The sequence below is a fragment of the Pleurodeles waltl genome, chromosome 9 (genome assembly GCF_031143425.1).
Source record: "Pleurodeles waltl isolate 20211129_DDA chromosome 9, aPleWal1.hap1.20221129, whole genome shotgun sequence".
Classification (NCBI taxonomy): Eukaryota; Metazoa; Chordata; class Amphibia; order Caudata; family Salamandridae; genus Pleurodeles; species Pleurodeles waltl.
Genome location: NC_090448.1, coordinates 497,839,906 through 497,911,994, shown reverse-complemented (window position 1 = coordinate 497,911,994; position 72,089 = coordinate 497,839,906). Strand labels below are relative to the sequence as shown.

Genomic DNA, 72,089 nt, shown 5'->3' with positions numbered 1-72,089 from the left:
GGCGGGGCGGCGCGCGGAGGCAGGGGTGCGGGGGATGAGCATTACATTATTTTTTTTTTAAATCCACTTACCGGCACAAAGCCGCGCCATTCCTCCGTCTCGTCTGCTGCAGGCACAGGCTCCCTGCCTGCCCTGAGGCCAATCCTGACGCTGCTCAGAGCAGCATCAGGTTTGGCTGGGAGCACCCAGCCAGGGCGCTCACATGCAGATTAGGAGCCTGTGCCTGCTCTCTCCAGGCCGGCAACACAGTGCCAGGCTGGAGAGAGCAAACTACGCGTGTGTGTTTGACCAGCCAGAGCCGGCCAAACACACATGCACTCTGAGGGAGAATGCTGCGCACTCCCCCTCACTGCTCTTCAACCCCGTGGCCCCACCCCTTTACAAGAAAACAATAATAAATACAGTTCATTATTGTTTTCTTGTAAAGGTTTTGCAGCTCCCGCTGCTGGTGGAGGGACGAAACTCCTCTGCCCTAACCGAGGAGCCGCCCCTGGCTGCTTCGCCTTGAAGGTTACAAACTGTGACGCGTAGAGTATCTTATATACTGTTGCTTCTGGCCATTAACCATGTATAGCTGTGGAGGAATCAGTGCATTTAAACTGTTGCACTAGAAATAGAGGAAATCCTTCCTCTAGTAGCGCCTGTGTTTGTAAATAGAGTGTAAAAAACTAAGAAATAAACTGTGGAACCTTGCCTTTGAGAAGAAAACAGTGATTAATAAATAATAAAAAACAAAATAAAAATAGAATGTATTGTGGCGTATCGACAGTGGTCCAGATATGCATTAACCAACTGTATCCTATCTCTATTAAAAATCCAGATGATCATAACCAAACCCATTTAGGGAGGATAACTGTTAATCAGAAACAGTGGACTCTAGAATGTATGAGCACCTATATGTTGGAATAATGATAGTTTCGTAATCTAGGCCTATAATTATACCCAAGGTCTCACACTGATCAAATAAAGTACCCCTTGCTCCATAAACTGAGGGGAATAGCTTGTGTAGGAGTAGTCCTACTCCAAAATGGGAAGAAGTTATGTATGTTATTAAGGAAAGTTCTACTAACATTCTGCAAACTCCCTAATACGCTTGTAAAGTGTGTTAATGGGGATATACTATGAAGTACCTAGTGTTCATGCAGGCCTCCTTCTCACTGAACAACATTTGTTGGAGTATCTAGTGTAGTTGGCCAATGTTACCTCAAATGAGATGTCTTCATGGACTCAAGATATCTCTCATATGAATTGTGTCCAAGGAATCTCATCATTGAGGCCCTGGTGATGTGTCTTTAAGCAATAAATCCAACGTTGTTCCTTTTGTAATAAGTTTCTATCTGCATGCACATCTACATAATCATAGGTCTCCAATACCACCCATTTTAAGTCCTCCACTGAGTGCAATGCCATCAGAAAATGATTTCTCATGCGGGTGGTAACTCGTTGGCACCTGATACTACTTTTATGTTCCCCTATGCGTGTCTTAAGCTTCCTACATGTCCTGCCTATATATCGCAAATTGCAAGGGCATGTGATCATATAGATCATGTGTGTTGTGTTGCAATTAGTGTGTCTTCTCAGGACCCATTGGAAATCTGGTGTAAAATCAATAGTTTTGGTCACTGAGATCAAATGGCATACTGTGCATGAGCCACAGTGGACGTGGCCCCTTACTGGGGAGAGGCCCCATGCTCCTGTGATGGCTTCATTGTGCTGTGGACCCCTTTTTGGACGTGTCGGTATGAGTAAGTCTCTCAGATTACATTCTCTCCTGTATGAAAATTTTGGTTTAGGCTATCTTAGTGAACCAGAACTGAGGATACCCCAATGCTTATTAACTAGTTTCTTCCCCATACTCGAGGCAATACTGTAGGTGGTCACACAGGTCACCATTTCTTCAGTCTCTGGCTTTTCCACACTCTGAAGAAGTGTCTCACTATTCACATTTCTCACTCTCTTGGTACATTTTAAAATAATGTGAGCCGGATATTTCCTGACCTTTAATCTATTGGTCAATTCTCGAGCTTGAAATTTGTAATCCTGGATGTCGCTATTTACTACGTAACCGTAAAAATTGACCAAAAGGTAAGTTCTCTTTTTGGGGGTGCGGATGGAAACTATTAAACAACAGGAGGCTATTCTTAGCTGTTGGTTTATGATATCCTTTAGTATGTCTTCTCATATATTTTATAAAGATTGTCACGTTTAAGAAGGGAAGAGAGACCTTGCTTATACCATACATACATTTCAGAAAGTTATTACTTGAATTCAACCACTCAAGGACTGTATTTACTTCACCTTCCCATATGAGCAATACGTTGTCTATATACCATTTCCACAGAATGACCCTGTGATGGAAGGGGTTAGTCTGTGAAAAGGTGTGTGTTTCTTCAAAGTTGCTGACATACAGTCCTGCCAAGCTGGGGGCAAAGGTACTGCCCATCGAAGTACTGTGGACTTGTAAATATAGGGTTCATTTATTTTCAATGAAGTTTTCGGTAAGGGGCAGTTTATAGCGTTCTAAAATAAAATGTCTAGGTGTCTTGTAATTGCATTATTGTTTGAAGAGGATCTGTTCTACCATGTCCTAAGTTGTAGTCTGTGGGAGACTCTTATATAGACTTTCAATATCTAGACCTATTAACAGTTGTTTCTGTGGGTCAAAATGGACATCTTGTAACAATCTCAATATACCTCTTCTATCTTTCAAATATGTAGGTGTTCTTTGAAATACAGGTCCAAGATAGTAGTCTGCAAACTGTGACAAAGGCTCTAGAATGGAGCCTATACCAGAGACAATAGGACGGCCTGGTGGGGGTGAGAGATTTTTATGCATTTTCGGTAGCGAGTAGAAGTAAGGTGTCTTTATGTTTCCTGGACACAGAAACTCTGCTTCTTTTTTTCAAAATCTACCCACTGACTTTTGCCTTCTCCACAATGTCCTTGATGGTGCGACATAATCTTTATGTAGGGTTGTTAGCATGTCTGACCTTATTAAGTAAACTTACAGGGGGACGCGAATAGCTCGATGACCCTTTGGACTCGCAATTAAGATGTTCCCACCATAATTCCGGTACATGCAAATCAATGATCAATAACCAATAGACAATATCAACAATCAACAATAATCAATAACATTAATAATCAATAGAGTCAGTAATTGTCACACACCATGACCTTTCAGTCATGAATAATCACACCTTTTTGTAAAAGTTAGAATATTTATTTCCCTATATTAACAATGCTAAAGTCATGTAGATTAATCTCAAAATCAAATGAAACACATACAGAAACAATACTGGCTGTCCAAAGCGGCGGAAGAAATGTAATCTAATCAAAGCTTGAACTACAACACATTCTAGGTTTACAGGACAAATTTAATAAGTCAACTGCATCAGAGTGATTACATACATTCGAATTCAGTAGAGAAATTAATCAAACATTATTCCCTAATAGCAGAATTTCATTAGTGAGAATTCTTAACTAACATCAGATTAGCATCAGCATGTTGGGCTTCATGCAAAACATTTTAATAACATGAATTTGGAAAAACATCTAACTATGGCTCTATCAAAACAGTGCAGCCGGTACCTAGAAAGAAAAGGCTATTATGCATGATAATCAATATTCTAATACCTATCCTCAGTGTGGATCAGCAAGCAGAGTCAGTCTTCGTCCTCAGGACATCAGTCGATCAGCAAGGTATCAGGATTCAGCATCAAAGTTCAGAAAGTGCCAAGCCTTCAAGCATTAAAGTAAAGCATGTCTCTCGTCAAGATGCAAAATGGGCAAGAATGAGCTCTCCCTTCCCTGTGCAGTCTTAAAACTACTAAAACTATGTCCCAAATCCCTTTTGGTCAAGGAATCGTATGTTCACACTTTGTCCAATAAAATGAAAACTCCAAATTTATTAATTCTACTATTACTCCGTTCACATGTCATTGATTGGTTGTCCTGCAATGTCCTCACTCTCCAGCTCATCAGGTAACAATATTGTTGCAGCTTCTACTCCAAGCTGTATCTCTATTGTTCTCTTCCTGAGAAAGTCAGTCTCATACATTTTACGTACAAAATGTTACATTAGCGAGAACAGCATCTTCTAGCAGTCGGTTCTCATGAGAAAGCTTTTCAGCTATGAGCACATTTAAACAATGCAAATGGAAAATCACAGTTTAACTCTCTAGGACAGCCATTTATTAAACGTTAAGAAATACAGCTTTGACATGAGGCCTGGCAAGTAGGCCAAGACCTTTGCTAGGTTAAGGCCTACCATTAATAAGACTAATACATAATGCATAACATTTAATATGACATATTACTACATTAGTCAAACATATATTCAACATTTCACAGTATTAGAATATTAATAAGTATACTTTGTGAACATTGGTAGCCACTCATCGTAATCACATTTTCAAATGCGTCTATTATTTTTCTACGTTATTTTATTTTCTACACAAATCCATTTTTCAGAATACATGAACAATCATTAATAATCTTTATTAAAACACCTGCGCTAGCAGGGTCTTGAGTAATAACGTCATAATACTTTTCATCATTCAAAAGATCTTTACACTGTCTGTCATAATCAGATTTCTGTCACAAAACAATACCTCCTCCTTTGTCAGCTGGTTTTATTATTAATTCTTTATTATCTGTGAGATCTCAGAGTGCTCTTCTTTCCTCAGTAGTGATATTGTGAAATACTCTTAGTTCAGAAACATCCAAATTCTCCACATCCCAGAAAATAGCCTCTTCAAAGGACAGTATCTCAACTGGAACAGTTGAGTTCGGGGGGCAGAAGGAGGACTGACATCTCACGTTTGTATCTACACCATCCTCAACACTCTTTTTCCCCACAAAAACACCTTCAATTTTAACTTTCTACAGAATTCAGCCAACTAACTTTGTGAACGGAATCGGTCAAAGGTTGATGGAGGGGCGAAGCATAGGTCTGTTCTTCTGTTAATAGATGATCTAACAAATTGAAGATCAAAGAGTGCTGTTACTGGTCCCGGGTTGATCCTTTGACTTGCTCCTCGTCTGCCTTCATGTATCCATTTCTTCACATCTGACCTCTTTTCTTTGTCTTACTCTTGCTTGACTGGGACCTATCCCTAAAAAAGGTGGACTTGATATTGATGGAAAATGGAGAGGGTTTCCTCCTATATTGGGGTTCATCCACCCACCATAATGTGGAGAAAAGTTTTGAAAAATGTTGTTGGTTGTGGTTGTTCACTATAGTATGTTTCATGCCAAGGTTGTTTCCAACCACGTCCCCGTCCTCTTGCTTTTCCTGTCACTCTTCACCTTCCTCGGTTATCTTCATTGCTACGCCAATCGGTTGACTCCCCCAAGCTGCCACCTGTATATTCAGCATCAGATTCATGATCTTTTAGAATTTTGTATTCCTCCTTTAAATAGGGGTACATTTTTTCATGGGAGAATCGCTTTAGATCTTTTCCTAGCTTCTGTATTTTACTCTGAGTTATTAAATCTTTCATTTCTGTCATTTCTTTATTGATCTCCTCTAATGTTTTTTTGTAGACTGAGACATGACCATCGTTTTCAGTTTACCTTCCCTTATCTGTATCTTGATAGTTATCTCTTCTGAGGGTCTCTTAGCAGTCTTTATAATCAAGACTAGCCTATCACGCATACAGCGCCAGGATACAGGGCATTATTGACCCAGCGCCCGGCGGGGGCAATGTTGGCAAGTAAATATTCGATCATCATGACTCCATGAATGACCATTTTAATTTGTTCTTTCCATAACTCTATAAGAGAGTACGAATCATCTGTTTATGCTATAGTTTGTGAGATGTTCAAATCACTAAGCAAAGGTGGTCCAGAGAGTATTGCATCAATTTCTTCATCTGTAAAAGTGAGTCCTAGATTCTCAGCCATGATAAAAGTGTTGTATACACAAATAAAGGGCAAACCAATTGCTGAGTCGTTCAGCGGTCCTCAATTCAACAATTATAATTGTATTGAGTCGGGGTAACCTCTCAAAGCTGTGCGCTGCTAATCGATCCACAAAACTCAAAACAAGAGGTAGAAGCAGTATCAGGTTACTACTTGGCCTCCAAACCAGCAATCTTTGAATATCAGCATGACTGTAACCACTTCTATCAATATCCACCATCAAGTCCCATTTTTCTTTTTTGGGAGGCCCTCGCCCGTTACTTTCTACCAGGAGTATGTTTCTTCTCTAGTGTACTCGTAGCTAATAGCATTATCATTAGGTCTTCTGGGATAAGGATTTTAGATACGGCCACAGCCTGACCCGCTGGACAGAGTTACACCAAATGTGGCAGACAACTAGATCTGGTCCAGAAAGAGTGCATTTGCAATTTGAAGCAAATCCTGTTCAGTAGTTTTAAAGTTATTAAAGAAAAAAGAAATATAGATATTTAGGGAAGCCGATCCGCTCACAGAGTATCCGTGTATATGGGGGAAAGCAAGGCACTGATTAGCTGGATGCAAACGGAAAGAAAAGTCGAGGCTGCCATTTTCTTTCTCGCATCCGGTCGGGATGGGGGGACAATGAAAAATTGAGACAAGGAGTCCAGGTACAGGTATCCTGACCCCATAGGACCGATACAGCGGTCTCTCTGAGGGACCCCTTCTTGGAAATAATTGCCCCAAAAATTTTTAGGCCGATCCGTGGATCCACTGCGGCACTCAGTGTCAACCCAGTGTAAATCTGCAAAGGATCCACAGATCCAAAAGTCCAATGAAAATAATACACCACTTACATACCAAAACCCGCTGCGCACAGCCAAAGGCCGTGCGCAGCATCGGGTTAGGTGCACACAGGGTGGTTGGCTGCAGGGCCTGGCCACAGGTCAAAGGCCGTGTGTATCAGTGGTCGTATTATCGACAAGTAATAATATATTACTTTATGTTAAAAAACATTCAAATTCACTGCAAAACCAAAGGTTACAGAGACATTATAGTTAGGTTGATGTTTTATCCATACAAAACCATAGAAATTCATAGTTATAGTTATACTTATCTGAAGAATCTATAACTTGTGCAGTTAAGTAAGTTTAGAACACAAGTTATAGTTTCCTAACATAAGTATAACTATAACTCTAACTATGACTGCTGAAAGTTTTGTATTGGTAAAATGTCAACCTAACTATAATGTCCCTGTAAACTTATTTTTTTCCAGTGAATATATATATATATATATATATATATATATATATATATATATATATATATATTGTTAGAAATGGGGTCTTTGGTTGGCAGTCAGGTTACCCCCTGTCCAAGCAAGGACCCTCATTCTAGTCAGGGCAAAGGAGAAATGCCCCTGGTTAACCCCCGCTCACCCCCTTGGTTGCTTGGCACGAGCAGAAAGGCTTAACTCAGAAGCAATGTGTAAAATATTTGTACTAACACACACAGTAATACAGTGAAATCACTACAAAATGGATATCACACCAGTTTAGAAACAAAGGTAATATTTATCTAAATCAAACAAGACCAAAATGACAAAAATCCAATATAAACAAGTTAAGATATGAATTTTCAAAATAATAAGAGTCTTACTCCATAGAAATCAATTGAAACGTTGATTTTACACAAAGTACAGTGTTTGCATCAAAACTAAAGCCGCATGGGTGAGCGTGCGTCGGAAAAGTCAGCGATGCGTTGATTCCATACTCGCAAGTGAGGCTGTGCGTCGTTTCTTCTCCAGTCGGGAAGGCGATGAGTCATTTATCTCCCTCGCAAGAGAGCGATGTGTTGATTTCCGGACAGGGCACCTTTGATCTGCACAGGTTCATGATGACTTTGACGCCCAGCGACGATGCATGTGAAATCCGGTTGCATGGTGTTTGCGTCGTCATCATTACCTGCAAGCAGGTGTTGCGTCGTTTCTTCAGCCACAATGCATCGATCTCCCAGCCCCGATGCAGGAGGAGCGTTGATTTCAGCCGGAAAGCAGGTGGCGCATTGTTTATGAGCTGCGTTATAGATGGTGCGTTGAAAATGTCCGTGCACGGTGTTCTGTGCGTGGATTTCAGCTCTTGTTCTGGCAACTTCACCTTTCAAGGGCCCAGGGACCGGATAGGGCACCACTTGGCAGGGGAGGAGCCTCAGTAGAGAGCCTAGGTGCTGGCAGAGGAAGTCTTTGATGTCCCTGAGACTTCAGAACAGGAAGCAAGCTCAATCCAAGCCCTTTGAGATTCTTCACAAACAGGAATATGCCACAAACTCCAGTCTTGGTCCTCCTTCAGGCAGAAGCAGCAACTGCAGGCAAACCCATCAAAGCACAGTCACAGGCAAAGGGGCAGTACTCCTCCTCCAGCTCTTCTATTTGGCAGAGGTTCCTCTTGATTCCAGAAGTGCTCTAAAAGTCTGGGGTTTTGGGTCCATTACGTATACCCTATCTGCCTTTGAAGTAGGCAAACTTCAGAGGAAAGTCTCTGTTGTTCACAAGATCCTGCCTTGCTCAGGCCAGGCCCCGGACACACACCAGAGGGTTGGAGTCTGCATTTTGTGAGGGCAGGCACAGCCCATTCAGGTGTAAGTGACCACTCCTCCCTCCACTCTAGCTCAGATGGCTCATCAGGATATGCAGGCTACACCCCAGCTCCCTTTGTGTCACTGTCTAGAGGAGATTCACAAACAGCCCAACTGTCAGTCTGCCCAGACAGGGAATCCACAAACAGGCAGAGTCGCAGAATGGTTAAAGCAAGAAAATGCCTACTTTCTAAAAGTGCCATTTTCAAACTAATAATCTAAAAAACAACTTCAGTAATGGATGTATTTTCAAATTGTTCAGAGATCCAAAACTCCATATTTTTATCTGCTCTCAAAGGGGAACTGCACCTTAAGAATATTTAAAGGCAGCGCCCTTGTTAATCTGTGAGATAGATAGGCCTTGCAACAGTGAAAAACGAATTTGGCAATATTTCACTGTCGGGAATTGTAAAACACATCAGTACTTGTCCCACCTTTAACATACACTGCACCCTGTCCATAGAGCTACCTAGGGCCTACCTTAGGGGTGCCTTACATGTATAAAAAGGGAAGGTTTGGGTGCAGCAAGTGGCGTGGCAAGTGGTTACACTTGCCAGGTCGAATTGGCAGTTTAAAACTTCACACATAAACACTGCAGTGGCAGGTCTGAGACATGTTTACAGGGCTACTCATGTGGGTGGCACAACCAGTGCTGCTGGCCCACTAGTAGCATTTGATTTACAGGTCCTGGGCACCTCTAGTGCACTTTACTAGGGACTTACTAGTAAATCAAATATGCCAATCAGGGAAAAGCCAATTACACATACAATTTACACAGAAGCACTTGCACTTTAGCACTGGTCAGCGGTGGTAAAGTACCCAGAGTACCAAAAACAGTAAAACATGGGGAGCAGAGGCAAAAAGGACAGAGGAGAGGAGACCACGCCAAGGATGCCAGGTCTAGCACGTAACCATCTGAGGGGCCAGTGGTCGGTCTGAACCTGGGAGTGAGTCCCAATGAAGGCCACAGGCTGGTCTAAGCCATCTTCATTTAGCTGTGACAGCACTGCTCCCACACCATGCTCTGAAGCATCAGTCTGTACGACAAATTCTTTGGAGAAGTCAGGTGCCTTCAGCATGGGTGCCGTGCACATGGCTGCTGTGAGAAAGTAGCCTCTTTCTAGCATGGTTAGCCCCAGTTTTGGCCTATTTGTGAGTGTGTGTCAGTGTGTTTTTACTGTCTCACTGGGATCCTGCTAGCCAGAACCCCAGTGCTCATAGTTAAAACCCTATTTGTCAGTGTGTTTTGCCTGTCTCACTGGTATCCTGCATAGTTTGTGGCCTATATGTGTGTTGTCAGTAGTGCTTAACTGTGTCACTGAAGTTCTGCTAACCAGAACATCAGTGCTATGCTCTTTCTGCTTCCAAATTAGTCACTATAGTTTAGTGACTTCATTTACCAATTCCAATTGGCACGCTGGCCCCCCTTATAAGCCCCTAGTACATGGTACCTAGGTACCCAGGCCAATGGGGTTCTAGGAGATCCTTATGGGCTGCAGCATTTCTTTTTCCACCCATAAGGAGCTCAGACAAACCCTTTCACAGGACTGCCACTGCAGCCTCCGTGAAATAGTGCACACCCTATTTCACAGCCATTTTCACTGCACTTAAGTAACTTATAAGTCACCTATATGTTGAACCTTCATTTACTGAAGGCTAGGTGCAAAGTTACTAAGTGTGAGTGACCTCAGACCTGTTTTTGGTCTAGAGCTCGCTCCCCCACACACGCAGCACCACCTAGCTGTGCCCGTGTCCCTGACCCCCATCCACGCTGCTTCACGTGTTTGAGGCCCTTCACCACCTCATCCCTGGTGTCTAGTGGTAATCATTCCAGTTGTGCCTTGTTTTTCTGTATTTTGCTCTGTTTATTCTTATTGTGCCTATATTCCCTTGTTGTACCGCTTTTACCCCTTGTGCTGTGTTTTCGGCTCCCCCGAGCCGTTTTGCTTCCCGCCACTGCGTCCCTGTGGCCCCGCCCCCAATCACTTTTCCCTCCCGCCTCCCAGCTGCTCCTCCCTCCCACCTCCCCTTCTTAATGGCGGTCGCGCCGCGGCAGAGGCAAGCCCGCCTGCGCCTGTCCGCACCTGGACCGTTCCCAGCACCAGTCTCCCTAGCCCGTGGGCCCCCGCACCACCAGACGCCGCTACACTGCCAGTGACCTCCACGCCCTCAATCCAGGACGCTTCTCCACCTGTTTCCAGTCCACCCCGATGAACACCGAGGGGCCCTTCTCCTGCTGAGCCTGCTACTTCCCCTGCTCCCTAAAGCACCACGACAGACCTGCCAACAACCACCTCAGCTGCATTCTACTCAACACCCGCTCTGTCCACAAACACGCAATCAAACTCTGGGACCTACTGACCTTAACATCTCCGGACATCCCCCGACCTCAATTCTGCGACGCCATCGCCGACATCGTCAACACCCAGGCCCTCGCCTCAACAGACTACATCCTCCTCGGTGACCTGAACTTCCACCTAGAAAACAACTACATCAACACCACCAACCTGCTCGCCAACCTCGGCCTCAAACAACTCGTCACATTGCCCACTCACACCGCAGGCCACACACTCGACCCTATCTTCCCAGCCAGCAGCCACGTCACCTTCAGCCACACAACCCAACTCAGCTGGACAGACCACCACTGCATCCACTTCTCCTACCAGAAACCTGTCACTCACCATCATCGCACACAACCCCCCCAACGCTACTGGAGCAAAATCTCAACAGAACAACTGCTCTCCACCCTCGCCCAGGCCGCGCCCCCTGGCACCCCAGACCCCGTCTCAGCCACCACCAACCTGCATCGATGGATAGACAACTGCACCAACATCCTCGCGCCGCTCAAAAAACCCTCTGACACCCTCCACAGCACCAACGCCAGCTGGTTCACCGCCGACCTACAGGATTCCCAACGGGAATGCCGCAGAATGGAGGGAACCTGGCGTCTTGAACCAACTAATCCAACCACATCGCACTCAAGACTGCCACCCGCAAACATCACCAGCTCCCATTTCCGTCAAAAGATAGAAGACATCCACAACAGCTTCAAACCCCAGACCCACCAGCAGACCACAGACGCCCACTAACCCAACGCCACAAGCAACACCAACCTCCTTCACGCCTGGACCCTCATCAACAAAAAAGACACCGCCAACACCATGGCCTCCATCCACTCCGGCTCCCCATCAGACCCTTGCCCACACCATATCTTCAATAAAGCCAGCAACATCATCGCTCCCCACCTCTGCGACATCATCAACAGCTCCTTCGAGTCAGCCACCTTCCCGGAAAGCTGAAAACACGCAGATGTCAACACCCTACTGAAAAAATCCAAGGCAGACCCAGACGACCCCAAGAATTACTGGCCGATCTCCCTCCTCCCTTCCCAGCAAAGGTCATCGAAAAGATTGTGAACAGCCAACTCTCCCACTTCCTGGAAGACAACAGGGTGCTCGACACCTCCAAATCCAGATTCCGCAAGAATCACAGCACTGAGACTGCTCTCATCCCTGCCACGGATGACATCAGGACCATGCTTGATGAAGGAGAAACCGCTGCACTCATCCTCCTGGACCTCTCCGCAGCCTTCGACACTGTATGTCATCACACCCTCCACACACGCCTCCACAACGTCAGAATCCGCGACAAGGCTCTCGACTGGATCTCATCATTCCTCACCTGCAGAATCCAGAGAATCCGCCTCCCGCCATTCCTGTCCGAAGCCTCCAAGATCATCTGTGGCGTCCCCCAAGGATCCTCCCTCAGCCCAACGCTTTTCAATGTTTACATGGCCCCACTCGCCAACATTCCACAAACCCATCACATCAACCTAGTATCCTACGCAGACGACACCCAGCTGATCCTCTCCCTCACGAAAGACCCTACAACTGCAAAAACCAACCTCCACAATGGACTTCACGCCATCGCCGGCTGGATGGAATCAAGCCGCCTCAAGTTAAATACAGACAAGACAGAGATCCTCATCTTCGGCACCAACCCCTCAGCATGGAACGACTCCTGGTGGCCCACTTCCCTAGGAACCGCACCCTCGCCCACCACCCACGCACGCAACCTAGGATTCATCCTGGACTCTACTCTCAGCATGACTCAGCAGGTCAACGCAATCTCTTCTTCCTGCTATAACACTCTTCGCATGCTCCGCAAGATCTTCAAGTGGATCCCCGTCGAAACCAGGAAAACTGTCACCACGCCCTGGTCAGCAGCCGACTGGACTATGGTAATGCACTATACACAGGAACAACGGCCAAACTCCAAACAAAGCTGCAAAGAATCCAGAACGCATCCGCCCGCCTCATTCTCGACGTTCCCCGCCGCTGGGGTGAAGAAAGAGGAGATATATGGGAAGCCTACCCATTATCTGCTTAATAAATGGAAAGCATTGCATCGTAGACAGAAAAAAGAAGGAGGGGTTGGCACTAAAGTAGGCAGGGCGCAAGAGTCTACCATCGTAAAGAGGAAATGGTATCTGCAGCAGAGGGCAAAACCAGGGCCAGCAGGAGTGTCGAAGTTACAAGAAGATATGCTAGGGGCAGTGGACTTACAGGCAATGGCCCCCTCGCCAGAACCCTCTGAAATGGAATTGTCACCATTTAAAACAGCCCCACCTTTTGAACAACTCACTGAAGAAGAACAGCAAAATGCATGGTTCACAGATGGCACCGCCCGGTACCATCAAGGAAAAAGGCAATGCCAAACAGTCGCATTCCAACCTGCTACAGAAACGCTGTTGCTGCGAGGAGGAGATAATGGATCAAGCCAGCTTGCAGAACTGCAGGGGGTAGCAGCAGTGCTCCAACAGGCCCCCATCAGAGAGAAAACATTTGTGTACACTGACAGCTGGGCCACTTACCAAGGACTTGTAAGCTGGGCCCCGACTTGGCGCAAGGATGGATGGAAAATCAAAGGCACCCCCATTTGGGTAGGCGAGCAGCTATGGGAAGAGATGTGGGAAAAAGGGCAAAAATGTCAAATCTATGTGGGACATGTGGATGCCCATTGCCCATCGGACACCTCACTTGCATTTCGATTCAACAACACCGCAGATCAGATGGCCAAAACACAAACAGTGGTCATCAATGAGGAGGCTGAAGCTGCTCTAGCAAACTGGGCCCATGCAACATCTGGACATCTAGGAGAGAATGGCACTTATGCATGGGCACAGCAACGACAGATTCCAGTTACTAAAGAACAGGTGTAACAAGCAGTAAAGGAGTGCCCCACATGCAACCAGATTAGACAAATGCCCCTGCAAAAGAAACCTAGCGCCATATCAGAAGAGGAACTGCAGCTGCTTTGGTGTGGCAATTGGACTATATCGGGCCGCTACCAAAAGAAGTAGGAAAAAGCTACGTATTGACTATGGTGGACACCTACTCTGGCCTTATGTTGGGTATGCCCTGTAAGTCTGCAGACCAGAAGTCCACTTTGCGAGGGCTAAACTACCTGATAAAACATTATGGGGACCTGATGAAATCCAAACAGATAGGGGCACACACTTTTCAGGGAAAACAGTGCAAGACTAGGCGCAGGATCAGGGAATTCAGTGGATTTTGCACCTTAGTTATTATCCACAAGCCGCAGGCATGATTGAGAGATATAACGGATTATTGAAAGAACAGCTAAAAAAGTTATCAGCACATCAGACTCTAAAATGATGGAGTAGTAATTTAGACAAAGCCTTGTTCGAATTGAACAATAGACCAGTTGGGCAGCAGACTCCTTTCATTCGGATGGCAGGGCATGATAAAGAAACCACCCATACAATGATTGTCTGGAAAACAAACCCTTGAGCTCGATTGCCTTTACAGGCTACTTCTGGCAGTATAGGACTGGACCTGTTTGCTCCAGAGGATGGAGAAATACCCATAGGACAGGTGAAAACTGTTCCCCTGGGAATAGGAGTAAGAGTACCACCTGGAACATATGGTAGAATTGACCCTCGATCCAGCCTAGCCATCAAGGGAGTGTCGTGCTAGGGAGAGTCATAGACCCAGATTTTAGAGGAGAGGTGAAAGTAGTATTACTGAACCAAGGAGATGCTGCTGTATCATATCAAGCACATGACAGACTTGCTCAATTGATTTGTGAACAAGCGTACACCCCCCACATTGAAGAAAGATCTGCCCCCGATAACACCCAGAGAGGTGAGGGAGGATTTTGAAGCACAGAAAGGAAAGTATCGGTGCACCATCCAGGGAAAAAGCCAGAGGCAGGAGAGATATTGAGACAAAGGGTGGGGAGTACGTATATTGTACTTTGAAAGAACTCTAATGTACCTGTATTTGTACCTGCAGTGAGACTTACCCCACGGTCATAAATGATGACATCTGCATCGATGATGTGGTTCCTGTTTGCGGTCATGATTATAACCGGAACAGGTTATGGGTTTGACCGAATGTAGCAGAGAATGTCGTTACGGACCTTCATGTCACTTGTGCACCTCAAGCCGCTAACGTAAGTGATGGCCAGGGAAATGTTTCATTTTGCAACGTGAAGGCACCTGGAGGCAAGTGGATGGCTGCCAAAGCTGTAACCTGGAAGGTAACTGGACTACAAATCCGACATGCCAACGGACTGAACGAGTTGCAGGGGACGCCAGCAACAGTACAGGCTTTGAATTATACGCTAAACATGATATGTAAATATTATGATACCATTGTACCTTTTACACCAGCACAGGCATATCCGTGTAAACCCTATGATTGCCCTAACAAACAAAGTATTTTACCAGGACATATGGTGGTTGTTACAATGAACAATGGAACCAAAGGAGTTCGATACTCCAAACCGCCAGCCTTCATGTTTTATGTAGCCGAAAGACGCATGGTTAGCAACTTAGGCAACGTTTCCATGGTTCGATATAGAATAGGATGTAAGCAAGCTTTGCATGCAAGCATAATTAACCATATTGTGTTACAGATAACTATTGCCAAGGGAAATGTCTCAAAGTATGATCCATTATGCGCACCATGGACACTACAGTTATGGCCCTTGCCAAAGTTACGTATTAGAAGAGATCTAGGATCCTTGATAGCCGGGGCCACCGGAATCGGGGTAGAGGCCCTGAATTATTTTGATATTGAAGCCATTAGGAATAAGCTATCTTCTGCAGGATGTAGTACAGGAGAGGCCATAAAAGTGATTTTGCAATGGGGGCCCACACACTCACAAGAAGTATGGAAGGTTCTGTGTGGGTTGTATCGTGATTGGCAATGGCATAATTTCACTTATGAACAATTCGGAAAAAGCTTTCAAAGCACACAAGCAGTGTCCAAAGGCATCCAGTGCATACTATGGCAAAGCATTGTTAATCAACAGTATGTAGACTACAAAGCGGAATGGGGACAGCTTCAGGGTGAATATTGGAGACAACAATTGCATTTGCCTGAGGAAATATGGGTAAAGCCCATAGTTTCATTGTGAGGGAGAAATGTGTTATGCTCATTTTGATATAGCAAGAAGTGATCTTCCTCCTGAAATAGGGTACCCCTTTATATTGCTCCCCGTAGTCATAGGTAAAGAATGGTGGATACCTCACACTGACAAAAAGTGGATTGATCAAACAAATCACACCGTAGATCCCGCTAGATGTGCAGATTGGTCTAAGGGGTGGGTATGTACCCACACTGGACGGGTGCTAGATCCATCCCTTCACCCAATACCAGGAGAATGTGAATGGTTACCTTATCCTATTAATGGCACAAACTTATATCAGATAGGAACAGAGAGTATATGTTACGTTACTAATCATCCCTTACTTATTAACGGATTTGTACAAACTACCGGAGAGCAGGTAGTGTGTATGTGCAATATTACCAGCATTATTGACATAAGCACTCACATCTTATACCGACCGACTAAGTTCACCACAACCACATTACAGATGCAAATGCAAGCACAGTTAGAATGGAACATTCCACCTGTTGTTACGCTGCCTATACTAGAGGCAATCAGGCGCTACGCACAAGTCACATTTGCTAAATTTGACATGGCGGCTAAATATACCAAGGATACCGCCATACAGATGACCATAGACGCCAAACAGCTTATGCACACTGCTTCACACATCCAGCAAGTAACTGAGCACCATTGGTATGACATCTTCTTAGGCTGGGCACCAGGAGCTACGAAGACGCTAAATACAGTGTTACATCCGCTAATTTGGTTATTGATTGTGTTACGCTAATGATTATACTATGTAGACTATATGTACGCACAAAACAGCTTTATATTAAGATGCAGGCGCTTAGAATAACACTAACAAATATTCGTAGCAACCTGGCTAGCGAAGCGTCAAAATAAAAGATTTTTGGTTTGCATGCATCTCGCTCATCTAAGGGGTGGAGTGATCAGTATAGGGAAAGGTGTGGAAGAAATTGTGACGCGAAGGGTTAATTAGCTTGAACATTGTAGAAGGGCGTGATTTCTGCTGAAACCCGAACAACGTGCAAAAGTTCACGATGTTCGCTTTCAAGCTTGCTTTTTAACATTCCATAGATAAACTTATTCGCAGCTGCATGTGTAAGAAACAGGATGTGTAGGAGCGAAAGACGGAGGTCATCTCAACCTTGAGAACGAGAGTACAGGAAAAAGATGGAATGAAAACAATGGCCAGGGAATGGCAGAGCAGCCAAGAGACACGTGTTGATAACATAGCTAGAAAATGCTGGAAAGGGATAGAATCCAAGCTTCAGGTTATTTAAGCACTGAAGTGCGGGTGACGGGATTGAAGCTCGCAGATGGGGTTGTGAAAGCTGCCATCTCCAGGCCCAACATTGCCTCCCTGTTTTGCTGTTCAGAGACCATGACGCCCGAGGGGGAGAGAGGTCCAAGCGGGCAGTAGAGGGTTTCCCAGAATTTCGTGGACTAAGTTAAGTTCCACCCAGGGATGAAAGGCCTTTGTTTCTCTGCTCTATTATTATGATTGATTATTATGCTTGCACTGTGTTTATAATCTGAAGTAGTCAGCTCGTTTATATTTTACTTCCTGAACATCGTAGTGTGAGCTTGCTGCAGTAATTGAAATACACATTTCGTATACCGTTAATCAAAACTTTTGTCTGTCACTGAACTCTTTGCTCATATATATATATATATATATATATATATATATATATATATATATATATATATATATATATATATATATATATATATATATATATGTATATAGATGCTCTTTGTTGTGTGTTTACATATAAATTGATGCTTTTCATTGCTATTCTCATTCTATTTCGTTGGTGTGCCAAATGTATACATTTACCTGAAACTCTAGTAAAGCTAAATTGTGTTCATAATTGGTGTGTAGTCCTTCATTGAGCATCCTTATTGACTTATATCGAACAGATCAGGTGTCAATCAGTCACCTAGATAAGACACCTGTGCTGTCCAAGGCCAAATCCCCAGACTTCCTGAGTGCGGGCATACCATTACCCATGTGCACTCCATATAGGTCAATACCTATATGTAGCTTCACAATGGTAACTCTGAATATGGCCTTGAAAGATGTCTAAGATCATGGAATTGTCCCCCCATTCCATATATGGTATTGGAGGGCCAATCCCATGCATCCTGGGGGCTCCAACGTGGACCCCCAGTACTGCCAAACCAGCTCTCTGAAACTTGTACTGCAGCTACAGCTGCTGCCACCTCACAGACAGGGTTCTGCCCTCCTGGGGTCTGAGAAGCTCAGTCCCAGGAAGGCAGAGCAAAGCATTTCCTTTGGGAGGAGGGTGTTACACCCTCTCCCTTTGGAAATAGGTGTTACAGGCTTGGAAGGGGTAGCCTCCCAGAGCCTCTGGAAATGCTTTGAAGGGCACAGATCGCGCCCTCCTTGCATAAGCCAATCTACACCGGTTCAGGGACCCCCCAGTCCCTGCTCTGGCACGCAACTGGAAAAAGAAAAAGGAAGTGACCACTCCCCTGTCCATCACCACCCTAGGGGTGGTGCCTAGAGCTCCTCCAGTGTGTCCCTGGCATTAGCCATCTTGTTTTCCAAGGTGTGGGGACACTCTGGAGATCTCTGAGTGGCCAGTGCCAGCAGGTGACATCAGAGACCCCTCCTGACAGGTGCATACCTGGATAGGTAGCCAATCCCCCTCTCAGGGCTATTTAGGGTCTCTCCTGTGGGTTCCTCTTCAGATTCAGCTTGCACGTTTCCACCAGGAATCCTCTGCAACTCCTGCTTCATCCTCTGACCGTCAGTTCAACCGCAGACTGCTCCAGAAACTGCTGTAACTGCAACAAAGTATCTAGAAAGGCTACTGTGACTCAGCAACCTCAGCTCCAGCCAGCAAGTGCAACAATTTCCAAGGTGTGCACGCTCTGGGGACTCCGTGTCTTCACCCTGCACCAGAAGGACCGAAGAAATTTTCCATGGAGTGACGGAGTCACTTCCCTGCTCCAGCAGACACCTTCTGAGACGACGACCGGTTCTCTGGGACTCCTCTCCTGGCAACGAGCATGCTCCCTGGAACACAGGTGGTGGACCGCTTTGACACAGACTGTCCTAAGGTCCAGCTGTCCAAATTTGGAGGAGATAAGAGCTTGCCTTCCCCGTTTGCGACAGTACCCCTGTGCACAGCATCATCTTCACCTCCTAAGGCCTCTGTGCACTATTTACAAGAATCCTTCGGGCACAGCCTGGCCCAGGTCCCCAGCACTCTATCCTGCAACACTCAACTTGCTGAGTACTTCTCCGGCGGCGTGGGACCTTCTTTTGTAGTTCCTGCAGCAACCGCAATTTGCACCTCCTTTGTCCCCGTGTCCTTGGACCTCTGTGGGTGCTGCCTGGTCATCTGTGTTGGGAGCCTCCCCTGCCTCCTCAGTCCGAGTTGTGGCCCCCAGGTCCCTCCTGGGTCCAGCAAGTGCCATTTTGATGCAATCCACGACATTGCTTGAACCAAGGCTTGTTGGACGATCCAGCGCTGCAACTCACCTGCATCCAACATCTCCACGTGGGACATCCTTTGCATCACGTAGGAACCCGCAGCCATCTTGTTTGGTGCTGTTCTGCAGACTTCTCCCAACCGGAGAATCCTCTTTTGCACAATCTTCTAGGTTGGCAGGGGCTCTTCTCCTTCCTGGATTCTTCTGTGACTTCTGGACTTAGTCTCCTCTCAATACAGGTCTTCAGGTCCAAGAATCCACCATTTGTTGCTTGCAGTCTTGCTTTGTTCTTGCAATAACTCTAATCACGACTTGTAGTGTATCCTGAGGAAACTTGCAGTACTTTACTTCTACTTTCCTGGGCTCTGCGGTGGGGTACTTTACTCACCTTTGTGGTTTTCTTACACTCCCAGCGCCCCTCTACACACTACACTTGCCTAGGGGGGAATTTGTGATTCACATTCCACTTTCTTAGTATATTGTTTGTGTTGCCCCTAGGCCTATTTCTTCCTATTGCATTCTATGGTGTGTTCTACTGTTTGCACTGTTCTGTGACTATTTACTTACCTGAATTTGGTCTCTAGTGTATATACTGTGTATAATACTTACCTCCAAAAGGAGTATTGCCTCTAATATATTTTTGGCCTTGTGTCACTAAAATAAAGTACCTTTATTTTTGGTAACACTGAGTATTGTCTTTTACTGTGTATAAGTACTGTGTAACTATAGTGGTATTGCAGGAGATTTGCATGTCTCCTGGTTCAGCCTAAGCTGCTCTGCTACAGCTACCTCTAACAGCCTAAGTTGCTAGAACACTACTACATTTCACTAATAAGGGATAACTGGACCTGTAATAAGGTGTAAGTACCTAAGGTACCCACTACAAAACAGGCCAGCTTCCTACAGCTGACTTCAAGGTATCAAAAACTACCTGGCAGTCCTAACTCCATGTCACCTTTCTGGGCTACTTTTGGGAGGTTAACTCAGTCAAGGGAGCAACAATAGTGCCATACCCCTTGACAAACCTTGTATAGTATCTTGTGAGAGCTAAAAAGGACCTCAACTCAGTCAGACAACTACCTTTAATTCTATATCAAATAAGGCAAAACGTATTTGCTATTTATGGATTACTGTATTGAATTTTCATGTAGATACATGTTATTATATCGATGAAATTATTTGTGATAAAATTGATTATTTGTTGTTTATCTGTTTGAGACTTTGTTTGAGCATGTTTGTCTTATATATTGCATTACATGTTGTCTTGATTGTTGTCTGTGTAAGTTTATGTTGTGTTGTTATTTACATAAATGTGACTTTTGTTGGATGATATTTGTTATGTTAAGATTAGGATTTGGCTGCTACGTTTTGCTTTATTTGATATAGGATTAAAGGTAGTTGTCTTACGTTTGAGTTGTATTTTACTTGTATATTTTTTTCTTTCGTTATTTAGATAGAAGAGTAATTTTCTTCATTATCAATGCATCTGTTTCCCTGATTTTCTCTCCTTATCATCTCAGGGACCCCTTTTGTGTGGTTTTTCCATGAGGGTAAAAACCTCCATCAAAGCGCGTCCAACCAAAGGGGAGGTGATTGACCTCAAAGAAATGGCTTCTGGGTACCGAGTGGCACTGTCCACAAAGACCAGGATGAACCTGTTGCCCATGGCTGTCTTTGGGATCCAGAGGCCCCACAATGTCAATACTAACCCTTTCAAAGGGGTGCTGACAACAGGGAAAGGTTGGAGGAGACCCTTTCATTTCCCCCCACTCTTGCCACTTGTCTGACAAGTTTGGCAAGACCTACAGTGTGCATCTGAGTGCGTGCGCATTTGATGCCAGTAGAAGTGGGTGACAAGCCGCTCAAAGGTCTTTTCCTGCCCCAAATGTCCAGCTAAAGGCGCATCATGAGCCAGACCTTGTAGAAAGGCTCTGAAGCCCCAGCACACAGGCTGACTCTGGCTCAGCAACCTTAGGCTCACTATATAGGAGGCCATCCTCCCAGTAGAACAAGTGTGATCCAGGCTCCTTGCCAGATGCCTGGTCTGCAGCCTGCTGCCGCAAACCCTCCAGAGTAGGGCATGTCTTCTGTGCCTCACAGAATGCTTCCATGGTGGGTCCCCCTTCCTGCTGTCACTGAGTCAGCTCAGGGACCTCCCCCAGTTCAGCCACTTGTTCCCCTGTAGGTTCCAGGGCTTCCCCCCTCAGGTTCAGTCTCCTCCTGGACCGTGGGAACTTCTGGGGTGGGTTTGCCACGGCCCTTACCCCTCCTCCTTCTGACAGACACCTTGGCCACTCTTTCAAGCTCCAGGGTCTCCTGATCACCCTGACGGGCTGCTATCGACCGGGTGGACACACCCACACCCAGACAGACCCATCATCTCCAAGTGAGACCTGTGTTCCACCTCCTTCCAAGGGGAATCTTCCAGGTCACTGCCAAGCAGAAAATCTACAGGCATGGTTGGACTCAAAGCTACTCTCAAGGCACCTGAGACCTCGCCCCCCCCTTCAAAGGGAACCTGCGCCACTCTGCACAGACACTCTGAGTTGTCTACCGCAGCTACTTGTTGAAGTATATGGGGATCTATCTGCTCTTCAGACTCCAATTGACATCTCACAGTAGTCACACTAACTCTTGTGTCTCTCAGAGCATCCACCCTCTGTCCATTGATTGTCACCCACTGCCTGTACTTCTTAGTGTTCTCAGTCACAAGGGTTTTCTGTACCATCTCACTGTCTCCTGGTGAGACAAGGGTCATCTCAGCTGGCTCTCACCCACCTAGAACCAACTCCTCCCCAAGAGCTACACAGGCCAAACCCTGTGACTGAGCACCAGTGGGTGCCTCTGTGCACTTGGGATAGCTGGGGTCCCTTCTCACATTACCCACCTGGTCACATGCATAACATTTGCAGCAACCCCCCCTCTGCAGGTTTCCCTTTAAAAAGACAGGGCTTCTTTTCAATTGGGGGCTGGGAATCCTTACCCTTGTAACTAGGTTGGGGCCCTTTAGAGAACTCCCCATGTTTACCCTTACCCCCCTTATTTTTCTGAGAGGGACCCTGTCAAACCTTGGCGTGGTCTCCCCCATACCTCCTCTGGACCCTGGTGCTCTCCCAATAGTCCGCTTCCTGTGCAAGCTTCCTGGGGTCAGTCAGCTTGCTGTCAATCAGGTGCTGGCGCAGCTCTGGAAAACAAAGACTATACAAATGCTCCCAAGCAATCAAATTGTACAGCCCCAAAAACGTTGTTACCTTACTACCCTTCACCCAACCATCCAGTAACCTACAGAAAGAGTCAAAACATTCCAACCATGTTTGAGATTCCTTCTTTCTGTAAGACCTAAACTTGTCTTTGTACTGCTCAGGGTGAGCCCATATCTTGTGAGTAGGGAGTCCTTCATGATAGAGTAAGTGAGCCCCTGAGGATCCCCTAAGGATGTCAGAGTATCCCTCCCCTCTTCCTCAAAGTGCTTCCACAGACCCGCCCCTTAATGTGCTTTAGGGACCATGTTCATGTGGGTAGCTTACTCACACCCCTTAAACCACAGGTATATGTCATCCTCCCTCTTATAATCCTTCACTAGGTCTTTAGGAATATGCACCCTCTTCTCAGGCTGCACTGTGGTACTGCTGCCACCATCTCTACTAGACTGGCTCCTCTGGTCCAGCTCCTTTAAGCTGAGCTCATGAGCCAAGAGCATATTTCTCTCTTCAATGGCCAACCTCCTCACTTCCACCTTAAGCTTCTCTAATGCAAGTAGGTGCACCCTCTCTGCATGACTGTCCTGCAACTCTTCAGGAGTCAGGCCCTTGCATGACACACTGCTACCTGCCCTGGAGACCCTCCCTCCAGGCATAACAGGTACATTCACTACACCATTGTGAACACTATGCACCTCCTCATCTTCATCCTTATCCTCCTCTTCTGTGTTTACCCCAGTCTCCTTGGCTGTCACCCAGGCCCTCAGTGCCTTTTGCAGCTCCTCCTTCCTGGTGCAACTCTTTATGGGACAGGCAAGACACTTACAGAACTGTTTCAGTTAAGCAACTGTGTAACTTTCCAGTTTCCCTAACTCAAAAACAGCTCCAGCTGGTGCAGCTCCAGACTGAGACATGAGGGCAAGTCAAAAGTGCAAAGTTCCAAGGCAGAAAAAAGGGTTCCCAATGAGAAGGTTCAATAAATAAACAAAAAGATCACCAAGAAAATGGAAGCAGGAAAAAGTCAAAAAAGATAAAAACTAAAACAAGAAGTACGTGGTCATGTAATGGTCTGCACTGAAAACAGTAGTGTACACTTAATCACTGTATGTGAAGTACGAATACAAGTCCAATCCCACCGCTGCCACCAATGTTAGAAATAGGGTCTTTGGTTGGCAATCAGGTTACCCCCTGTCCAAGCAAGGGCTCTCACTCTAGTCAGGGCAAAGGAGAAACACACCTGGTTAACCTCCGCTCATCCCGTTGGTAGCTTGGCTTGAGCAGAAAAGGCTTAAATCAGAAACAATGTTTAAAGTATTTGTACTAACACACACAGTAATACAGTAAAAACACTACAAAATGGACACCACACCAATTTAGAAAAATAGGTAATATTTATCTCAATCAAACAAAACAAAAACGACAAAAATCCAACATTTACAAGATATGAATTTTCAAAAGAATAAGAGTCTTACTCCATAAAAATCAATGGAAATATTGGTTTTACACAAAGTACCTGGTTTGCATCAAAACTAAGGCCGCATGGACGAGCGTTGGTCCAAAAAGTCAGTGATTCGCCGATTCCTTACTCACAAGTGAGGCCATGCATTGTTTCTTCTCCAGTCGGGTAGGCGATGTGTTGTTTTTCTTTCTTGCAAGAGAGCAATTCATCAATTTCTGGACAGGGCACCTCAGATCCGCGCAGGTTCACAATGACTTTGACGCCCAGTGATGATGCGTGTGAAATCGGGTTGCATGTTGTTGGAAAACTGCGATGCGTGGGGTTTGTGTCGTTATCAGCAGCCGCCAGTGGGTGTTGCATCGTTTCTTCAGCCGAATTGCGTCAATCTCCCAGCCGCTATGCAGGTGGAGCGTTAAGCATCTGAAGGCTGCAGTTGGAGGATAGGTGGAAGCAGGGCTGTAGGCCCTATCAGATTTGTGGAGCTCAGTGGTTTACTGCCTGAAGTGCCGAAAAACTTTCAAGGCCAAAGTCAGACTTTGATGCGCATCACTAGAGCAGGCAGCCACTGTGGTCACCTCCTGGTATCCACCAGGAATTCAGAATGTAGTGTAGAGGAGGAGGGGGAGCAAGAGGACCCGCAGAGGGAGATGTGCTAGAGCACTAGCGGTGAAAGACTACTGTATGGATTATTTAGTATATTGTGTTAGTGTGTGTAATAAATACTGCTTTTACACTAAAGATCAGTATTGGGCTTGAAAATCATCTTTCTGGGGTCAGTGAGGGTAAATCTAAGTTATGAGTTCTCATATATCTTGCACCTATCTCCCCCTGAAGAGGTTTGGATTCCTCGACTCATTCTATCACTGAGAGTCAAGTGGTGAAGGGGTAGTACTTGGCCCAATTACTCCAGACCCATAGTGGGTCGGACCCTATGGCACCAGAAGTAGAAGGCCACAACCCCACTGCTGGGCTCAATATCTCCGGCTTGCCAAGTGGCCCTCTGAAATAGCATCTGATTGGAGCCATTCAGTGAAAGGTCATCACCACTCTGGATATTTGAAGAGGGCCATAGGGGAGTGAATAATAGCTGATGGCGTCTCTGAGTTTTAGCACTGGCATCTGGGTTTGCTAGGCTAATGGTAGTGCTTGGGCGATGAAACGCCGCTACCTTGCTCCCACCTACAACAAAATGAGGACCAAAGGTCAAGAGAAGTTCTTTTTAGCATGATCTACAAGCTCAGGATAGGGGGAGAACACAGCCGAAATAAGCCCAAGCAAAGATGGCCACCCACTGAACCTGAGAAGAAAGAGCCAGGGGGTTGACGGTTTGTGATCTGACTGGTCAGATGTTGCAGACAGAGAGTTATTGTAAGTGAGAACTTTAAAAATACAACAAGTAAAGTGCTGGATGACATAAAAAGCCATGACTGGTTAACATGTGACACATGATGGGACAAAATGATGTGTCCCCCAATATGTCCCCCAATTGCACAGCTTCCTGTGCATGTTTTACATGACCGTATGACTACATACTGCATACTTCCCTGTGAACTGTATATCACCCCCTTAGTGCACAACATCCAGTGTCCCCGATGCATGCTATGTTTTGCAGTTGCCCGTAAAAGCATGGCCCTTTAAAGCAAAGACCTCAGGCAATACACATCTGCTAGCACTTACATTTTCAGATGCCAGAAGTATATAAAGGGCCTTCCCACTTTGGCGGGGAAATTGTTCTATGTGAATGTTTTCATGTTATTGGTTCTATCAGCACTAGCTAGGCATTGCACCAGGACCACTTATCCAGAAACAACAATGCACAGCAACGTAAGCTCTGATAAGGTACATCGCAGGGAGCTTACCTGAAGTGCTTTGCCAAGGGCCTGTGAAGTGCACAACTAAAGCTCCCCTGGTCCATATCACCCTGGGCTTAGTTGATGTAGAGCTACAGCCCAGAGTCCATTTTTTTACTGAGCTAGCATCTGGACACTACTTGTAAAAACAAAATCACAAACTAGTTTTTGAGTGGGGCTCAGGTGAGCATACATATTTTTCACATTGTTGTTTAGCCTCATGTTTTTACCAGCCCTCTTGTCGCAATAGGGACAGAATTTACGTGTTTAAAGAAACTCATTCACGCAACACAGCAAATTTAAGCCCATATTTATACTCAACTTGCACTGAATTAGCGTCATTTTGTTTTCCGCTAATTCAGCACAAACCTAACTCCATATTTATACTTTGGCGCTAGACACGTTCAGCGCCAAAGTTATGGAGGTAACGTTGTTTTCTAGACATGAAAACCTACCTTGCGTCAATGAGATGCAAGGTAGGCGTTCCCGTCCAGAAAAGGACGATATGGCCTTAGCAACATATTTATACCCAGTGTTAAAATCCAGCAAGGGTGGATAGGGGCCTTTAATAATGGCGCTAAGCTTGCTTAGCACCATTATTTAACGCCTGGGTATGGGCAGGTGTTAGGGGACCTGTAGGCATATTTCCATGGTCAGAGACCATGGAAAGAGCCCACAGGTGCCCTTCCCTGCCCCCAGGGACACCCCCACCCACACCAGAGGGACACCACAGAATAGGGGATCCATCCCAGGTAAGTCCCGGTAAGTATTTATTTCTTTTTTTTCACATGCGGGAGCCCTGACTTGGGGGCCCCTGCATGGAGCTGGCCCCAATGGCCACGGCCAGGGGACATTCCTCCCCTGGGCATGGCCATTGGGGTGGTGGGCATGGCTCATGTCTTTAGTAAGACAGGAGCCATGTCCATGGGGGTTGTGCGCCAGAAAATTGCGCTACACTGCTTAGAGGTATTTTGTTGCCTCTAAACAGTGTGGCACCATAATTCGGCGCACAAGCTTCGGTTTCCCCTATACCTCCACCACCTTGTTAGCGTCCTTAACAAGCGTGAGTCTTTAATGCTTGAATAGTGTGAAAACTGGTGTAGGTGCTTTGGTCTGTGTGCATGCTCTATACACGTCTAGGGTGCGCTCTCACAATAGATACAAGCCCAACGTATTTACTTTGTCAGGGTTCTTGTTTCATGGGCTATAAATAAACATTTTAAGCTATTCTTTGGCACACAATTCTAAATAAATAAGAGCATAGTCCATAGCTACTAGCTTGAATGTTTTAGAAATAAGTTGGGTAATTTACAAGTTTCCACATTTTGTACCGTAGCAGTTTGTTCCTCATTATGTATATTGTTCTTGTCTTGTGCCATGCCCAGAGTTACTTACAAAACTATGCTAAAACATGTGTTTAATACGTTCTCTGATAGATGGTGATAACGCGTCCCAATCTGATTAATTTATTCACTCTGGGGCTCGTTTTAGGCCAATGAATCTTTTGACCCTGATTGAAGACACCTCAGGACAAGATAACTAATTAACATGTCAATCAATATGTCAATAACATCATCAATAAAACTCAGAAACCACCATGACCTTTCAGTCATGATTAACCACACCAGTTTAGTACGATCTTGTGATATTTATTCCCTATTGATTACAATTCTACTAGCAAGTTTATTAGTCTCATAACCATGAAACACATTAGCATTGTCATAATATGGCAACTCGAATAAGATTTCATCAAAGACAAAATCACAAGCATTAGAATATAGCACGATGTCAGCATAGGTTAACCTCAGCAGAGTATCATTAGCGCATTGTACAACAAAGCATTGAACCAGTCATTTGTCTGATTTCGTCCATTTCAGTGAACCCCTTATCTAACCTAGAATTAGCATTGGCATGTTGGGCTTCATGCAAAACAATTTGGTAACACCAATTTAGAAAACATCTACCTATGGTCCCTGTCAAAATAAGCAGTTGGCACCTAGAGAGAAAAGGCAATCAGACAATTACAGTTCATCATCATATAGTTACCCTCCGTATTGGGGCAGTATACAGATTCAGTCTTCGTCCTCAGGACATCAGTTGATTTGCCATCAGCAAGGGAATTCCGCAAGAACGGGTAAGAAGGGACACTTTCCCCATAAGGAGGAAAAGTATATAACGGGCAAGGCAAGGGCAAGGTTAGTTTGAAGAACCAAACAGCTAAGTCTCTATGCAGTGTGACAAAGTGTCTGGGTCATAGCAAAAGTTCGCAACGGCATCTCTTAATGGCTCCTTGTGTCATAGGTTTTTATCCCTTTTCTGTTCTACAGTCCCCTAATTCTTGATTGGTTGGGGTTGGTACCCCACTATCTCCATCCAATAGGTTTGCAATGAGTTCATCAAAATTGTCACCCCATAACAGTTCTCACGTAGTTTATTGGTTCTTATGCTTGACGTCTCCAGCGGGCAGAATGTCCGGTGTGATTTCATACTCTCGTGGTCCTCTTGCATCTTTAGTCAGTAGGTCCATTGTCTGTACCGGTTTAGGCGACCTTGTACCTGCTATCAGTCTACAGTGTTGCATTCAGCAAAAATGTTTCACTAAGCAAGTCGAATTTCATGAGAACGGATCTACTACAGTTATACTTCATCCTTTAGCTTTGGAAAAGTACGAGTACATGTCCTTCAGCAAGTCAGCACACTGCACGTTAGAAAAACACATTTAATATGAAAAAAAGGGCAGCTAGGCCTCGACTCATGCTAAGCCTAATGATTTATTAGCAAAACCTTAACATATAGGCCCTCATTATGACCTTGGCGGGTGGCTTCAGCCGCCCGCCAAGATCTGACTGCCGGGCAGCCGCCAATGCGGCCGCACTCCCACCGCAGTCATTATGCGATCCCCGCTGGGCCGAAGGGCGGAAACCTGGTTTCTGCCCTCCGGCCCAGCGGGGATCTCACCCGCAACACAGAAGCCAGCTCCAAATGGAGCCGGCAGTGTTGCGGCCGTGTGACGGGTGCCGTTGCACCCGTCGCGCTTTTCACTGTCTGCATAGCAGACAGTGAAAAGCTGCATGGGGCCCTGTCAGGGGGCCCCTGCGCTGGCCATGCCAGGGGCCCCGCATCTCCCCATACCGCCAGCCTTTTCCGGCTGGCGGTCGGGGACTCGTAATCCCCTGGGCAGCGCTTCAAGCAGCGCTGCCCAGGCGGATTATCACCGCCGGGGCAAATGTGGTGGGAAACCGCCAGCCCCGGTGGTGCGACCGCGTCAAAATACCCAAGATTGCACCGCCAGCCTGTTGGTGGTGCAATCACCAAAACAGCCCTGGCGGTCCAGCATTGTAATGACCCCCATAATTCTTAATATTAGTGTAAAACGTATATCTTAACATATCATATTTCATTATTAGTCAGTTTCATTAGTCATTGTATATATTGACGCCCACTCCCCGTGGGCACATTTCAAGCACGCGTTTAGCAAAAACACATTAATAAATTTTCTATGCGCCATTATTATGCATTAGTTCATAAACATTTCATGTTAATTTTGAGCATAAGTGCTACGCTCTCTCAGTCCCTCCTCTGATGACACTTGTCATCAAACAAAACCTTTCCCTTCACAACCTTTCATTTTTCTCAGTACACACATTTCAACTTCTTCCCCCCTGTGTGATTTTTCGCAAATTTCTTGGAACATTTTCTCCTTTTCCTTTTCCTCCTTTCTTTTATTGTGTTTTGCCAAATTTATTTTAAACTTTTTACTAATTGTGCATGATAACCATAGTCCGAATAAACAAGTTAAAACAATCAATATACCCCCTAATATTTTTGCAAGTACCACCTTCCAAATACTACTAAACCAATTCCCTACTTTAGTGATTCCTTTTCCAACCTTTTCCCAGACTCCAAGTTCCTTCAGCTCCTTCAAATCTGCACATCTCTTGTTAGGTTAGTAAGCATACCTCTAATCTTTTTGCTATTATCTGGAATGAATGCACAACAATGGTGCTCATTAAGCATCTTACAGACTCTGCCACTCTTTGCTAAAAGAATGTCTAAAGCAAGCAGGTTTTGAAGAGTCATAGCCCTCTCCGCAGCAAGTTCAGTATCCATCAGGAGTTTAGCCCCTGTGACGTTTGTCAGCATGTTATCCACAATAGTAGACAACTTTCGAATCTTTATGGAGTTTAATATAACCCCCACTGAAGGAATTATGGCTCCAAATATGTCACCTACGACAGCAGCTCTTTTGTCTAGTATGATGTAATTCAGACATTTTAGGAAGTTGCTTTAAGTCATCAATCTGGTAAATATTTGGGAAAACTATTCCCAAATAACATGTCCCATACCATCCCTTTGGAAGACGGTAATAAGCATTAAGCCCACATATATAATAGATCCCAGGGATCGCTGGATCCTGTCCATTTAACATGAACGTCCATTTACTCTGAAACAAGAACACATGCCTGCATTCACTCGTTCCCACAAATAAAGTGTCATGATCAGATTTTGGCCTATATGTACAAAGCCTTCCTACGTGTAATGCATCTGTAGCTAATTTGCCCTGTGTCTTTATTGCACTATAAGCATAATCATTTTCAAACGGTCGTTTTTCTAAACCCTTTTCTAGCCTTTCCTTTAATGCCTTTCGTCTATTATCAGTGTGATCTAAGAAGCTCTTTTCTGCAGGCGTTAGTAAGCAGGTTAGATTATTTTGGTGCGCATAAGCTGTTCCAAATGTCAATGACGGCTCAAAGAACCACCTAACTATTTTTATGTTATGCTCCTTAGCTAATTTATTCAGAAACTCAATCACAGGCACAAAAGAAAACACTACATCTAGATTAAAGTAGAAGTATTGGACATGTTCTTGATCACAGATAATAGCAAACTACAGCTTATTCCGTATGTAAGTGGCAGACTATGATAAGTAACCCCTTATTGTACTGACAAAGGAATCTTTGTACACACATAGCAGTTCTTCGCATCCATTGTGTCAACATACTCATTCAGCAAGCAATAGAAGACATTAATAGATAGTTCCCCCTTTGAATTAGTTCCCTCATGCAAGTACTTTGTATCCTGCTCAAACCTCTCCCATGGTGTTAGTGTAACAGTTTCAGGAGTTGAAGCATTATTAGTCGCATTCTTATCCACCAATGGCATTCCCACAATCACACCTATAATTATTATTGCACACACAATACCCAGAATAGCACTCAACCAACCACACATCCTACCCCTATCATTATCTCTAGTGTTACCCATGATCTATGAAGAATCAAAGAGCAGAATAGGATAAAACAGATAATCAACTTGAGGATGATAATAAAGCTCTTTTTTTTTGTGCAAAGTCTCTTTCTCTTAGCAAGTATTTACAGCGTTTCACTCACTCCCAGGACCCTTTTTGTCAAGTCAGGTTAACAGCTTGTCATAATCGTTTTTTTCAGAGTCAATTCAGGTTATCAATGTCACATCCAGTAATTACCAGTCTCTTTTCTCAGATTTCTTTCTTTATGCAATTTTCAAATTTTAACACAGTTTTTTTCTAGGATTGAATTCAGGTGCTGTAGTATTGACCTGGAATCTCTCGATCAAAACAGAATGCCAAGAATTCTTGTTGCCATTCAGCTGATGTTGCATATGCCCATTCAGGACCTGTGTACCTTCTGTTTGCAACTCTCTTTCTTTTCCATTTGCGATCACCCTGCAACTCTCCTTCACTGAGGTCCTCTTTCCTGGTTGTGTCAATTTCTTCCTCTATTGTTTCGTTAGGGATCACTTTCTCCTTTGCAGGTTGTGGCTCCGGCCAATTATCTCCTTTGTGTGTTTTCTTTCCACTTTGCCTTTCAGGATGTTGAACAGCACCCTCCTCTTGTACTATGGTGTTTTCTCTTGACGGATCTGCACGCGGCTCAGGAGGAGTCAGAACACCTTGACCTCCTTCTACCTCACTTCCTTCGCCTTCAGGGTCTGTTATGGGCTCGACTTCAAACCTGTATCCGTCTGCTTCTGGGAGAATCTCTCCTTGTCTCAGTTCTCCTGTTGCCTCGGCTGAGATAGGCTCACTGTCACCCCTCTGGATCTCATTTACTGTTTGAGTGACTAAGCCGTCCTCAGCAGGCTCTCCTTCGGTCTCAGTTCCCCTTTGATTACTCTCCGGCCCTGAGACTTCCTTTTCTGCACCTGTTGTTTTGGACAAATCAAGTTCCTCATCAGTTGGACACGTCACCTTCTTTGTGTGACTGGTATGGATCCAATTAGGAAGGCCTGCGCATTTCACAGCAGTAGTGGTTGTCAGTATTACTTGGTATGGCCCCTTCCAACGTGGCTCCAAACACGACTTCCTCACGTGTTTCTTGACAACAACCCAGTCTCTGGCTTTCAGGGTGTGACCTGGATCACTTATCGGTGGCAATGTGGTAGCCTCCACCTGGTGAGAGAAAGAGCGGACCACGTCAGCCAGACCCTTGCAGTAGTCCAACACCATATAATCCGTGATATTTACAAGAGCATTTGCAGGCACTGCGGGCAATCTCATAGCTCGGCCCATTAGGATTTCATGAGGGGACAGTCCTGTTTTCTTGTCGGGTGTATTTCTCATTGACATCAGCACTAAGGGCAATGCATCTGGCCATTTCAAATTTGTAGCTGCGCACATTTTTGCCATTCTCGACTTCAAAGTACCATTCATCTGCTCCACTAGTCCTGATGCTTCAGGGCGATAGCTACAATGCAACTTCTGTTCAATGTTCAATGCAGCACACAAGAGCTTAATCACCTCATTGTCGAAGTGTCTTTCCCTATCTGATTCTAAAGAGATCGGAAACCCGAAACGTGGTATCAACTCCCTAAGCAGCAGCTTCGTTACTGTGAGACTGTCATTCCTACGTGTAGGGTAGGCTTCAATCCAATGACTGAAAATGCACACAATCACCAACACGTATCTCAGACCTCCACACACAGGCATCTCAATAAAATCCATCTGCATTCTGCTAAATGGACCTCCTGCTCTCCCAACGTGGCTCAAATTCACCACAGTCCCTTTCCCCGCATTCATCTGCTGACAGATGATGCACCTGTGACAGATGACTTCTGCAGCTTGTCTGAATTTTGGATTGAACCAATTAATTTTTAACAACCTGATCATTGTGTCTCTCCCAACATGTGCTTGACCATGGTAAAACCTTGCAAATTGTGACAAAAGACTGTTTGGCAAAACCATTTTTCCCTCCTCTGAAACCCATAGGTCATCAGACCTCTGTACACATTGCATTCTCTGCCAGGAAAGTTTTTCTTCTTTACTAGCACGTCCCTGTAATGATTTTAGCTCATCTAGTGTGTCAACCACCCTCAATGCATAATTTGAGCAGGTTTCATTTTCCGTTTCAGGTAACAACTCCCATTGGTCTTGAAACGATATACAGTTCAATGCACAGAACCTTGCGACTTGAGCTGCGTATCCATTTCCCATTGACACAAAGTCTTGTGACTTAACATGGGCATTGCATTTCACCACAGCAATTTCGAGAGGTAACTGAACCGCGTGCAACAAATCCTTAATTTTATCGCCATTTTTCACTGGTGAACCAGAAGAGGTCATGAAACCCCTCTGTGACCATAACTGGCCAAAATCATGTACAATTCCAAATCCGTATCTGCTGTCAGTATAGATAGTGACTTTCAGGTTTTCAGCTGCGTGGCATGCCCTAGTAAGAGCAATCAATTCAGCCACTTGAGCGGAGTATACTCTTTCGAGCCAGGAAGCTTCTAAGATACCAGTGAATGTACACACGGCGTATCCAGCTCTCAGTACTCCTACTGAATCTCTCAGGCATGAACCATCAACAAAGATAATGTAATCATTTTCTTCCAGTTGGGTATCTTTAATATCAGGTCTTGGTTTGGTGCACAGATCTGTTACCTCAAGACACTCATGTTCTACCTCCTCGGCATCATCAATGTCTGCATTTTCAATAAGAAGTAAGGTTGCCGGGTTTAACACAGGGCAGCTTTTTAAGGATACATTCGGTGACCCCAGTATAATTGTTTCGTACTTAGTAAGGCGTGCATTCGTCATATGCTGCGTTTTGGTTCAGGTCAACAGACTTTCAACTGAATGTGGGACCATTACTGTTAAGGGATGTCCCATCACTATATCTTCACACTGTGTGAGGCTTTGACCAACTGCTGCAACTGCATGCAAACAACCCCTGTAAGGCTGCTGCGACTGGGTCCAAAGTAGCTGAAAAATATGCTACTGGGCGGTTTGCACCTCCATGGACCTGCGTCAGGACAGACAAAGAACAAGCATCACGTTCATGACAAGACAGTATAAAAGGCTTAGTGTAATCGGGCATCCCTAAAGCTGGTGCCCTGCACATGCTTTCCCTCAGTTCCATGAATGCCTTCATCTCTTTCTCGGACATGGTTATGGCACCCAGGCCATCCTGAACTTCCTTAACAGTCAATCTCACCAGAGGTTTAGAGATAATCGAGAAGTTGGGATCCACTGACGACAGTAGCCCACCACTCCCAGAAACATCCTAACGTCTCTCTTAGTTGTCGGGGGATTCATCTGCAATATGGCTGTCACCCTTTCTTTGGATATTTTTCTCGATCCTTTCTCAATCAAGTGAACTAAGTACTTCACCTCTTTCTGACAGTATTGCAGCTTCTTTGGGGACACTTTATGTCCATTCTTTCCCAAATGGTTCAGTAAGGCAATTGTGTCATACCTGCAGTCATCTTTTGTCCTGGACACAATTAACAAATCATCAATGTACTGTACTAGAGTCGAACTGAAAGGCAGTTCTAATGACTCCAAATCCTTCTTCAATATCTGATTGAAGATGGAAGGTGATTCAGAAAACCCTTGAGGAATTCGACACCAACTGTAAACCTTATCCAGGAATTTGAAACTGAAAAGAAATTGGCTGTCCTCATGAAGAGGCACCGAAAAGAATGCTTGAGACAGGTCCACAATTGTAAACAACTCTGCATCACACGGAACCTGAAACATGATCACGGCTGGATTTGGCACTATGGGGCAACATTTCACCACAATCTCATTTATTTTCCTCAAGTCTTGAACAATTCAAACTTTCCCACAAGGCTTTTTCAGACCCATTATTGGTGAATTACACGGGCTGCTCATCACTTCCTTTAGGACACCTTGCTTTATAAAGTCTGCAATTATCTGCGTCACCTGTATAAGGACATCTTGTGCCATGTGGTACTGCAGTACCTGAGGAAACACTGCATTTGGCTTAACCTTTACTTTGACAGGTTCTTCTCCTTTTATTAGACCCACTTCTTTTCCTGTCAGGTCCCACACCTTCTCCGTCACTGTTCCCTGTAATTTGGGTGGTAAGTCAGTCACTGTGAACATCGGGAATAGAGTTATCAAAGGATATTCCTCATTTGTAGTCTCCGTCTCTAACTCTGAGAACTGACCATCGTCCCCTTCATCATCACTGTTTGTCTGCACCTCAACCCCTTCATTGGAACAGGTAATCGAACACCTTGTTTTGCACAGTAAGTCTCTTCCCAGTAGGGATACGGGACTCGAGTCACAGACTACAAATTTATGTAATCCCTGGAAAGTACCAATCTCAACTTGGACTGGATCTGTAATCGGATTTGTCAGGAACTGATTTGCTACTCCTACCACCCTTATGGTACGCCCCAAAAGTGGCAATATCGGAACTTCTGCACTTCTGACTGTAGAGCGTGTAGCTCCTGTATCAACTAGGAATGAAACCTTATGACCCATCACCTTTCCTTCTACATAAGGTCCCCTCTGATCTACTTCTAGGGACGCTGCAAGCCTGCACTCCTCACTGTCTGAACAATCATCCGACCATTTATCGTTTATTCCATCCTCACTACGCAATGGGAACTGTTGTACTGTGTTATTTTTACTCATTGCTTGACCTGTGACCTGTTGAGGAAGCATCACCTGTTGCTGTCTCATTGGAGCTAATGGAATCTGCATTTGCTGTCTAGGTACCATGGGAATCTGCTGTGGTGCCTGCTGCATTTGTGCTGGTTGAACACATGGCATCTGCATTTGTTGCACGGGTTGGAAACCTTGCATCTGCGCCATGTTATTCTGGAAATTCTGATTTTGACCTCTCACTTTTGGACCCCTCACATTTTGAAATGTACCGATATCATTGCTTTGTTGAACAACACCATCCTGCACCACCATTGGGCATTCCCGCTTCCAATGCCCCACGCCCCCGCACGCGTGGCATCTTTTTCATCCCTTACACATCATTTTGAATCACAACAGTATTCATATCTGGACCCCGGTTCACAAAACCTCCTCGACCCCGACCTCTTGGTTGTGCCTGAAACACTCCAGTTCCCTGCGGTTGCTGTTGTACCATCTGCTGTATTCCATTTCCCTGCATCCCTGCTTGCGCTGCCTTAATTTGCATCACTATCACCTTCTCTTTCAACTTTCTCTGCTTCAATTCAATCTCGTCACTACAGTATTTCGCATACTGTAACACCTCATCAATCGGTTTCGCTTGCCAACAGGTCAAATGATTCTTAATCATCTGGCTAATCTCTGGTCTCAGCCCTTCAACCAACCTGAACACAAGATAATTCATGTCTCTCTGCTCAATTACCTCAGTGCCACTGTAGTGTTTGAATGCCTTCAACAATCTCTCATAGTAAGCATGTATCGACTCTTTGGCCTCCTGTGACGTTCGATCAATTTTCTTCCAATCAGTCACTTTCGGCGACACTTTCTGCTTCAAAAACTCAATCACTTTATGATAATATCTCATCGCTTTGGAAGACGGTGCTCCAGTAACCTTGTCCGTTGCCGGTTCCTCTGTCGGCCAATCCACACCCCTCTTGCACTCAAGCCATAAGTCAGCTGGAACTATAATCTCGAACAGAGTATTCTGGTCTTCCCAGAGACATTTCGCAAGCTTCACAAACCTGTCGGTCTGTTGATACCATTCTATCGGCTTCTCCCTCAACCTGGGATAATCATTTGTGAATGACAGGATGTCACCCCTAGACCACGGTACATGGACTAGAACCCCTCCTGCTGTCTCTCTCATTGGTAACATCTTTATTGTCCCCGTGTCTGGTGCGGCTTTCGCCTGTTTTGGTTCTGGACCGTCACCTTTCTCCTTATCTCTCTTCTGTGCCCATCTGCCTTCCCACTTCTCTAATGCTCCCCAAATTTGAGCACTCTGCAGTATCTCTTTGAGATGTGCCTTCATTCCAGTAGATCTCATGTGATCAAAATCTTTAGGTTCAAAGTCTAACCTATAGCTCCTCTTCAAATGTTTAGTACTTTCTATGTCTATGCCATATTTGTCCGCCAGGTTTGCCAACCTTTGATGCACCCTGCTCACTTCCTTGGTTATTTTGGGGCACAGATACCTCAATGCTGCTTCTGTATATGACTCTAATCTGTTCACCCCCATTGTTCCTTCTACTAATTCAGCGGCTTCTACACCTAGTCTCACAAAATTCAGGTATTCTTATCTCTCTGACCTCTCTGCGGTCACCGTAGTAGTCTGCGGAGTGTTGAGCTTGTCTAACCACTCGTTCAATTGTTGCGCTGTTAGGCCTTGCATCGAAACATTTCCAGACTGTATAATTGGTGTCTGTGTTGTATTGGTACACATTACCTGTGCTGTTAGTGTTCCCAACCCTGCTTGCCTAATCGTCTCCAAAGGAATCCCATTCGGACTAAGTCCAACAAAGATCTAGACCTTTCTGATGTCTGTACTCCCTGTGTCATTCCCTGCAAGTTTCCAGTAAACCCTCCTCTTATGGCCTCTTGGGTCATTACTCCCTGATCACATACATTAGGCTTACCTGGCGCATACAGCGGTACTAGTGGACCAACAGTAATCGGCAATGATATAGCGGCTGGTGACTGGCCAAGTCCCAAACCCTGTGGAGCATTAACTCTCATAGCTTGATTCATCATGGGTGCTGTAGCTACTGACTGCGGTTCTGCAACAGAAGTGTAACTCGGAACCAGCTGTTGCTGCGGCTGGGGCAGCAATTGCGGAGTTGGCTCAATCTGCACTAAATTTGATTTTGTGTATACTGGATCAGGCGGCACCATCAAACTCGTAGTTGTTTCTAATACTGGAGCATCAGGATAGAGCCTCTGAATCTGTGGTGGCTGCAACTGTATCTGCGTGTCTGGCGCAGTGGGTACACTGACACCATTCTGTATCAAAACTGTATCACTTGTCGGTACTGTATTTGTGATTCCCTTATTTTGTATCAGCTCTTCAGAACCCACACTAGTACTCTGTCCATTATCATTTATGGCATATGGTGGCGGGCGATCATGTAGCAACTGATTAAGAAACTCTTCATCGTCGGAATCGTCTGCGTCTGACCAAGATCTCTGAGTCTCTTTTGGTTTATTAGAACCTTTGTCTGACTTACAAGTAGCCTTCTTTCCCTGTGTCTCATCCTCTTGGGTTATTGCCAGAAACACCTTAAGTCTGTCAACTATTCCCCTTCTACACATCTTGGTCTCATTATCCCATCTAGCCTCAGCTAAAGTCTTTTCTGCTCTTTTCATTCTCCTTTCAAATTTCTGCTGTCTCTGTCGTATGGCCATCAAATCCCAGATTGATAATGCCTCATACTGAGCTGGTCTCGGGGCGGGTTTTGCACACTTAACATCATTCGTAAATTTTGCAAAATCCTTACATTAAACATTACCTATTCTGGAAACGCTAAACATCCCTCCCTCTCTGTCAACTTGCACCACTGCTTTAACCCCTTCGCTGCCAGGCCTTTTCCCCCTCCTGTGCAGAGCCTTTATTTGGCTATTTGGGGCAGTTCACGCTTAGGCCCTCATAACTTTTAGTTCACATAAGCTACCCATGCCAAACTTGCGTCCTTTTTTTCCAACATCCTAGGGATTCTAGAGGTACCCAGACTTTGTGGGTTCCCCTGAAGGAGACCAAGAAATTAGCCAAAATACAGTGAAAATTTAGTGTTTTTGAAAGAAATGGGAAAAAAAGGCTGCAGAAGGCAGTTCGTGGTTTTTTCCCTGATAATGGCATCAACAAAGGGTTTGTGGTGGCAAGATCACCATCTTCCCAGCTTTCAGGAACAGGCAGTCTTGAATTGGAAAACCCAATTTTTCAATACAATTTTGACATTTTACTGGGACATACCCCATTTTAACTATTTTTTGTGCTTTCAGCCTCCTTCCAGTTAGTGACCAAAATGGGTGAGAAACTAATGCTGGATCCCAGAAAGCTAAACATTTCTGAAAAGTAGACACAATTCTGAATTCAGCAAGGGGTCATTTGTGTAGATCCTACAAGTGTTTCCTACAGAAAATAACAGCTGAAATAAAAAAATATTGAAATTGAGGTGAAACAAAACAGCCATTTTTCTCCACGTTTTACTCTGTAACTTTTTCCTGCAATGTCATATTTTTTAAAGCAATATACTGTTACGTCAGCTGGACTCTTCTGGTTGCAGGGATATATAGGGCTTGTAGGTTCATCAAGAACTCTAGGTACCCAAAGCCAATAAATGAGCTGCACCTTGCAATGGGTTTTTATTCTATGCCGGTTATACAGCAATTAATTTGCTGAAATATAAAAAATGAAAAATAGGTATCAAGAAAACCTTTGTATTTCCAAAATGGCCACAAGATAAGGTGTTGAGAAGCAGTGGTTATTTGCACATCTCTGAATTCCGGGGTGCCCATACTAGCATGAGAATTACAGGGCATTTCTCAAATAGACGTCTTTTTTACACACTGCCTTACATTTGGAAGGAAAAAATGTAGAGAAAGACAAGGGGCAATAACACTTGTTTTGCTATTCTGTGTTCCCCCAAGTCTCCCAATAAAAATGGTACCTCACTTGTGTGGGTAGGCCTAGCGCCCACGAAAGGAAATGGCCCAAAACACAACGTGGACACATCACATTTTTTCACAGAAAACAGAGGTGTTTTTTACAAAGTGCCTACCTGTGGATTTTGGCCTCTAGCTCAGCCGGCACCTGGGGAAACCTAGCAAAACAGCGCATTGTTGAAAACTAGACACCTAGGGGAATCCAAGATGGGGTGACTTGTGGGGCTCTGACCAGGTTCTGTTACCCAGAATCCTTTGCAAACCTCAAAATTTGACCCAAAAACACTTTTCCTCTCATTTCGGTGACAGAAAGTTCTGGAATCTGAGAGAAACCACAAATTTCCTTCCACCCAGCGTTCCCCCAAGTCTCCCGATAAAAATGGTACCTCACTTCTGTGGGTAGGCCTAGCGCCCACGAAAGGAAATGGCCCAAAACACAACGTGGACATATCACATTTTTTCACAAAAAACAGAGGTGTTTTTTACAAAGTGCCTACCTGTGGATTTTGGCCTCTAGCTCAGCCGGCACCTGGGGAAACCTAGCAAACCAGCACATTATTGAAAACTAGACACCTAGGGGAATCCAAGATGGGGTGACCAGTGGGGCTCTGACCAGGTTCTGTTACCCAGAATCCTTTGCAAACCTCAAAATTTGACCAAAAAAGCACTTTTTTCTCTCATTTCGGTGACAGAAAGTTCTGGAATCTGAGAGGAGCCTCACATTTCCTTCCACCCAGCGTTCCCCCAAGTCTCCCGATAAAAATGGTACCTCACTTGTGTGGGTAGGCCTAGCGCCCACGAAAGGAAATGGCCCAAAACACAACGTGGACACATCACATTTTTTCACAGAAAACAGAGGTTTTTTTTACAAAGTGCCTACCTGTGGATTTTGGCCTCTAGCTCAGCCGGCACCTGGGGAAACCTAGCAAACCAGCGCATCTTTGAAAACTAGACACCTAAGGGAATCCAAGATGGGGCGACTTGTGGGGCTCTGACCAGGTTCTGTTACCCAGAATCCTTTGCAAACCTCAAAATTTGACCAAAAAAGCACTTTTTCCTCTCATTTCGGTGACAGAAAGTTCTGGAATCTGAGAGGAGCCACAAATTTCCTTCCACCCAGCGTTCCCCCAAGTCTCCTGATAAAAATGGTACCTCACTTGTGTGGGTAGGCCTAGCGCCCACAAAAGGAAATGGCCCAAAACACAACGTGGACACATCACATTTTCTCACAGAAAACAGAGGTGTTTTTTACAAAGTGCCTACCTGTGGATTTTGGCCTCTAGATCAGCCGGCACCTAGGGAAACCTAGCAGACCAGTGCATTATTGAAAACTAGACACCTAGGGGAATCCAATATGGGGTGACTTGTGGGGTTCTGACCAGGTTCTGTTACCCAGAATCCTTTGCAAACCTCAAAATTTGACCAAAAAAGCACTTTTTCCTCTCATTTCGGTGACAGAAAGTTCTGGAATCTGACAGGAGCCACACATTTCCTTCCACCCAGCGTTCCCCCAAGTCTCCCGATAAAAAGAGTACCTCACTTGTGTGGGTAGGCCTAGCACCCACGAAAGGAAACAGCCCAAAACACAACGTGGACACATCACATTTTTTCACAGAAAACAGAGGTGTTTTTTACAAAGTGCCTACCTGTGGATTTTGGCCTCTAGCTCAGCCGGCACCTGGGGAAACCTAGCAAACCAGCGCATTTTTGAAAACTAGACACCTAGGGGAATCCAAGATGGGGTGACTTGTGTGGCTGTGACCAGGTTCTGTTACCCAGAGTCCTTTGCAAACCTCAAAATGTGACAAAAAAAACACAGTTTCCTCTCATTTCGGTGACAGAAAGTTCTCGAATCTGAGAGGAGCCACAAATTTCCTTCCACCCAGCGTTCCCCCAAGTCTCCCGATAAAAATGGTACCTCACTTGTGTGGGTAGCCCTAGCGCCCACTAAAGGAAATGGCCCAAAACACTATTTGGACACATCAAATTTATCAAATACAAAACTACCAGTTTTTGCAGGGGGGCACCTGCGTTTTTGGTCCTGGGATCAGTAGCCTTCTAGGGAAACCTACCAAACCCAGACATTTCTGAAAACTAGACACCCAAGGGAGTCCAGTGAGGTGTGACTTGCATGGATCCCCCAATGTTTTCTTACCCAGAATCCTCAGCAAACCTCAAATATAGCTAAAAATTCACATTTTTCCCACATTTCTGTGTGGGATCACCGCACTGGGACACATTTCATACCACCCAATGTTCCCCTCAGTCTCCCGGTAAAAATGATACCTCATTTGTGTAGGTGGGCCAAGTGCTTGTGAAAGGGAAGAGCCAAAAACATGTCGATATTGAGGGGGAACAAAGAGAGTCCAAAAGGGCAGTTTGCAAAAAAAACATTTTTAGGCTGACAAGTGCAGCAGAATTTTTATCGGTATAGATGAGAGAATGCTGGGTGGTAGGAATTTTGTGGATTCCTGCAGATTCCAGAAGGTTCCATCGCAAAAACATGGGAAAATGTGTGATTTCCAGCAAAGTTGAAGGCTTGCAGGGGATTGTGGGTACAAAAATGGTTCGGGGTGCATGTGAAACACACCACCCTGGTATCACCCAGATGTTTAGTTTTCAGATGTGTCTAGGTCTTGTGAATTTTTCTACATGGCAGCGTCCCAAAGTCCATAAAGTGCAGCCCTCACCATTCCAAGTGGGACGATTTTGAGAGTAAGCCAAGTTCTCATGGCCCAAATGTAAAACTAAAACCCAAAATAATCAAATGTCTTCTTGTTTGCTGTGGGATAAGATGTTTTAAAGTGCGGGGGAGAGCTAAAAGACTGTTACCCCCTTCAGTTGAGGTGGGGGCGTAACCAGGCCCATAGTGGTTGGTAGCCACCAACCCAATCTATATATATTTTTTTTTACTTCCCTGGCATCTAGTAGACTTTCTGCCCCCCGGGGTGTGGATCAGGGGTAATTGCCCCATCTGCCCACTGGTGGGGAGAACAACTTTGGCCCCATTTATTTGGGGTGGGGGTATGGCCATACACCCACCCTCTTATTTTTGAAAAAAAAACTTCCCTGGCCTCTGGCGGGCTTTCTGCCCCCCCTTGGGGGCAGATGGGACTTCCAAAAATAGGCCCATCTGCCCCCAATGGGGGGCAGATATGGCCAACAGTAATGTGTCCCCATGGGAAGAGACCCTTACCCTAAAGAAAACACATGCACACACACACACCAATCCCTGGTGCCTAAGTGGTTTCTGCCCCCAGAGCGACCCTTGCCTAATGGGTCGCTCCCCATCGCTAAAAAAACAAACAAACAAAAAAAAAACACAAAAAAAAATTTGCCCTGGCGCCTAGAGGTTTCTGTCCCCCCTGGGGGCAGATCGGCCTAATAACAATAGGCCGATCAATGGCCTAAAATAAATTTGCCCCGTCCCCCCAACTTACCCGGGGAGGGACCCTTGCCTACGGGGTCGCTCCCCTTGCGTGACATTGGTGCAAAAAAAAAGATTCCCCGGTGCCTAGTGGTTTCTGCCCCCCCCCCCCCCCCCCCTTGGGAGCAGATTGACCTCAAATCGGCCGATCTGCCACCAAAGGGGGCAGAAATGTCCTAAATACAATTTGCCCCTCCAGGGGAGCGACCCTTGCCTAAGGGGTCGCTCACCATTTGTAAAACAACAACAACAACAAAAATCCCTGGTGCCTAGTGGTTTCTGCAGATCAGCCTAATTAAAATAGGCAGATCTGCCCCCCAGGGGGACAGAAATGGCCTAAAATAAATTTGCCCCCCAGGGTAACGACCCTTGCCTAAGGGGTCGCTCCGCTTGCGTGAAATTCACGTTAAAAAAAAAAAACTCCCTGGTGTCTAGTGGTTTCTGTCCCCCTTGGGGGCAGATTGGCCTCATAAAAATAGGCCAATCTGCCCCCAAGGGGCAGAAATGGCCTGAATATAATTTGCCCCCTAGGGGAGTGACCCTTGCCTAAGGGGTCGCTCCCCTTATGCCAATTTCCTTTTGTAAAAAAACATCCCTGGTGTCTAGTGGGCATTTCAAAAGCCGGATTGCTTTACAATCCCGCTTTTGAAACGCTCAGAGAGACTTCAAAGGGAAGGAAATTAATTTCCTTCCCTTTGAAGCCTCTCCGGCCTCCTCCACGTGATTGGAAGAGAAATTATTTGCATTTCTCTTCCGATCGCGCTGGAAGCTCAGCTTGGGAGGAGGCCTCTGTGATTGTCAGCGCGCTGACGTCACAGGGGGGGTGTGGAGGGTCGCGATGGAAGGGGAAGGGCTTCCCCTTCCATTGCTGCCTTAGAGGGATGGGGGGGAACCCCTAAGAGGGAGCGCTAGCGCTCCCTCTGGGCTCTGTGCCCAGGACGTAATGGTTACGTCCTAGGCACACGAGCACTGTGCCTCAGGACGTAACCATTACGTCCTGGGCACAGAAGGGGTTAACCAAAGACATGGCGCGACTCCCTTTTCCTCCATTATGATATAAGCTGGAGTACCCACAGGCGGTGTAGGCTCCCCCACACTCGCAGTAATGTATGTATCTCCCCTCAAAGAACTCTTTAGAGCCTTGAAAAACGTCATCTTTGCGTCTTTTATTTCGTTTAGAATCTAATCAGGAAGTGACTTTAATTCCCAGAACACCTTTCGCCTACCTTCTCAACCAATTGCCTCTCACTGACGGCTGCCAATCCGTGCGTGACCCTTCTTCAGCAACTGACGTATCCCAGCGCGGCACCACTGACGTCACACTCACACACACTGCGGCTGACAATGTCTTGCGGCTTGTCCTCCTCACACAAAACGAATGCAATATATTGCGAGCACCTTTAACAACAAAAACCCAAATTTGCCAATTTACTACAGGAAGGGTAACACAATCGCTTCAGAACTTTACAGAGATTTCACTTGAAGCCTCGGCCGCTACTCTCTCCTTCTCAGCTCCCGCACTCGCAAGCAGAATTCAACCCGCAAATCCTACTCTCGACTTGTCAATGGTTCGTTCTTGTGCACTTTAGAACTTGCCAAATCTCCATCGAAGGTTTCAATCACACAATTTGACTCAAACTCGACTTGTCAACCACGCCCGATTGACCTATTAAACCGCACAAATTACAACATAAACCAAGTGTCTCCTACACTTGTCAATATACTCCGGAGTCTTAGACCACGACGGGTCCGTACATCACCAAAAACCACGTGGATAATTTTTTTAGCACAAAGCGCCACACTCACATGAAGTTCGCCGACTTCCCTACTCTCATACTGCGGAGTAAGCCCACTCCTACTAAAACAACATTATCTGGCCTAAATCCACACAAACTTCACAAATCACCTGCAATATGCATAAGCTGAGCAAGAGCAAATTGTGCACCACACATGCTAAAATGCCAAGAACATACCCAAATCACATAGGCAAGCTCCGAGATTCCGGGAAAGTCATGGGGAATTTAGAGATACATCATACCTCCAATTTGCATTATGTCGATTAACACCTTTAAACAACAATGGTCCCTCGTCCTGGGGCCCCAACGGGCCTTAACCGTCGTTCTGCTACCAGAACTGATAATGCGTCCCAATCTGATTAATTTATTCACTCTGGGACTCGTTTTAGGCCAATGAATCTTTTGACCCTGATTGTAGACACCTCTGGACAAGATAACTAATTAACATGTCAATCAATATGTCAATAACATCATCAATAAAACTCAGAAACCACCATGACCTTTCAGTCATGAATAACCACACCAGTTTAGTACGATTTTGTGATATTTATTCCCTATTGATTACAATTCTACTAGCAAGTTTATTAGTCTCATAACCATGAAACACATTAGCATTGTCATAATATGGCAACTCGAATAAGATTTCATCAAAGCCAAAATCACAAACATCAGAATATAGCACGATGTCAGCATAGGGTAACCTCAGCAGAGTATCATTAGCGCATTGATCAACAAAGCATTGAACCAGTCATTTGTCTGATTTCGTCCATTTTCAGTGAAGCATTGGCATGTTGGGCTTCATGCAAAACAATTTGGTAACACCAATTTAGAAAACATCTAGCTATGGTCTCTGTCAAAAGAAGCAGTTGGTACCTAGAAAGAAAAGGCAATCAGACAATTACAGTTCATCATCATCTAGTTACCCTCCGTATTGGGGCAGCATACAGATTCAGTCTTCGTCCTCAGGACATCAGTTGATTCGCCATCAGCAAGGGAATTCAGCAAGAATGGTTAAGAAGGGACACTTTCCCCATAAGGAGGAAAAGTATATAATGGGCAAGGGCAAGGTTGGCTTGAAGAACCAAACAGCAAAGTCTCTATGCAGAGTGATAAAGTGTCTGGGTCATAGCAAAAGTTTGCAACGGCATCTATCATACCAGTACTGCCTGTAACCTAGCTCTGAAACTTCTTTTACCCTTCGAAATTTTTGATCCGTCTTGCAAACGTGCTCCTGTCCACTGGGAAAAATAAAACACCAATGAATACCCAGGAAACGTGCATTTCGGAGATGTCCACCTTTAGGAATATCGCTGTATGCTTTTCTGAGCATCAGCATCATCAGGGGAAGGCGTGCCTCGGCTAAATCCATGGTTGCCTGCGCACGCCAGGCAACCAAAAAAGGAAAGCGCTTGTTAGTGATGCTCCCTGGAGGCTGAAGCTTGGCCGGACAGTTACATTTCTGAATTCCAAACCTAACACTCATAGTCCACGTTCCAAAGGGATGATCAGCCCTCCTTAATGCATATTGAGGGGAACGAGGGAAACTTAGCGCTAGAAACATATCGAAGTCCCGTATCAGGAGAGAGTTTAATTAAAGCGAGCATATTACCCAGGGATTGAATCAGTAAAAGAGAACGAATGACGAAAATAGATCTTTCAGTAGTTTCCCTAGTTGTATACACGTTACAGTTGTATCTGACTCGAGAACAAAAATCAATACTTCTTGATGTATTTATCGTTCAGGAGCAACGACTTTCCCAATCGGTTTCGAATTGAACATGGGTCACGTGTATGTGATTGTCGAAACAAAGCTGGATCCTAAGGCTCCGCAAGGGATAGAATTACGTCAAGTGAAGCAGCACACTTAAAATAGGAAATTGCACTGGAGGTGTATCACTTCTTTCTAACTCTGAAAATAATTAACCTGTTTGTGTTTAGTAACTTTAACTAGCCCCTCACGTCCTTTCTTTGTGTGATTTGGAGATGATAGTCTGTTTTCAATCTCTAAGCTTTTTGACAGGTCTGAAATGGGCGTAGCTAACGGAGCAAAAGCTAGAGGTGATTGGTTGGACTCTAGCCGCGAGGCTCGAATTGCTGGCATGCTCTAGAATAAGGTGGGAGACGGTTATATAAGTTCGGGAATTGCCTAGCTGGCCCAGCTGCCGTAGGCAGAGATCCAGCGCGCTCGCGACGTTGATCGTGGCTGCAGCAGTTTAACGGTCGCGCACCGTAGTAGAGTTTCTGGAAGCCAGGTTCGCAGCGTACCTCATTTCCTGTTACTATACCTGACAGGTTGATAGTTATCTTGTAGTACTTCAGAGTGAACAACTGGCCGACCGAGGATACCTGTGAGGATGACAGCCAAGGGTCCAGCAATTGGCATCGATCTGGGTACTACCTACTCATGTGTGGGCGTCTTCCAGCATGGCAAAGTGGAGATTATTGCCAATGACCAGGGCAATCGCACGACGCCCAGCTATGTAGCCTTCACGGACACGGAGCGGCTGATAGGCGACGCAGCGAAAAATCAAGTAGCTATGAACCCCACTAACACCATCTTCGATGCCAAGCGGCTGATCGGACGGCGCTTTGATGACTCCACTGTGCAGGCAGACATGAAACACTGGCCCTTCAAGGTGGTGAATGAGGGTGGTAAGCCGAAGGTGCGGGTGGAGTATAAGGGCGAAGTACGCTCCTTCTTCCCGGAGGAGATCTCATCCATGGTGCTGACTAAGATGAAGGAAGTGGCCGAAGCTTACCTAGGGCAGGCAGTGTCTAACGCAGTGGTGACAGTTCCTGCCTACTTCAACGATTCGCAGCGCCAGGCCACCAAGGATGCTGGCACCATCTCAGGCCTGAATGTACTGCGTATTATCAATGAGCCCACAGCAGCGGCCATTGCCTATGGACTGGACAAGAAGGGCACTGGTGGTGGCGAGAAGAATGTGCTCATCTTCGACTTGGGTGGGGGAACCTTTGACGTATCAGTGCTCACCATTGATGATGGCATCTTTGAGGTAAAGTCAACTGCTGGAGACACACATCTGGGTGGTGAAGATTTCGACAATCGAATGGTTACTCACTTCATCGAGGAGTTCAAACGCAAGCATAAGCGTGACTTGGCACCGAACAAGCGAGCAATCCGGCGCCTTCGCACTGCCTGCGAGCGTGCTAAACGTACGCTGTCTTCCAGCACCCAGGCTAGCCTGGAGATCGACTCACTCTTTGAGGGCATTGATTTCTACACATCCATCACTCGTGCTCGTTTTGAAGAACTCAATGCTGACCTCTTTCGTGGCACTCTAGAGCCCGTGGAAAAGGCTCTGCGTGACGCCAAGCTTGACAAGGGCCAGATTCGAGAGATTGTGATGGTGGGAGGCTCCACTCGGATTCCCAAAATACAGCGGCTTTTGCAGGATTTCTTCAATGGAAAAGAGCTCAATAAGAGCATCAATCCTGATGAAGCAGTAGCCTATGGTGCTGCTGTACAAGGTGCCATCTTGATTGGAGACAAGTCAGAGAATGTGCAGGACCTGCTACTACTTGATGTTGCACCCCTTTCTCTGGGTATTGAAACAGCAGGTGGTGTGATGACCACTCTCATCAAGAGGAACACCACCATCCCCACCAAGCAGACCCAGATCTTCACCACCTACTCAGACAACCAGACTAGTGTGCTTGTACAGGTTTACGAGGGTGAGCGTTCCATGACCAAAGATAACAACATCTTGGGCAAGTTTGACCTAACTGGTATTCCTCCAGCCCCACGGGGAGTACCACAGATCGAGGTAACCTTTGACATTGATGCCAATGGCATTCTTAATGTATCAGCTGTGGATAAAAGCACTGGTAAAGAGAATAAGATCACTATCACCAACGACAAGGGCCGGCTGAGTAAGGATGATATTGAGCGCATGGTCAACGAAGCCGAGAAGTATAAGTCAGAGGATGAGGCTAACCGTGACCGAGTTACAGCTAAGAACGCCCTGGAGTCCTACGCATACCAGATCAAACAAACTATGGAGGATGAAAAGTTGCGCAGCAAGCTGAGTGAGCAAGATAAATCAAAGGTCCTCTCCAAGTGCCAGGAGGTGGTTAATTGGCTGGACAAAAACCAGATGGCTGAGAAGGAGGAGTTTGAGCATAAGCAGAAAGAGCTTGAGCAGATTTGCAACCCAATCATCACCAAGTTGTACCAAGGGGGTGGCCCACGCAGTGGCAGTACTGGAGATAGTGGGGGCCCCACTATCGAGGAGGTGGATTAGAAGCAGCTGGGGCACCTTACAAGCTCCATATAGTTTTCTCTTCAACTCAGCTACACCCTGATCACTCCTTGCACTCAACTCCTTTTCGAAGCTGACTCCCTAATTCTTGCAATCTCCTATTCACCTTTTTGATCCCTGTAACCTGCTGTTCCCCAGCCCTCTGATCTTTTCTGTATGGTCTTCAGCTCCCCAGCTCCTTGATTTCTATTGTGTGCTCTTCAACTTAACAATCCCCTGAGCCCTTTACTTTGTTCGTCAATTCACTGACCAATCCTATGATTTTAGCAGTCAGCCCTGCAACTCATCTATCTTTTGACCATGTGGTCTGCACCTCATCATCTTTCTGATCTTTTCCAACTAATTTTCATCTCACCTCTGTGACATCTAGCAGCCTGCACTGGACCCACTCCCTGATCTCAGCAGTCTGCTGTTCACCTCACATACTCGCTGATCCCTCCACCAGCTCTTCACCTCTTGGACCTCTGTAAAACCTGTGGTCTGCTGCACCTGTCTCCTGATCTTTGCAATCTAATTCGCACCTCACTAAATTCCAGAACGCTACAGTCTGCACTAGACCACCTTCCTGTTATCAGCAGTCTGTTCTTCCCGTATCAGCCGCCTCATCTTTACAGTCACTTCTTCTAAAAAAAACGCCCAAACCCTGCTGTCTAGACAAATGTTTTGGTTTGTACCTATTAGACCTCTGGGGTTTGCAAACCTTACACACCTCTCATCCCTGTAGGCTTCACCAGCTGAATTAAGATAGGCGGTCTTCACCTCAATGACCCCCAATAAGTATACTCAAATCTCACTGCTTCCCTCTGTCAGTTCCTTCAGCCTGAACCTCACCAACACCTTTATGCTTTAAACCTTCAGCTCAACAACTCACCCTCCCACTGACCCGATCTCCTGTTATTACCGTTTTACTTATGCTGTCTGCATGTACCAAAACACACTTACTCTACCTTTACATTTTAGTATTTAAATCCAAGTTGTACCTGCCCGAGATTAAGGAAAATGGGTTTTACTGGGGGAAACCTTGGGTTGGTTTATGCATTGTGCATATTTGTCTTCAGAGTTCTAGATTTTGGAAGAATGAGACGTTTTCAATAGTTGTTACAGATTTTTTAAATCCTTGCAGCTTCTCATTTCGAAGGAGTTTAAAAACTGTAGCTCTGCACTTATTATAATATTTACGTTTTTGACCAAAATATTGTAAGATTGGTAACTAAGAAAATGAATGGGAATTTTTTCTGAGTTTACTTCAAAGTGTTCAAAGTGTAGTTTGTTTTTTCCTTTGATGTTTCTTTCATTTATTTAGGCTTTTATTTCATGTTGTAATAGCGATATTATTTTTCTCACATCACTGTTATAACTTTTCAGAATGGTCTACTTCTGGATTATATGTTGTGGAGGGCCTGGGTAACTGTTGCATGCTCTGCAATTGAGCGCTTAAGCCATAAAATGCTGTAACACTATTGTGTTTAGTTTTTCAGGAGCCGAGACTTTATTTTGTCTGTTTGCTTATTCCTTTTAACATTCATTTTTTAAATTGATCTTTGCGTTTTCTGTTTTTTAACAGTGCACGTATTGCATTCTCCAGTGATAATTTTCCTACATTCGGTCACCTAGTCATGCGCCTTCAATGGCGATTATAAAGCGATTATAAAGCTCAAAAATATATATTTATTACAAAAGAACGAGTAGAAAATGTGTAAGTAAAAATGTATGGCTCAAGCATGTAACGTCCTTTTGATCTACACAAACTTGAGTTGTGTTACTAATTCCACTTTCATGTGGCTCAAATAGGTTGCCACTATGTAAATACTAATACATACTTGAAGGCAAAGTATTTCACTTTTTTTCTAGTTACAGTTACCAGTTTTTTGGAAAGGGTCTGTCTACGATTGTTCTAGCCTACAAATATAAAATGTATTTTAGTGGAGGGGCTATCTAGTGCTTCAGTTATTATCACTGATAAGTTCACTATTTTAATTAGAGGCTATTTAGCTCTATTTTTCTAGCTACAGATAAATATATTGTTAACTGTTTATCTAGCACACATTTCTAGCTACAGATAAGTACACTTTCATTATAGCAAAAAATGTTTATTGTTTTGTTAAAGGTGGGATCTAGCATCTTTTCCACCAAGCTATTAAAGGAGTTATGTTGAGCTTTCATTCTAGGTAGAGGTAAGCTGTGTTATTAAAAGAGCTATCGAGCAGATGTTTCTACTTACAGGTCATTGGGTTGTTCAAGTGAAAGGGCTATCTGGTGCTTTCCTTACAGCAAATAAATATATGATTTTATGAAAGGAGGTATGTAGTACTTTTATTTGTATGGGTAGAAGAGCTAAACTAAGATTTGTTTCTAGCTGCAGATGTCGTAGCTGTAAAGTTCTTGCCGTTGAGCATTCTTTTATGTACTCAAATGGTGATGGCTTTTGAAACATGTAAATGTAAGTACATTAATGCCATTTATATCAGCAGAGAAATTCAAAATGTAACATTTCCAAATACACAATTTTCTGGCTAAATGTAGGAGGATTACTTGATTAAATGGATCATCACGTACTCTTGTCTATGTGGACATTTGTGCAGCAATTGATCAAATGGACCATCAAACACTTTTCTAGGTACATAATGATATATACCTTGGTTAAGGGACTGACTACTCATCCCTTTTTGCTTGAACAAAGAATAACACGAGATTACAGGCTCTACATAGCACTTTTTGCTAAGTAGACCCAACGTACCTTCTTAAGAAGCTGTGTCCCCCTTTATTTTAGCTACAGATAAGTTATTTGTTTTATTAAATGGAGAACCAATGCTTTTATTCAAGCTTGCAATACGTATATTGTTTTACTAGAGTGGCTGTATAGCATTTTTATTCTTTTAAGGAATTTTGTAGGGTCTTTGAGTTTTTTACTACAGAGTGCAGATAATTACTTTGAATTTATTTAGGTAGCATATTAGTACTTTTATGTTCGCTATGTCTAAGTAGATTTTTTTATTAAGGTAGGTAATTTTGGTTTTTTTAATAGCTGCTGATAATTGTTTTATGCAGTGGGACAAGCGAATGCTTTTATCCTACCCACTGATATGTATATGTAGGTATCGTTTAGGAGCAGTGTAGCACTTTTTTTCCTACCCGCATGTAAGAACATTGTTTAATTAAAGGATATATCTAGCACTATCACTCTAGGTTTAGGTAAGTACATTAGTTTATTAATGGGGCTATCTAGTACATTTTATAAGTGCAGGTGCAGAGAGTGCTTGTGTACAAGAGTCTAGCAGTTTTTCGCCTATCTTCATACAGCTAGCTAGCAGCTTCTTGCTCAGCGGGAGTTTTTCGGCTGCATGCTCTTTTACATCTTAAAGTGCAGATGGTGATTTTGTAGTTTGTTTATTTACCCTATTTGTAGGTACAAGTAGGTTCCTTGATTAAAATAGATTACTTGATTAAAAGAATCACCCATTTTGTTCTTGGTGAAGATCGGTGAAGCACTTGATTAAAGTACTTGATGTAGCACTTTTCTAGATAGACACTAATGTAGTACTTAATGAAGGGACTGACAATCCCTTTTTCTAAAAAAGAAAAGAAAAAATACACTTGCTTATTGTCCTGTCTAGTACTTTATTGCTAATTTAAAGGGCTCATTAGTGCCTTTATTGTAGCTACCTGATATGTGCAATGTTATATTGCCGGGACGAACTTGGACTCTATTTTCCTATTTACAGATAAGTAATTTGTTTTAATGGGGGAGGGGGTCTATCACGTTTTCGTTTTCTGTCACAGATAAGTACAGTATTTTGTTAAAGTGTTCATTATTTTGTTCGCACCTTTTTCTAGATAGAGTAAATATGGTACTTGGGTATGAAATGTCAGCTAGCAGTTGTATTTAGCCACAGAGAGCTAGATAATAGCACTTGATTGTAGAAGGCGACCTAAAGGCGTGTTCTTTAGTTTATTTAAGTGCTTATGTTCAGGTTTTTACTTTTTGTATACATGGATGTAAGTAATCTGATATTGTGTACCATTAAGAAGCTAAACATGATAAGCTGAAAGTTTCCTAGGCATATGTGAAAAAGGGATCATATTGTGCCTTTTTTCTAGGTGCATATAGATGCACCATTAAATAAAGCACCCAGCAAGCACTTTTCTAGGTACCGATACTAGGTCCCTTATTATTAAGATTAAGCAAGGATGTTTTATTAAAAATAAAATTGCATTTACTCTCATAGGATCCTATTAAAATATTAACAGGGATGAAACGTGCAATATTTGTTAACCTTGTTTTTTAGGTCCAGCATTAGCCGAGACCTTTTGATTTTAGTAAAAACAAAAGTCTCTCTATGTTCCTCCAAGCTGAGATCTTTATCAGCACATAAGAGCACACATTATGCCATAGATTATTGCACAAAGGAAGATGTCTTTGCAGGCCCGTGGACAGCAGAATAAAACAAACAGAAGTCCGAAAGGCAGTCACCTTTTTCAGCTCTAAGAAAATAAAGTATTCTGTGTGTTGCTTTTTCTCACTGCTCATAATTTTAGTCTTGTTCTGGCTCCCAGCATGTTACAATTTTTTTTATATCTCTATATACTTTCTCCTATAAGTATGTTGGTTCCTCTACAGCCTGGAAAACCATAGGATACCTCAGTGTGGACACAAATGTGACTGTTACTGTCGGGAAAAAAATAGAGCAACCTTATTCCCTTCATCCACTTTCAGCACCTAAAAGCAGCATCCAGTTCAATTGGAGGGTTTAAACAGTTCTCCGTGAGCATTGGTGATTCATTTGACAAATTGCCTTCTGATGTTTTCTTTTTAGAGTGCTATTTTAATACGAAATTTGAAATGTATCGAGTACTTTGTGCTTGGAAAACAGTCTGAAAGGTGGCATTAAAGCAGGGAAAACAGTAAAATATTCTCCTTGTAAAACTTTAAATTTACAAAAACTGTAATGTCACATCACCATAAATGGTTACTATGCTAGTTCATGCTTCTTTGAATGACAATTTCTGATATCTTCTTGGGTCATTTAGCAAGCAGTAGAAGTGTGAGGGTAAGTAAACTAAGCTAGAGAGGGTGACCCCCATCCCCTGGAGCCCAACACTACATGGGGGAGGGGAGCGTGCAGCCTCCTCCCAGGGCCAACTTTGGCCCCTGGAGACCCCATCTCCCGGGGCCTGGGTATATTGTAAAGGCAGAGTGTGGCACACAGCCGCCCTCCCCAGGCTGATTTCGGCCTTGGGGAACCCATCCCTTGGGGTCAGCACCTTTTTAAATGGGGAGAGAGGCACGCAGCTCCCTCCCTGGGCCGATTTCAGCCCCAGGGGTTTGGCCAATTGCTAAAGGGGAGATTTGTGTGGCCCCCTTCCCCATGCCGATTTTGCAATCTCCGGGGCCCTCCAAACCCCAGGCACCCACCATAGCACCCATGCGGCTCCCCCCATCTAGCGAGAGCTGGCTTTGCTCCTCCCCCAACCCCTGCAGGAAGTAGCTAAGATGCTTATCTTTGTGGACAGGGGCAATATTCAGATACTGCAGGCAGGGAAACAGATCTGAAGTCCGCTCCCAGCTGGTGGCACCATTTTTAAAGCTCCCGCCAGCATGGAGTGGATTTAGTGTTTGCCCTTACTTGACAGGAGCTTTGAAATTGCTACTGTCAAGTGAGAGCAAACACAGTTTTCTCTGCCCACACCAGTGGTAGCAGGAAAACTGCTATGTCCCTATGTCCCAGGGGTGGGCACCTCTGGACATAGCAGGAGCTGTCACTGGGATGGAATCCCCACCACCATTAGTTATTATGGGAGTGGGGCCTCGTGGCCACCACCCCCTTTGTTATTCCAGCCGAGCCACAGTGGATGGGGTCCTGGGATCAAAATCGGCCCAGAGAGTAGGGCTGTGTACCCCTCCCCTTTTTTATGTTTGGCTGGGGACGGGACCCAAATCAGCCTGGGGATGGGATCCGCATGGCTAAAATCAAGCGCGGAACCCAGGCTTGTGGTTTTAAAAAAAATATTGCTGTAGATCTGCAGCAAATTTGTGGCAAAATTAAAGGGAAAAATGTTTTGGGCCCACAGTGGGGTCCCCGTGGGACTCTACCACTAGACATATGGAAGTCATGGTATTTCGACACTGTCCTGTGGTGTTTATTTTTATATTTTTTTCTTAGGACTTGGCCGAGTCCTGAGTCCCAAGATGGCTGCCTGGTTGAAGTGGTGGTAGCGAGTCCACAGACCCTCTGCGTCTCTAGATATACATACATTTTTTTTTTATTACGTAAAAGCTACAGAATGTATTTACGCCATGTTACAAAAAGAGATATTTGTGGACCAAGATCTAGCTTTCTGCTAATTTGGTGTAATTCCATTCAGTGATTTGTGCCGTAGTCATATCTAAAATGTCTCTGTGGAAAGTGCATTTGTGAACCCCCTTTTTATCAGCCCCAGCTTGACGAGCCACCCAAAAGCATTCCAGATAACAGCAGAAGTGAGTGGCAAACTAGTTTTGAAAATATCACGTAGATTCGCCAAACAGCAACAAAGTTATTAGCAAAATAAGAAAAGCTTCTCTTATGGAAACAGGGTCCACCAGGACATTATATTTATTTATATATATATTTATATATATATATTTATATATATATATATATATATATATATATATATCTCCAAAAGAAGGGAAACCATTGCTGGCTTGGAATAAAATATTGGCTATTCGGTGAAATGGAGTGCAGTAGTTTCCTTTCTTTTGGATTTACATAACGAGGAGGAGTGGTCTACCTCCTATCACTGGCACCGGCAGTCTGAGTGCACCGTGTCAGAATTGTGACCTCTTGCTTGTGTGTGTATATATAAATATAATAATGACTACGAGTGATTACACCCTAAAACTCCTTTAGTGCCAGGGACTACGAGCCTACTGTTCATTTTTCTTGATTTTTTTTTAAAATGTATATATTTGTTTCTTTCACAAGGGCCTTGCAGCACACCCAGCGTTCCTACCAGGGCACTCGTGTATCTTCATATATGTTACTTTTATTAAAAAAACCATCCAGGAATGGCTGTCCATACGTGTGCAAGTGTAGGTGGCTTCTTTAATTTGTTTTTTAAAACCTTATTACAAAAACAACTTCAAGATAGCCACCTGAGGACGCATATGCTTTTACTAGCGCCCATATTTGAAAGCTTTTTTGTGATAAGTTTTTAAAAAAGTCATTCGGAAACAAAACAAATATTGGCAAAGGCAAAATTTTAGCTGCCAGTCTTTTACCTATTAGTTTTGGCAGTGCTTTTTCTTTGGCACAAAGCCACTTCAATACAGCTACAGTCTCTGATTGGACCTCTCATCAATGAAACTATACGTACTACAAAACATTTTCGTTCCTAATTTCTTGACAGTACCTCCGACATGGGTAGCAAAATGATACAATTGTCAAGGAGGGTACATTTTGTCTTACTGTACATAAAAGCATACCACAATAATAGAAACTCGTCAAAAAGCTGTAGAAATTATAAACCTGTAAGGACGCTAAACTCCCAGCGATATTCTGTTATTGGAGCTGCATCTCTGCTACAACTTTAAAGGAGCAATATTGCCTAGAGTTTTTAGGATGAAAAACAGACGACCCAGGGGTTAAAAATCTAGGATGCACAAAACATTAAATCATGTAAAAAAAAGTGTTACATTCACTTTTATATTGAGACCGGTTTCCTTCCTCGCAGGAATCTTTCTATCATATAATAACATATTTTCCAAAATGTTCAACTATGATGGACGAATATTTCCCTGTCTGTCCTTCAGTCACCGGTAAAGACCTCTAAAAGCAGTTTACCAACCCTAATACTGTCTCCAACCCCTCGGTCTGAAACCTCGCTTTCTGCTGACATCAGTTAAATGCTCTTCATGCTGACCTTCACTGACCTGCTGCCTTGATCCTGGCACTCCTCACCAGCATAAGCTTCTTCCAGCAGTTAACGCATCTCTCACCTAGTCACACTGATTTGGAGAGCAACACAACTCGTGTCTGCTGAAGCCACATACTGACTGCACAGATTTATTTCCTAACTCACATTCACTCAGTTACATTCACACATGCACACACAATCCCTGAATATGTCACTCACGCCCTTCATTTTGTCACTGAGTCACACTTTTTGTCACATACATCTGCGGGGAATCCGCTCATTTAGTTGACCTCTGTTACATATGTTTAGGTACCAATTCTGTCACACATGTACAATGTTATTTTAAGGTTTTTTTTTGGTGGGGGGGCTGTACAGCACACATTTAAATTTTATTGCACATTTCAAGTCCAAATGATGCCAAACTATATGTTACATTTTAACACAGTCCCATAAAAGTTGAAATATGTCGAGTCCTGTTTACCAAAAATCCCTAAGATGACACAGGTTTTGAGAGACAGGTAACGGTGGGCAGAGAGGGAGAAGGGTTTCGATAAATAGAATAGACAGGTCAAAAAGAGAGAAAGTTCAGTTTCCGGAGGGGGGGGAGGGGTCTCCTGGAAGGCGAGGCCCCCGGAAATTAAAACATATCTGCACATGTATGGACACATTCTGTCACAAACCTCGATAGCATCGAGGCTGGTTGAGAATTGTTGACACCCTGGAAAACTGCCATTTATCACCGCTCTGGTACATGCAAGGTGGATTGGTAAGGTTTGCTGCTTGAGAGAATAATGATATAGTGTCCCCTTCTTCTGTCTTACCCTATAAACCATTCTTACACCAGCTAGTAGATCTTAATGTTTTCCAATCCCCAGCTAGTAGATCTTAATGTTTTCCAATCCCTGTCACAATACCTATCGGTCCCACAGTGACCAGCCCCTTTCCTCCGACAGCAATATCCCCCTTACTTTGACATCTTATCTTGTATCATTCACAGGAACATCTCACAGTAATACCAAACAATAAACTTTAGTGTCAGCAGTAGTGTTGGCCCTTGCACCATCATGGTTGTCTTAGACTTCGAGAGTCACTTCCAGACTGTTCATTGGCAAACTCTGCGACAGAGGGCTTGATTTTAACTTTTCCATGTGCTAATTTCTCTTTTAAGCTCTCATAGAATTTCCCTCTGATTGCCTCTCACTCTGCTGCTAATTCTAGATTTGTAGGTTTCAACAGCTCTCCAGTCTGCCTTCTTTCTTCCTTCTCTTCATTCCTCTCAAAATCCTACTTTTAACTGGCTTTATATCTTTCCATTTCCCTCTCATCTTACTTTGTGCCTACCATCACACCATAACTGCATTGCCCCTTCCTTTTACCACTCCTGGAGCTCTCTTCACCACCTCTTATCCTAAAGCCAGTGCTTAATTTGAGCTGGTGTGGCCCACCTGCAGTCATGTATGGCGAGTAGCACTTATCTTTCCACATTATTCATGTATGGAGAGTTTAAGCAGGAAACACACAAAACGGAAGGGAGGAAAAGAGATTGAAATCTTGTCATAGAAGGAGAAAGCAGGAACCTGAAAGACATAAACAGGCAGAGAGTGTCTGGTAGTGGGTTAAAGAGGCATAAAGTGTATTTAGGAATACCCAGCCTTGGAGTCTTGTACTTCAACATTCGGTTCCACTAGGCATGTGCTTCTAAGCAAAACTTTGGACAGCAGCACACATTCTTTTACAAGTGAAGCGCTGCCTGCTGCTGCCCTTTTTGGGTTGAGCGCAAGCACTTTGACCTGTTGTAAGAATTGTGGGCTTTTAACCAAGTCCAGCGCACACCCATCACTCATTCCTGTGCTTGCCTTTCAAAAATCCTCTGTTATCATTGGCAAATGCTTTACGTTTGTCCCTCTTTATGGCGTTTTTTCCACCTTGCAGACTGCCCCTGTTGCATGGATAATTGAACGATTGCCGATATGTTTGACTGCGAGCAAACTTTGTTTTCCTTCTGTGTCTCTCCTTTGCGCTCATGCTCTGGGCGGCCCTGGCACTTTGAATCGGTTCGCTTATGTCAACTGTTTTACTTTTCATTTTCAATTTAAGTGGCAAGAAAAGTCCAGTTAGGAATTTACAACGCTAAGAACTCTAACTCGAGCAATTGCAAGACCCATTGCATTGGAAATGCTTGTTTCTTATTCCTATCCAACAAAAGCCATTCATTCTCTCATCTAGCAGCTTTTCTTTTTCTGAAGGTTTAGCTCTTTGCCAACAGTGCAGTTTTGGCTTTCACCTTATCCGACTTATCCAGCTTCTCAGCCCTGCAGCTCTCCCTCTCACATCGTCTGAAACTCCCCGCTTTCTTCCTATCTCATTTGCACAGGGCTGGCTGAAGATAAGGGCCTATATAATTTAATGTTCGGGCCAAACTCGTAATATCCGGGACCTATTAATGTTGCCCACTTGTGTGGCCCTACGAAAAAGACACGTTCACCTTTGCAGACCATTTGCTTTGAATGAACCGGGGCCAGTATACTGTTATTTATCACTTATAGACAGTTCCCTCTAAGACTGATCCTTGTTCTTGATTTTTTCATCTTCTTTTCATTACCACTCTCCTTGCCATTCTATATGTAATAGTACAAAAGTGTGTATTGCTGTTGTTTCTTAGCTGTCATTCTTCTTTCCCTGCAAGTATCTCTCCTTTCAATCTCTTCCACTATCAATACCTGCCTTTCCAAACCTCTTCTGACAAATGATAACACTTTTTTCCCTCTCATACTCTGAGTATTTCTGTCACCGTTTCCACTTGTCTCACTCTCTCTCTCAAGTCTAGAGGTGGAAAACACAGCGAGGGACTTCAAAATTCCATAAACAGTTTTTCTGCTCTTTAAAGAACACTGCATCACAAATTTCCTAGTTTTAGTTTCTGAACATAAACTTAGAAATATTCCTCTCCCCCCGCCCACCCCACCGCCCTGACGACGATGCCAGAAGTGAATCTTGAAGTGAGTTGTTCGGCGCATCTATAACTGGGTGAGGTTATTATTATAGATGGAGCAACATGATAGTCTATTGAACCATGTTCCAGAGAGGTTTTTGTACAGCACACACCCTAATCTGTTTCCAGCGGCTCTCAAATGTAAAAATAAAGTAAAAAGGAGTACCCGTGAAATAAACAGCAGGACCTCCTCCGTTAGGGCAGAGTAGCATCACCCCACTGCAAATTCAAGCGTGAAAAATAAAATGATAATAAAACAATATTATTATCATTTTATTTTTAGCACTGCAAGCTGCCAGCCAAGGGGACTGAATGTCTCAGCCAATTGTAGGGTGGGGCCATCCTAATGCTGGCCAGCAGATGCAGCAGGGGGAGGAGGAGTGGTGGGCACTGCATGTGCGCAGGTCGGTTTGGTCAGCTGTCTTAGGATGCCAAACTGACATATACACCTAAATCTCTCCATCCTGAGCTGTGTTGCACAGCCGGGTGGAGAATAGGCACAGACTCCCAGTCCCTGTGGAAGTTCAAAAACATCCTGCTCATACCAATCCCGGCAATTATCTCATTGCTAGATAATAGTATTATCAGCATGACAGCAACGTCTGAGTTGGCATAGGAGAGCCTGGGAAAGTGTGTAGTGCATCTATGGACTGTCCGGAGACGGTCACTCCTTGCATGGATCACTTCTGTCTACAGAGAGTGAGAGGAAGGTCACATGGAGCTACTGAAGCATGAGGTCGTGGGCTGGCTTTGAGGCACGCATTATTCTGAGGATGGCGCAGCAAAGGTCGCGCCATTCCTGCAAAGAGGGGTGCACAGCTGCCTCTGTACTCTTGCACTCACCTCAGATAGGTGACATTAATTTCTGTACTTCCTGAAATGGGGACTGGGGGTGGGGGTCGCTATGCTATGCTAGGTAGAATGAGCAACAGTAAAAAATGCTTTTTTTAGGTCAAGCCTAGACGCGTGCATGCGCAGTCTGCAAGAACTATTGGATGGAGTATAGGACTTTTCTGCCACCTGCAGCTGCTTGCCGCTTACCATAGGTTGAAGGCAGTGTTGCTCTTGTTTTTGTGCCTCCTAATTGGTTTGGTAGCCAATACGTCACTTCATGTACTTGGCTGAGGAGCAGCGGCCAAGTACAATTTAATTAGGCCTGGAATGTTTTTCTGTTGCTTGGACGGACTGTTTTTCTTAGTTTCTTGCCTCTCGTTTTTGTCAGTAAGCAATCGTTTTCACGCCCGCGGTTCCAAGTTTGCCCTTCACTTGATCCTTACTTTACATAATCAGTAATTACAAGTAGTTGTGTCGTGCTTGTGTTTTGTTCATTTTTTGTGGCTTTATATAGCATGAAATCAACCCAGCAATGAATCCTCAACAGCGGCTCTCCCCTCACAATGGGAGAGCCGATACTACAATATTCACTGCACTCAGGGAAACTCACTCCATAATGCTTTGCAGACATTCCTTTTACAACACATTTTTGCCCATAACTCAGCCTGTGGTGGTCATAGGGCAATGGGACCACTACTCTTTCTGTTAAGGCCTTGTGGGTCACAGTAGGTTAGAGGGGAGCCCAAAATTCATGACCTCTTCCACCACTCAGTGCATATTTAAACTCTCTTATAGTAGTATTTTCTTTTTTTTCAATAGCTCAGAGGAGTTTTTTGTAATAATATTCTGACAACATTGCTCAGCTTACAAATGTGTAATGCACTATGCTCTCCAAGGGCTGAAGAATGAAAGTTGCCCCAAGGCACTACTAACTCAGTAGGCTCCACATGGACATCTAGCCATGACTAGTGGTATTTCACCTTCTGCTAATGCACAAACACAGTTTATTTCTGATAAAGGTTTATTGTATACACAGAAATCCAGCCAATAATGCTTTGCAGGCATTCCTTTTACAACACATTTTTGCTCCTAACTCAGTCTGTGATAGTCCTGGGGCAATGGGACTACAACCAAAACATTGTGATCTGGCCATCTTATGGATCACACTAGGTTAGAGGGAACACAAAAGTCATAACCTCTTCCGCCATTCAAACCATATTTAAATTCCCTTATACCTGGCACTTTTGTTTTTACAGCTGAGAGGAGTTTGTGTTACAAGGGCCTTGTTTGTAATAATATTCTGATAGCCTTGCTGGGTCTGCAAATGTGTAATGCACTATCCTTTCCAAGGGCTGAAGGATGATAATTTCCCTAAGGCACTACTAACTCAGTAGGCTCCACAGGAACATCTAGTCATGACCAGGGCACCTTCTGTTAATGCACAAACACTGGTTTATTTCTGATAAAGGTTTAATGTATACATGGAAACTCACCCCATAATGCTTTACAGGCATTTATTTTACAAAAACATGTGTGGCCATTATTACTCAGCCTGTGGTGGTGCTAGGGCAATAGGACCACCACCAAAACATTCAGAACCATGTGCTTTTTCTGTCCAGGACATCCTGTGGGTCACACTAGGTTAGAGTGGACCCAAAATCATAACCTCTTCCACCATTCAATGCATATTTAAGCTCTCTAATAGCTGGATTTTTTTTTGTTTTTTTACAGCTGAGAGGAGTTAGTGTTTTAAGGACCTTGTTTGTAATAATATTCTAACAGCCTTGCTCAGCCTGAAAATATGTTTTGTACTATGCTTTTCAAAGGCTGAAGAATGGTAATTGCCTTAAGGCACTACTTGCTCAGTGAGCTCCACAGGGGCCTCTAGCTGTGATCAGTGGTATTGCATCTTCTACTAATTGCATCTACACAGTTTATTTCTGATAAAGGTTTAATGTACAGCATGGCTAAATATTTCAGCCATTTCACCGAGGACCTGGTACCTTTCCAGTCATTTCCTAGTTTGGGGGACATTCTGAGCATCTGATGTCAGATGAAGGTCTGGCAGTGTTCTGTGACACTGTAATCTGAGTGCTTTTGGCTCCACCGGGACATCTAGCAACAACCAGTAGTACTGCACCCTCCGCTGTTGACTCTACAGGGACATCTGTCAGTGGGCCTCTGAAGTGAGTTGCAAAGTGCATCCTGGTAAAGGTAGTCCTGTACATTTTTGTTTTATCCCAAGTGGGTTGCTGAAGCCAACCAAAATGATAAAAACACAATTAATTACCCCAGTGGGCAAATCCACAGTAAAATTACCAGGTTTGCTGAAAGTTTTCCAACCTGCTGCTCTTTATGTGACAATCCAGTAAGTCACACAGACCTGCTCCTTCATGCAGTGATGCCTCCTTCACGGATGGACAGGCTGTTAAATGTATGCAAATAAAGTTGTCCTCAGGCAAAGGAGCACTCTCAAACAGGTTTATTGTGGAGTCCAACAAAGCCAGCAACATACTTATACATATTTAACTGTGTGATCAGGTGCCTGCAATTAAATCTGCTGATCATCAAATGCGCTCAGCCTGTGAACAAGGACGGAGATGTTTGAAACGCGTAAGGCCTGGCTAAATGGAAATGCAGAATAATTCTCTGTATGTTGCTGGCTTTGCTGCATTCCACAATAAATAACCTGTTTGAGAGTGCGCTTTTGTCAGAGGACAAATTTCTTTGTGTGTGTATATGTAATATATATATATTCACAAAAGTGAGTTCTCCCAAACGAAGGTGCACTCCCAACAGGTTTCATTCATTATATTTGGAATGCAGCAAAATCGATGACAAACACAGAAATCCTTCTCTTTAGGCCAAATGCGTTTCAGACATCACCATCCTTGTTCACAGGCCAAATGCGAGGCAAACCATCAACATTAATTGCAGGCACATGATCATTCATTAAATTCTCCCCTATAGTGGGCCTCTAGTGAGTTCACAGCCAGTGCATGCAGGTAAAAGTAGTCCTGCACATTTCGTGGTTCTATTTCACCAAGCATTATTTCAAAATACAGTTCATCACCGTCCAGTGGGCAGAATTCAAAGTCAAATTATCAGGTTTGCTTTATATCTCCTAACCTGTTGCTCAAATTGCGACATCCATTGAAGTCACACAGACCTGCTCCTTGCGCAGTGGTGCTCTCTTCATGGCTGGACACACCACTGCGCAAGGAGCAGGTCTGTGTGACTTCACTGGATGTCGCTATTTGAGCAACAGGTTAAGATGGATAAAGCAAACCTGATACTTTCACTTTGAATTCTGCCCACTGGAGAGTGATGAACTGTATTTTGGAAAAATGCTTGGTGAAACTGAATCCACTTGGGACAAACGAAATGTGCAGGACTACTTTTACCAACAAGCACTCGCTGTGAACTCACTAGAGGCCCACTACAGGGGAGTATTTAATGAATTTTCATGTGCCTGCAATTAATTTGGGAGTGCGCCTTCTTTGGGAAAACTCTGTTTTGTGAATATATATATATTTATATATTGAGAGAGAGATCACTTTTGTCAATGGGTGTGTGGTTTCCCTGGGGGCTGCGATCAGCCCCCAGAAAAACCACACCCACATAAAAAGTGATCTCTTTTATATATATATATATATATATATATATATATATATATCAGTTCTCTTGCAGTTGCAGCTTGCGTCTTCAAAGCAATGCACATACTTCAACTGATGCATTTCAACTGTAGCTTTTAGGCAGCAATAAAAAAAGTCATGTAACTCTTGTGATTATGTTTCGGCTACAAAAGGATCTGACTTTTGTCTAGTGGCAGTTTTGATGCCATAAAGCAGCGCAGAAGGTTTATATGCCTACTGCAAAGATCAAATCTGTATTTTATGTAAATAGCTGAGTGGATTAGTAAAGCCACCCATTACCTGCGCTATAATACAAATGAAATGTATGTGCTTGGGGAGCTATGGAGAGAAGAAGCGCACTTTTTTCTGGGTGGTAGTGAGGGAATATAAGGAGGAGGTCACGCAACTGGGAGCACAAATAATGATTGTTGGACTGGACACCAGAAGCGCTAAAGACTGTGACGATTGGTATGTGACAAGGTGAAGTAATAGTGTGTCTTTTTTGTTTTTTTTCAGTGTCTTGAGAGAACGTGCTGATTGAGGGAAGAAGTGAAGGTAAGGTGACTGACCTTTACTGTTGCATGCATTACACACACACCAGCAATTTTGTGACTGTCTATGTAGGCTAGTGTTTTAGAGCGAGAGTTTACCGAGTAGCAGAGATGTCGTCTCGTTGGAAGACTGCTGCTTGAGCCCTAACTCGGGTTATAGAGGACAGCTCTGACGTAGGATCAGACACTGAGACAACAGATACTGAGACAGCATCTGAAGGATAGGACAATAGCGCAGACTCTGGGAGTGATTTTTCCGACAGCTCCTCTTCCAGTGATTCGAGGGAGGTGATGAGAACAGTCCTGCTATCCCTTTTGCAAGCACAGTCTGTGCAACGGGACAGTAGTGGTTTAGCTTAACCCAGAGAGCAGGTGCATGTGGCAGCAAGCACAGAGGCAGTGCTTTCTTGGGAACTCCCCAATTAGGTCAGCCCCAAATTCCACTGCCCAAATCGTATTGTGGAGACATCAAAATTATCTATCACAAAACAACCTGGTTTTGTAAGGCAGGCAGCTGCGTTTTTGGTCCTGGGCTCGGCGGTCATATAGGGAAACCTACCAAACCCAGACATTTCTGGAAACTCGACACCCGGGGTAGTCCACTGAGGTGTGGCTTGTATGGCATCCCCAAAGTGTTCTTACCCAGATTACCATGCAAATGTGAAATCTTGAATAAAAACTCTATTTTTTCTTGCATTTCTGTCACACAAACTACAGGAATATGCTGGGATCCCCAAAATTCCTACCACCCAGTGTTTCCCCACCTGTCCTGATAAAAACGCTACCCCACTTGAGTGCCTATAGCTAATGCCTGCATCAGGAATGGATCACCCCAGGGTCAACAATTGCCCTCATGTAAGGACTAACATTGACCTTTGAGTGATCCATTCCTGACACAGGCACTAAGCCTCCCACACAAGTGAGGTACCATTTTTATTGGGATACTTGGGGGAGTGCTGGGTGGAGGGAATTTGTGGCTCCTCTCAGATCCCAGAACTTTCTATCACCGAAATGTAAAGAAAAAGTGTTTTTTTGCCCAATTTTGAGGTTTGCAGAGGATTCTGTGTATTAGAACCTGGTGGGAGCACCACAAGTTACTCCATCCTGGGTTCCCTTAGGTATCTAGTTTTAAAAAATTCACAGGTTTGGTAGGTTTTCCTAGGTACAGGCTGAGCTAGAGACCAAAATCCCCAGCTAGGCACTTTGCAAAAAACAGGTCCGTTTTAAATGTAAAAATTTGATGTGTCCATGTTGCGTTTTGGGGAGTTCCCTGTCGCGGGCAGTAGGCCTACCAACACAAGTGAGGTACCATTTTTATCGGGAGACTTGGGGGAATGCTGGGTGGAAGGACATTTGTGGCTCCTCTCAGATTCCAGAACTTGCCATCACCGAAATGTGAGGAAAAAGTGTTTTTTTTTTACACATTTTGAGGTTTGCAAAGCATCCTGTGAAAAATCAGGTCAGTTTTCTTTGGGAAAATGTGGTGTCCATGCTGTGTTTTGGGGCATTTGCTGTCACGGGCAGTAGGTGTACCCACACAAGTGAGGTACCATTTTTATCAGAAGACTTGAGGGGGATGCTGGGCAGAAGGAAGTGTGTGGCTCCTTTTAGATTCCATAACTTTCTATCACCGAAATCTGTGTGAAAAGTGTTTGTTTGCCAAATTTTGAGGTTTGCAAAGGATTCTGGGTAACAGAACATGGTGAAAGCCCCACAAGTCACCCGATCCTGGATTACCCTAGGTGTCTAGTTGTCTGAAATGCACAGGTTTGGTAGGTTTCCTTAAGTGCCGGCTGAGCTAGAAGGGCAAAATCCACTTCTAGACACTTTCCAAACAACACGTCAGATTTCAATGTCAAATGTGATTGTTTCCATGTTGCGTTTCCTGTGCCGGGCACTAGGCCTAACCACACAAGTGAGGTACCTTTTTATCTGGAGACTTGGGGGAACACAATAAAAGAACAAGTGTTATTGCCCCTTGTCTTTCTCTACATTTTTCCTTCCAAATGTAAGACAGTGTGTAAAAAAGAAAGTCTATTTGAGAAATGCCCTGTAATTCACATGCTAGTATGGGGACCCCGGAATTCAGAGATGTGAAAATAACCAGTGCTTCCCAACACCTTATCTTGTGCTCATTTTGGAAATACAAAGGTTTCCTTGATACCTATTTTTCACTCTTTATATTTCACCAAATGAATTGCTGAATATCCGGTATACAATGAAAACCCATTGCCAGGTGCAGCTTATTTATTGGCTCTGGGTACCTAGGGTTTCTGATGAACCTACAAGCCCTATATATCCACGCAACCAAAAGAGTCCAGCAGACGTAATGGTGTATTGCTTTCAAAAATCTGCCAAAAGTTATAGATTAAAACATGGCCGAAAATTGCTTTTTTTCACCTCAATTTTAATATTTTTTTATTTTAGCTTTCTGTAGGAAAACCGAGAACGATCTACACAAATGACCCCTTGCTGAATTCAGAATTTTGTCTACTTTTCAGAAATGTTTAGCTGTCCGGGATCCAGCATTGGTTTCACACCCATTTCTATCACTAACTGGAAGGACTTTGAAAGGACAAAAATAGTGAAAATGGGGTATGTTCCAGAAAAATGCCAAAATTGTGTTGAAAAATGTGGTTTTCTGATTCAAGTCTGCCTGTTCCTGAAAGCTGGTAAGATGGTGATTTTAGCAACGTAAACCCTTTGTTGATGGCATTTTCAGGGAAAAAAAACACCTGCTTTCTTCTGCAGCCCTTTTTCCCATTTTTCAGAAAAAAACAAAATGTAGCTGTATTTTGGCTAATTTATTGGTTTCGGCCAGGGGAACCCACAAACTCTGGGTACCTTTAGAATCCCTAGGACGTTGGAAAAAAAGGATGCACATTTGGCAATAATAGCCCATGTGGACAAAAGTTATGATGGCCCAATGGCAAACTACCCCACATAGCCAAAAAAGGGCTCGGGGGGGGGGGGGGGGGGTAGGCCAGCAGCTAAGGGGTTACAAAAGTATGAATATACTGTTTTAAAAAAAAAAGGGAATTCGACTTGAAAGACCAGAGGGTGTCTATCACATCCTTTTTTAGGTATGACTACAACAGCTTTAGCTGTGCTGCAAGAACTTATATCAGCACAGCACTCACTAAGAAAGGGCATTTGGGCTACTTCTTTTCAGTCATTAGGTTGTTTAGGAGGGCCGTAGCAGGCATCTGCATTTTCTGTTTGTATTGATGAGTGGTGAAAAATCATTCCTGTCAGTCACTGCAGCTGTTTATGCACACATGCGCACATTGATATAAATAATCAAAATATTGGTGGTGGTGGGTGGGGTGCTGTGGAGGTGTTTGCATAGACACACATTGATATTTATATTCCCTACATTCCTAATTGGGGTATCAGCAGCAGAAGAATGGAGCCTGTCATTGAAAATTGACAGGTTCGATGAGTATACATGCATCTTGTATACTGCAGTATGGTGCCTATGCCACATTTAATGCATTACATTGTGTCCTGCCTGTGAAGCTACCCATTACCACATTCACCAATTTACAATCAACAGAAGAAAGGACAATTCCTATAATTCAAATTGTGCAGACAATCTCAGTGTCCACCTTCGAAACAGAACTGTCACTTTTCTACCTCATGCATCATGCAAAAATAAGTATTAAGAAATGTAAAATTTCCTAATGAACATGAAGGAAAGTTTCAATTCTATTCAGGACACAGGGCAAGAATTATGTCTTTCTTTCTTTCTTTATTTCGTTTCAGCAGCTTCAAGTTAACCAAATTCAAGCTACCTTAGTCTCAGGGAAAGAACTACAATTTTAACACCCAATGAATGAAGCACAGTCCAATATCATCCAGGTTGCTCCCCTCGTAACGTCCTTTTTCTTGAATGCGACAAAATATAGGCCCACATTTTGAGATTGGCGGTAAATGACGCTTACCGCCATGGCGACGGCCGCCAGAAGGCCATCGCTGCGGCTAACATCCGTCTGCCAAGTTATGACCACAGCCGGATTTCCACCACGAGAAGGGCGGAAATCCTGCTGCGGCCATACCGGCGGATGGTGTTAAGGTGGTGCTGCTACCACCAGCAGCGCAATGCCAGGAGACCGCCGCCAGCCATATTATGACAAATAATATGGCCTGGCGATGTTCTGCTGGTGGGCACTAGCAGCGCCCTGTCCCCTGCTCAAAGATCCCATGGATGCAGGTAAGTCAGGTTTCCGACAGGGGAGGGGGTGGGGGATGGTGGGTGTTGTGTGTGGGGGGGGGAGGGGTGTGCATGTATGTGTAATTGTGTGTGTGAATGCGAATGTGTGTGTAGTGTTTTTTACGTCTGTGTATGCATGTGTGGGAATGCTTGTATGAGTGGAAATGTGAATGCGTGTCTGCGTGTCAGTGTGTATGTGTGTGCAGATGTGTGCGAGAATGAATGGATGCACACGTCTATGAATGCGCGTATGCCTGTGTGAGTGTGTGTGTGAATGTGTGGTGCGTGTCTGCGAGTGTGCGTGTATGGGGGAGTGGAGGATTAGAAGGGGGAGCGTGGATGGAGAGGGGAGTTGCTGGGGAGTGTTGGGGGGTGGGTGGACCTCCTTCCAGTGACAGGGAAGAAATTCCCTGTCACTGGTAGGGCCTACCGGCATGGTTTTCGTGGCATTACGAACACCATGAAAACAACGGCAGTAGGCAGGGTCAAAATGCCGCCGCCGGTACAATAGCGGCCGCCGGACGGCAGTGTGGCGGTATGTACCGCCAGCCTGTCGGCGGTACTACCGCCACATTATCACCGACCGCCGGGGTCATAATGACCCCATAATTATTTTTTCCTCTCTCTTTTCTGTTTAGATCCTTCTGCCCCTATTGAATAAGGAGAAGAAAAAAGTCTGATAACCATCTATCATCTGTTCCAACCAAGCAACATTTACTAAAACAACAATACTGTAGAGAAAATCTCTTCATGAAATAACCAGATTGTAAAAAAAAAACAATTAAGTTCATAACCAACATTTCTGATGGATACACCTACCTGTGGATTCCTCACCAAAAGAATTCTCCCCTCGCGCCAGCCCTCGACGGAAATTTCTTCTAGCTCTGCACGTCGACGATGACGTCACAAACACCCGACTCCACGCGACGCCACATGACGTCATCCAGGCAATAAGAAGCCCTCGTCGAAGTGCAGACGTCAGTTCCCTTTTTTCCATGCCCGAATAACGGTTACTTCTTCGAGGCCCACAGGGAGCTACTGTTTCCAACGGCGGTTACGATGTCTCAACCTAGAAAATCTGGCTTTAAACCTTGTAGCCAGTGCGGGGGTCGAATGTCTGTTACCGACCCCCACGAAAACTGCCTCTGGTGTCTTAGTTCCGACCATGAGGTCGAGGCATGCGGTTCATGTCAACGCATGAACCCTAAGGCATTAAAAGAAAGGGAGGCGAAATTGTTCTTGGCCCGGTCCAAGAAGAAGAAGGAGAGGCGTCATAGGAGGGAGTCTTCGTCGAGATCCTCGAGGTCTCGCCACCATCATAGTGGCTCTCGGCGCCGTCATGGATCTCGGCGCCGATCGAGCAAGGGTTTGTCTAGATCTAGATCGGCTTCTCCGTCGGCTCGGCGTCGTCCGACGTGGGAGATAAGCCCGACCGTCACCCCTCCACCTCCGACGACCCCGACGTCACCCGGGTCGGTCTTTGAGGTCGAGCCTCCCCAGAAGCCTGAAGGTTCTCCTGGCCAGGAGTTACCTGGACCCTCTTCGGCAGCCTTGCCGGTGCAGCAGCAGCAGTACCCGGCTTTTCCGACTCCGGGATCGGACCCTGCGGCGTTTTTAAACGCTATGTATAACATCTTTACTTCCATGACGCCGGGTGGAAGTCGTGCAGGTCCGTCTGGCCCTCTGGCCTATGATTTGGGTGTTCCGGCGTCTTACAGGTCCGCGCCATTCACCCCATTTTTATCTGCTGCACCTGAAGCGGCGCCGATGCCTATGACGTCGCCCAGGATTACTACACCTGTTACGGCGCCTTCGGATTCGCCTCGGATCCAATCGACATCAAAGACCCCTTTGGAGCCGGAGCCCCCGGCTTCAGACGGATCCGAGGTTCGGCGCCGACGGAGATCTTCGCGTCGGCCGACGCCTTGTCGACTCCAGGCTTGGAGTCAAGACTTAAGTCAAGACGTCTGGCTATTCGTCTCTTGGAGGAAGAATAGTTCGCGAGGCAACATCTGGAGGAATGTGAAGTCTTAGAGCCCTCTGGTGACTTCCAGGGACTGGATTCAGCTAGCGGCCTAGACACTACCCCGGAATGGGATCTGGCTTCTCCTGGAGAGGTCACGGAGGAGGCTGCTTCATTCCACGCAGTCATTCGTAAGGCTGCAGACTTTTTGGATCTTCCCCTTCCTACCGCGGAAGTCAAGAGGAATTTGTTGACAGAGGTTCTGCATCCGGCGTCTGCTTCGGCTGAGCCTCTTCTGCCATTCAATGAGGCTTTGCTGGACCCCATTAAGGATATCTGGCTAAAGCCTGTGTCCACCACTGCGGTCAACAGAGCGGTGGCTCGGCGGTACAGGACGGCGCCTGGGGATCGGGTGTTTCTTTCTAGACAACCAACTCCGGAGAGTCTAGTGGTGCAAGCCTTGTGTTCGTCTAGATCTTCTCCTGGTTCGTTCCCTGGGACTCCTGCGGACAGAGAGTCAAAAAAGATGGACCATACCACTAAAAAGACATTTTCATCTTGCAGTATAGCCCTGAAATCTTGTAATGCAACATGCATACTAGGGCGTTACATCCATGCCCTTATGGAAGAGGCAAAGGGCCACCCTAATTTGTCCCAGGAGATGCTACAAC

At 44.7% G+C, this 72,089-nt stretch overlaps 1 protein-coding gene across 1 annotated transcript; it reads left to right on the top strand.

Moving 5' to 3' along the window:
• The first annotated feature begins 47,188 nt into the window (after nt 1-47,188).
• HSPA2 (heat shock protein family A (Hsp70) member 2) lies at nt 47,189-51,633 on the top strand. The gene has a single exon (XM_069207340.1). It carries the CDS (start codon nt 47,406-47,408, stop codon nt 49,314-49,316), a length of 1,911 nt encoding a protein of 636 aa, XP_069063441.1. The 5' UTR covers nt 47,189-47,405; the 3' UTR covers nt 49,317-51,633.
• The last annotated feature ends 20,456 nt before the right edge of the window (nt 51,634-72,089 follow it).

What these genes read in the sequence shown, in the direction of transcription:
- HSPA2 (XM_069207340.1), top strand. Translation starts at nt 47,406, where the DNA reads ATGACAGCCAAGGGTCCAGCAATTGGCATCGATCTGGGTACTACCTAC.